At 35.7% G+C, this 72089-nt stretch overlaps 1 pseudogene; it reads right to left on the reverse strand.

Moving 5' to 3' along the window:
- Nucleotides 1–27308: 27308 nt before the first annotated feature.
- LOC117078408 lies at nucleotides 27309–28463 on the reverse strand (annotated as a pseudogene).
- Between the last annotated feature and the right edge of the window lie 43626 nt (nucleotides 28464–72089).

Here is a 72089-nt window from a genome sequence, read left to right on the forward strand (position 1 = left end):
AATGGCACGATAAAAACTTACCATATTTGCAGGAATCTTGATTTTGAAATGCATGCTGTAAATCATAAAGAATATTATCAGGACCTAAAGTGCTGTGACAGTGGAGAGAAAGGAAAGTAGCCATTATTCATAAAATTACTTTAGCACATAAATGCCTTTTAAGGCATGAGATGAATCTGATTCTATGTATTTCATGTACACCTAAAAATGCACCCCACGCCAATAGCAGTTGTGAATAACTATTTGTCAATGGCATGATTAAATTTATGCATAAGAAACAATGCATTTGCGGCCGGGCGCGGTGGCTCAAGCCTGTAATCCCAGCACTTTGGGAGGCCGAGACGGGCGGATCACAAGGTCAGGAGATCGAGACCATCCTGGCGAACACAGTGAAACCCCGTCTCTACTAAAAATACAAAAAAAACTAGCCGGGCGAGGTGGCGGGCGCCTGTAGTCCCAGCTACTCGGGAGGCTGAGGCAGGAGAATGGCGGGAACCCGGGAGGCGGAGCTTGCCGTGAGCTGAGATCTGGCCACTGCACTCCAGCCTGGGCGACAGAGCAAGACTCAGCCTCAAAAAAAAAAAAAAAAAAGAAAGAAAAAAAGAAACAATGCATTTGCATATGAAACTCTAATAATTTATCTAATACCAAAATAATTATCTCAAATCTTCTACCTTCATTTTCTGAAGCAATAGTAGGAAACGCAGAACAAGCAGTCTCCTATTTTGCACTTAGGTTTCACAGCTTGGAATTCTGAGAAATTAAGAGGTCTCTGTGTCTGTCCCTGTTTCTTTTTCAGAAAAGTACTGGGTTAGAAGTCAATTCAGGCTCTGTCACATGTACACCCTTAAACCAATCACTGTAGCTACAAAGGCTGACTGTGTAAGATAACATCTCCCACTTATATTTCCCAATAGAGTGAGGGTTCTGGAGGAAGGAAGAGCTTCCCAAGGATAATGGTATTAGTCCAGACATGACCCCTGGAAAAATTAGTGTGAACTAGGCATCTGCATCAATTTCTTCCTATTGGACAGATTAAAAGTTTTTATGTTTTAAGCATGAAGAGAAAGAACTGACATTTTCCCCATCTTTTACCCATCATTTGTGTAGAGAAAGCCAGAACAATGTTGATGTCTGAAGGGATCACACAGACAAGAATATACCCTTCATCTCTAGGATGAAGGTGAATTTTAGCTGGCTTTCCTATTTCTATTCTCACTCCCATTTTGCATAACTATATCTAAAATACAGTCAATTTTCCTTTTTTTTTTTTTTTTTTTGTTTGTTTTTGAGACGGAGTCTCGCTCTGTCTCCCAGGCTGGAGTGAGCGGCGCCATCTTGGCTCACTGCAAGCTCCGCCCCCCAGGTTCCCGCCATTCTCCTGTCTCCGCCTCCCGAGGAGCTGGGTCCACAGGTGCCGCCACCACGCCCCGCTAGTTTTTTGTATTTTTTTAGTAGAGACGGGGTTTCACCGTGTTAGCCAGGAAGGTCTCGGCCTCCCAAAGTGCTGGGATTACAGGCTTGAGCCACCACGCCCGGCCTCCATATTTTTTTTCTGCAGGCTAAATGGAGTGATTCTCAGTGAGTTAGAAGGAGTGCCTCTTGTCCTGACTCCAGACCTATATCAGGGTCAGGCTAAAAACATTTGCAATGTCAAAACCTGCTCCAGTCCATTTTGGTATTTTTCCTTCTCATACACTATTGAAGGTTGTGCTTCTCTCCAAGGTTAGCTCTTATATTCTCCTTTTTCAAAAAGTCTTCTGGACCATGGGTATATGTCCCTCTTATGGGATCCATATCATTCATCGTGCTCTACATAACAGCATGCTTTGTTTACTAGTGTGAACCCAAAAGTATCTGAGACAGGTCCGAATCAATTTAGAAAGTGTGTTTTGCCTCAGGAAGTCTTCATAAGCTTTGCTTAAGGTGGTCGGGGCATAGCTTGCATTTATACATTTTGGGGAGGACATGAGACATAATAATATGTGTAAGATGTACATCGGTTTGGTCTAGAAAACTGGGACAACTTGAAATGGGGGCTTCCAAGTCATGGGTAGATAAGACACAAAAAGGTTGCATTCTTTTGAAGTCTTTGATTAGCCTTTCATTGAACACACAATTTACATGAGGGCAGTCTAGAAATAGTCACTTATGCCTTAGTCTGGTTTAGGGAATCTGCATTTTTACAGAAACAATCTGGCAGAGGAAGCAGTCAGGTATGCATTTGTCTCAGGTGAGCAGAGGGATGACTGAGTCCTGTCTGCCCTTTGTCCTGCACCTGTGAAAATAAGCTATCAATTTACATTGCCAGGGTGAAATTCAACCGAACTGTTTTAGGGTAAGAATCTTGAAGCCCATAAAGTATTCACCTGTGGGCAAGTGGTGAAGGAAGTATGTACCTTTATTTTTTTAATCTTTGTAGCTATCTTATTTAAGAATGAAATGGGAGGCAGGTTTGCTGATGCACTTCCCAGCTTGAATTTTCCCTTTGGCGTAGTGGTTTTGGGGTCCCAAACTTTATTTTCCTTTCACTCTAGATTGGAAACTCTTGAGAGGCAAGGTCTGTGTCTCATCAGGCCTGATGCAGAGCAATCACTCAATCAACTGTTCAAAGTCCAGCAATCCGTTTCTATAATGAAACTTTCCTGATTACTCCTGCCTCCTATTGTAATGCATGTTACAACCACAGAGTGAATGTTCTCCAATCTTTTGCCTTTAGTATTTTGGCAGGATTAGACTTCGGTTCCTTCAGAATGACATCTAGCTTTATTGGTTTTAATCAGTTTCAGATTAATTGATTCTAGTAACTAGGGCACTGGTAAAAGGCATCTATGTGTGTAAGAGTTAAATTTGCTAGTTCCCGGCCGGGTGCGGTGGCTCACGCCTGTAATCCTTGCATTTTTGGAGGCTGAGGCGGGCAGATCACAAGGTCAGGAGTTCGAGCCAGCCTGGCCAATATGGTGACACCCCTATCTCTATGAAAAATACAAAAATTAGTTGGGCGTGGTGGTGCATGCCTGTAGTCCCAGCTATTCAGGAGGCTGAGGCAGGAGAATCTCTTGAACCCACAAGGTGGAGTTTGTAGTGAGCCGAGATTCTGCCACTGCACTCCAGCCTGGGTGACAGAACGAGACTCCATCAAAAAAAAAAAAAAAAAAAAGAGTTAGTTAGAAAAATGGAAATATAATTTATATATCACTGGAAAGGCATAGCACAGGATTACATGAAATAAAACTCTCTCTCAAAAATATTTGCGTCCGGCCGGGCGCGGCGGCTCACGCCTGTAGTCCCAGCACTTTGGGAGGCCGAGAAGGGCGGATCGCGAGGTCAGGAGATCGAGACCATCCTGGCTAACACGGTGAAACCCCGTCTCTACTAAAAATACAAAAAATGAGCCGGGCGTGGTGGCGGCGCCTGTGGTCCCAGCTCCTCCGGAGGCGGAGGCAGGAGAATGGCGGGAACCCGGGGGGCGGAGCTTGCAGGGAGCCAAGATGGCGCCGCTCACTCCAGCCTGGGCCACAGAGCGAGACTCTCTCAAAAAAAAAAAAAAAAAATTTGCGTCCATGATAAGATGCAAACATTTATATATAATATTTAGGTCCCTTTGCCATCCAAACACCAGAATTTTTCAAATACACCTGCTGTGTGTAATGTATGCTGAAGTTCTATCAGCCTAAACAAGCTAGCAATATTCCATTTCTGTACCTTTGCTTCCTCTTTCCTTGGTCCCAGTGACTCTCTAAAAGCTATTGATTCTCTTTTTAAATTATTATTTTTTAAAATTATACTTTAAGTTCTGTGGTACATGTACAAAAGGTGCAGGTTTGTTACATAGGTATAAATGCACGTGGGGCTATTTATTCTTAAAGGACTTTCTTCAACAGGGTGAAACCTTACTTAACCAATATAGACCATAGGTATCTCTTTTCCTAGTGACATCACAACAGTATTATTGTGAGGACTACCCATTCGACATTTAGCCAGTAATTCTCTCATGAATTTTTTTAAAAACTGTCTGATAATGTTATTTTACTTTTTGTACGGATATTATTTCCTCCTCAATTGTACATGACCATAGAGATGTCCTTAAGCCATGACTGCAACACTGTACTCTTGCTTGCTTAGAAAAAAAAAAAAAAGTCTGCATCTCCAAATGACTAACATACTTATGTACAAAACAGGCACTAAATAAATGATTGTTGAGTCATCAGAAAATGCATGTGATTGTACCTTGAACAATAGAAACCTAAAGAAATATCTCACATCGTGAACACTCTACCATCATGTTCAAAAGGCTTTTCATTTTTCTGCAGGAATTGGAGTGCATATTCTCTTTATTTATGTAATGAATATCTTATCTTCATTATATTGTGTAGAATTGACCTATTCGTGGTCAGGCCATCTGCATCTATGTATCTGAAGGAGCTAATTTATGAAAGTAACACCCTTCGGTTTTTAAAAAATCTTTATACTGACATATTCTTACCTATTTTCAATCTTTGTATTCTGTTCATTGGAATGTAGCCTCCCAACCTAGATTTTACCTAATTAGAACTAAGCATATCAATTAAAAAAAGAATTGATCACTTTGAAATATATGATAGACTGTCATAAATGTGATAAAGCCAGGGAGAGAGAGAGAAAATCTATACATAAGCATTGTGTTTAATTTCATATAAAAATGAAAATGTAGTGTCAGTTTCTATAAATGAAGCCATTACCTGTAAAAAAAAAAAAAAAAAAACTGAACCAACAGTCACTATATATTAAAGCTTTTATTAAATTGAAACCCTCTGGCTGTATTAAAAAATTTTGGAAAAATCTTCTTGAGTCTAAGAATTATTTGTTTTAGATGATCATATTGGTACAATTTTTTATTGGCACACAAGGAATCCAATTTCCAGGTTCATTACCCAAAACAACACAGAAATTTGAAACAAGAAAACATCTTAGTGCTTGAACTATAGATCAAACTATAATTCATATACCTCATTCCCTTGTGGATTATTACGATAAGAAGAAAGAAGAAGAAGAAAGGCAATTTTTCTGCCCATTTGATCGATGTTCCATTTGACCTCTGTAATGCCCTCTTACCATAACCTTTTAAATACCATCTGCTCTTTTTGTGAAGAGTGTGATGGGAAGGAGTCACTTCCAGACAGCAATTGATTATAAGAACATTAATCAAGGGCATGGATTATCTGTAGCATGACACTGTGTGCTGTAGTTAAGCAATCTGGCCTTCAATGTGATTGGAAAGACTAATCCTTATGTGAAAGCCTAAAACGGACTTAGCATCACATGTTTAAGCAGAGCAGAGCAAATAATGCGTGAACATTTATTGGAATCTGTGATAAATTTCAGCAATTTTAGGGCTAATTTGTTTACCCAGTCTAATGGGATTAGATTGATTATAATATGTACTCCTAAAATGTTACACATATCTCATGCTTGTTCCAATCACAGAGCATGGAAAAGGCTAGGCATTCTTTGCTTAGAACTTGAAAAAATATGACATTTTCTAGTTAGCTTGCCTAAAACATATATGTTAATTTGACATTTATTTTCCCCATTAATTAATACAATCTACAATAGGCTTTAGCTCATAAGAAAAAAATTCTAAAAATATTCTGTGTATAAGGGGAAAAAACTTTTTACTTTAGTTATAGATAATACTTAAAAATAAGGATTTTTAACTTCCATATACCTTTCTAGATGTGTAAAATTTATTTTATAACAGTCTATATTACCATTTGGTATTATACAGAAAGTCTGCATTAAATAGCAATGAGAAAGAATTACAAATAAATGATAAATGTGTGAACATGTGTATGAGTGTGTGTAGCAGGGTGAAGGGAAGAAGGGAAGGAGGAAAGAGACAGAGACAGAATGAGAGAGAGCCTGTGCGTGTGTTTATGTCCGAACACTAAGCATTTCTTTACTGCCTTATCATGCCTGTCCAGAGCAGAGAAGTTTGTTATTTACACTAAGAACTTCCAGGGGGAAAAAATCAGATTATCACTGAAAGAGGGGAGGTAAGTTATCTCAGCAAAATAACAGGAAAAAAAAAATAGAACAGTGTGCTTTTTTGAGAGATTGAGCATTTAAACAATGAGCGAAAAGAACATAACAACAGCAAAATCTAAAGAAAATGCTATGAAATTATAACAAAATTATTCTATTTATTTAAAGAATTTCAAAAAAGCATACTATTTGTCAATGATTGTAGTATTTGAAGCCTCATACCAGCCTCAAATGCACAGATTCTTAACAAAATCATCACTGCCTAATCTAAACCTTACTCACGAAGCTAACAGTAGACCAGATGTTTTTATTTTAAAAAATCTAAGTTTCCTAGAATTTGAAACCAAACAAAAACTTTCTCCATGGTAATGCTCTTTATTTTCATCTAAATTACTACACACATATAGTTAGAAGTCAAATAGTAGTAAAAGAGTAATAAATTATATCATGCATTGGTAAGAGTTGCAAGGAAAAAAACCAAAACTGGCTAACATAGGCAAAACAAAAATTTATGAGAAAGGTTTTAGGAAATTCACTGCATTGTTACAAAGGCTGGAAATTGACTGCATTGTTACAAAAGCTGGAAATTCACTGTGTTGTTACAAAAGCTGGAAATTCACTGTGTTGTTACAAAAGCTGGTGAGCCAGATGAAAAGAAAAGAAATTCAAGAATCGAAGTATGACAGAAAAAGGAACAACAGACAAGGTCATGAAGCCAAAAAAGTCCGTTTAAAGACATCATCTCCTTCTAACACCACGGACACTGCCCTTGGTAGGCAGAACTGCAACTACCAATGAAAGCTACTTTCATGAGCAAATCCTAATCCATGTTGGGCTTAATTCCCATGCATGCACTCTCAAAGCCAAAAGATAGGAAAAGAAGAAAGTATCCGGCCTCTCCACCTCAGTCCCGTGGCATACTCTGCCTCTTCTTTTCTTTTGAAAAAGGAATAGTTTTTGGAACTATTATTGGGCTATTTTATACTGTCTTATATATCATCCTTATTTCTATCTGCTTTATTCTGGGGAAGATTTATTTGGCTTTGAATTATAGTGAGTTTTAAAAACTCATAGATACTTTATAATTTTTAAAAAAAAATTTAAATTATTTTGTTGTTCTCTTTCACCGGCCTTTTTACGGATCATTTTGTTCTTATTATCTTCTCTCCATCCTCTAACATGAGCAATGGATGATAGAGTCGTGCTTATCATCTTGTCAACTTTCTGTAGGTGATCGGCTAATGAGAAGGCCAATTTATTAAAGAATCCCCAAAATGTCAGTATATGCAGATCTTTTATGTAGATATATTCTTTTACTTCCAAGATGGATTCTACAATCTTCCACACTTGGAATTATGGCTGTGTCCGCTGGAATTCTAGGAGCAGGGCAAGGCTAGTTGGCTGGGTAACATTCTATTGTGTGAAAGGACAGGTTTTCAGCCTTCTTCCATGACCTTCTACCTTTTTACATGCCTAGAAATTCATACTTTTGTTATTCAACATCTCCCGAAATAAACTATTGTTCTGCCTGAAAGAATAGTTAATATATTGTGCAGAAATGTGCTCAAACTCCTGTTTCTAGATGTTTCCTCTCCATCTTTTGCAGTCTCTGGTGCCTGTATGCCCTGATTTTCTCAGGAATTCTTCAAGAGTATTTGGCTTGTTTCACATGGTTGTTTCATGCCGTAGATCCTTTAGGTTTCTGCTTACTACTGGCACAGCTAAGAAACTCCATAAAGACTTGTATAATCTCTTTTTCACTGATATCCCTTTCCAATATATTTTTATCTTTGATGGTCAGTGAGTAGCCTTGCATAATTAAAATAGGTTGTTTAAGAAGATGACGTTCATACATGTGTGGGCAAGTGTAAAGGAAACATCAAGTGCTCCAGGGCTAGCAACAGCTGGAAACGTTTATCACTCAAAATAGTGCTGACTAGAATGATGGAGCTCAGAGAGCCCACATCATAATTCCTGGAACACTTTGTCTTACAAGCCAAAATGAATATTGCAGGTGTGATTTACTTAAAGACTTTAGAATGAAGGAGAGTAACCTGGGTTACCCAGGTGGGTACAATCTAATCACATAGAGCCTTAATAGCTGATAAGTTTTCCTGGTCACAGTCGGAGGGAGAGGCAACTATGGAAGAATGTTCACAGAGGTGAAACACTGCAGGTTTTGGAGATGGAAAAGGGAGCCATGAGACTCTAGAAGCTAAAACAGGCAAGGAAATGCATTTTTTTATAGATCCTCCAGAAGAGAATGTAACGCTGTTGACGCCTTGATCCTGATGCAGTGAGGTAAGTGTCAGATATCTGATCTACAGGATTACATGCCAACACATGTGTGTCATTTAAAGTCACTATGTTTGTGGTTGGTTGTTACAGCAGCAAAAGAAAACTAATACAAGAACAGAATAAGCAAAGAAAAAGAGAAATTGCCAGAATCCAGAAGAACTACCTGTGTCTCTAATAGAGAACTTTCCAACAGAATCTGTGGCATTCACTGAACTTGGTAACTCACAGAGACATAATATGAATGACGTTTGGGAAAAAATACCCAGCTTCAGTCGTCCCCAGTTCAATTTATTTAAGTCCCTCAATTGCTAGAAAAAAAAACCCAGAGAATCAAAAGGCAAAAGATGTAATTCACAAATCATAAAGAAAAGTAGAGTGTAGAGTGTAGATATGGACACATAAATGGAAAATATCTGGCACACATTTTGTACTTTGTTTCTTTACTATTATTTTTAATGCACTCTCACAAAGCAGAAAAGATGAAGGTGTTCTCAGTATTACATTCAGTATTACAAACAGTACTTGTATCTTGAAACAAAGAAATTTATTAATCTATAATATGTTGTTATAATATAATATCTAATAATTGTAGATATAATGCCTAATAATTATTCGATATTATTATATCAAATTAATAATTAGATATAATAATAATTGATATAGATATATTAATCTAATTAACAATTGTTAGATTAATAATATCTAATAATATAATATCTACTGAACACTTTTGCTTGCCAGATATTCTTGCAAGTGCTTTCTATCTATCCATCTACTTAATGTTCAACATAGACTTATTATTCCTCTTTTGTTGCTTTGTTGTTTTTTTTTTTAGGAGAAGAAATTCAGACAAAGAAAGTAAAATAACTTGTGAGTAAGTGGCAGAGTCAAGATTTCAACCCAGGTAATCTGGTTCCAGAGTTCTCGCGTGTTGCAGTGTTTTATGCTGAAATGCTACATCAATATTCTATATTAAATAAATTATATGTATTTTAATATTTTAAATACATAATATATGTATTTAATATATTTTAATATATATAATTATATGTATATATTATATAATTATAGAAAGTATTCCATGTTTCATAATAGAAAAGAAAAAGGAAATTAAAGGCCTTTTCTAAAGACAATAAATATTAGAGAAAAGTTTCTCTTAGCCTTCTTTGCCTGGACTATCATTTTCCCCTGTCTTTTAGCATTTGCTTTGTGTGGGTGTATTTCTAATTACCAAAAGGTAATTATTGTACCTAAAGCTCTTAAGCAGAGAGAGTCAGCCAGGAATGTTGACTGACTCCCCTGGGTATAAAGCACTGTACCAGAAACCAGGAGATTAGTGAACGAGAAAAGTCCTCACAGATAAGTAAACAAACAATTACAAAGCAAAGTGATAAGTGTAATGAGTACAGAGAGTTAGAAAAAGGACATTTTACTTATTTGGAAGCCTGGAATAGTCAAGGTAGACATGCAGGAGATGGTGACCACAGGGCTGAGGGGCTTGATGACTTTCCCTGAGAAACTGGCCAAGGCAAAGGGTTAGTGAAAGGTTTTTCCGGAAGGGAAAACACTATGTTAAAAGAGAAGGGGATCAAGGACACCACTGTGTACCTAGAGACTAATAATAGTTCCATTTGATTACAGCGTGCAGACACTGAAATGGCATTCAGTGATTTCTGTAACCTCTCAAAGTCTGAACAAGGAGCCTGATATTTCCAATAATAAACAATAGAAAGTCAGACCAAATCTAGAAAAGCATTATGTTGAGCAAGAGGTATATTCTGTCTCTATCTCTATTTCATGTGCTCTATTCAGTCTTTGTCACTTGACATTTCCTCTCTTCTCACTAACTAGCATTTGACCATCTATCAAAGAGAAACAGGTAACAGACAGCAGCGATAGCTGCCCTTTATTTTTAAGAACTTTTTATTGAGCTAAATTAGATTTTACATAAAGCATTCACGTCCCTCTATTCCATCCTCTTCTAGTGAGCTTTCTATGCCTATTAACCTTTCTCTCTGTGCTGTTGTAGCATTAATGTCAATAATATCAAGTGACAATATCAAGCAATTTAATAATCGACATATAATGCAAAATTACATTTAGTTGCTCATTTTTGTTCTTTCAATGATTTTTTTTCAGTCATTTACTTGCACTTGGACTTGTCTTACGAGCAGCGTTGTCAGCAGCTTGCTCTCTCTTTTGGTTTTTGCTTGAATTACTTTAACATCCTGGAGGCTTCTTCAGTGCTAAGATGGCTCTGCTCATGGTTGGCTTTGGGGGAAACTCAGTAGGAACAGCCCATTTTTATTGCTTCTGGTGCCAAATGGCATCACACTTTTCAGTCTGACCATGCAGAGCCACTTTTCCTGAGCTGTGGGGATATTCTTGTTAGTTTGCATTATGCCAGGCAGCATGTGATCCAGTCAGATTTAAAACATCCCTTGGCTAATGTGGAGATGTATATTCATCTATTTCCAAAGCACAACCACTATATTAGGGTGGGTGGGTCCAGCAGCTTTCCTCCCCACAAGTTTCCTAAATTCTAGCCCTGTTTATGGGTTATCGGTCCAGAGGGCCTTCACCAAGAAAATGCAATCTACATTCAAATTGGTCCAATTATTTTACTGCAGGTAGGGGTAGATGGCCACTGTGGATGCCATGTAGGTTAGCCACTGTGATAACTCTCTAAGCTAGGCTTTGTCAACCACAGCACTGTCACTATTCTGGACTGGATAATTCTTTTTCGAGTGAGGCTGTTGTGTGCACTGTAGATCTTTCCTGGCCTCTACGCACTAGATGCCGGTAATATCATGCTAAAGAGAAATTATTCTTAAACACTGTTTTTTTAAAAAATGCACTGGGTGCTTGTTAAAAACAGCAATAAAGATGTGACTTGAGGGTACTGCATTAGAGGCTAAGACTATTACAATATAGAAGAGAGATTGAACAAAATTTTGATTACTCTGAAGATAGCTGGAGATTTATAGCTAAGGACCAGAGTGAGGAGATTAGTAGGTAGAAACATACTAATAATCAATCAATTGATTAGATATCAAAGATAGTGGAATTTTTGTCAAAGAAACTTAACAGGAGTCTCGTGAAAGGCAGGACAAGACTTGGATATGAATGGTAGGGGATGAGGCATTTGATCGGACCTCAAGGTGGGGGCAGGGAGGTGATTCACTAAGCTGACTCAGTAGGATCCTTTAACAACACCGAGTTAACAGGCCAGGCACATAGAACACCAAGGTCAAGTTCTAGTTGAAAAGAAAGCTCGGGGGAGCCTGACTGTTGGCTCAAGAAGGGAGTCTTTGTCAATCCACCCAACTGGAAGCGGTGACAGTAACAAAATTTCCAGACATTGCCAAGTGTGTCCTGTGGGGGACAAAGTTACATGCCATTGAAAACAACTTTCTTTCTTTCTTTAGGCGAAACATGAACATAGACTTTCAAAATTATACAGAAAAAATAAAGGCAGCGGATGCCAGCTGTCTGACATGCCCCCACTCTCATTTCATGGGAGAGGTTTTGGAGTCATAACCTTTTGTTGTTGTTGTTTTTGGTAATTTTACATTAAAAAGCAATATGACTGGATATTTGTCATTGATTATTTTGGTGAGTTTTACTTGCTTGCTCTTCTAATAGTGGCCAAAACTTAAGGGAATTTTAAAGGAGAAAAGAAAATGATAATTTAATTTATAAATTATGTGGTTAAAAACTACTTTCTTTCCAAGGAGACATTATACTTAAGCGCTTGATATCTCTCTGGTGGACCTGTTGAATAAATTCTCAGAAAGTACAATAAGAGGAAAATATCTGATGTGACTGTTGAACTTTTCACATTTTAATTGCTTCTGTGTGTTATTTATTTTAATGATTGATATACACGTGGCTGTGGTCTATTACATATGTTCAATTACATGCCATTGAAAACAACTGTTTTCTGTGTATATTTTTCCTTTGTTCAGAGAATATTAAGACTTATCAATTCTAATAGGATAGGCATCACTTGCTATAACTTCTGCAATTATTATTTCTAGAAAAGAAACATATCTTATAAAATACACTTTGATTAACATTGTAATTAGATATTGACTATACTGGAAAACATATATCATATAAACAGATTTAAAAACAGGATAATTAGAGAAATAATTTAAAAGCAGAAGCATTGAGAAGTTATAACAAACTACAAATGTATTGATCTATTCTTTCAGTCTTCATTTAACATCGCATATTCAATAAAATGCTCTGTAGTTTTCTTTGGCCTAAATGGCTGCTTTGATTTTATGTTTTCACCAGGGTAAGCTTAAGATATATTAATTTGGAAAGCATGATTTACCTTGGTTTATAATATGTATTGCAATTTGGAGTTTTATCTGACAGTAACTTGCACTGCACAAAATCTTATTCCAGTTAATTATCGTATATTTGGATGGAGAATGCAGAATCACTATAGATGTTAATTAAAAGATGAGTTAAGATAAAAACCAGAAGAAACAAAACTCATGATTTGACTTTACAAATGTCTTTCAAAATAACATTTTCAAGTATTAGGTAATTAATTGCACTGCAGACGGATGGCAAAAGTGACTCAAAAAAACTATTTTTAAAATAAAATGCAAAATGGATTTTGAAATAGCCTATTTCTGAGCAAATGCTGTAACTGATTAAAATGAATTAAAATTGTATTACACGGGCAAGATTGTTCTCATTTTAAGGTATCTAGTCATCACGTTTGCATTTTAGTAAGGTTAATTTGATTTTCCATTAGATTTTTCCTACACTTTAATTTCCTATTTGGAAGTAATAACAAAAGTCCAGAATGAGTGTGGCATTATATTACTCAAGAGTTCAACAACGTACTTCCACCTACAGTGGCTGGATGGTAACAGAATCACCAGAAATTTCACTTTTAAAGCTGCCCAGGGGTAATAATTTATTTATATATCCTGGGCAATAATATAAAATAAGACATCATTGTATCTGCTTATAAAATTTGAAGTGGCAATTTGGTATTTCTGTCCTCCCATCTAGTACTACAGGAGTACATACAGGTAGCACAGAATGTTACCAGGTTGCTCGTTAAAATATATATTATTTTGAGAGGGAGAGCCACTGCATACGCAATGGAGAATGACAGTTCAATATTGATTTTTTTCTTTTAAGTTCTCATGAATGTATTCTAAAATCATGTTTATGTGTGGCTAACTTATGGCACTCCTTCTCTCAATAAGGAGCTTTGTGCAATTTGTATATATCTGCAATTACCCTGTCCTAAAATATGTTCAGTAGCTTTTAAATGACATAGATCATCTAGGAAACCCCAATATTCCAAAGATGACAAAGATGTAACAACTCAGACACATACACAACAATGACTTTAACTAATGATCGTGTACATTTTGTTATTGTTTTCTAAATAATTCACTAGGATTGTCACATGTTTTGATTTTAGTCGAAACAGAACTAGTGACATTAACTTTGCCATATGTTACAGCCACATAGCTGGGCAGGATCGCAGGTTGATTTGGATTCTTTATTTCTTATGATATAACCAATGTTAGGGAAAATCATGTTGCAAATATGACATTTTTCTAAGCTGACTTCTCAAAATCTTCTTAGAAAAAAACTAGTTTGAGTTTAGGAGTATTTGTTCAGTTAGTTCACCTACTATATCAATGCTTTCTTTTTAAAATTACATTTTTTTCATTTCCTTTTTAAATATAATTCTTTCCAGTGATTCAGAAACTGAAAAATACCAAACAAGGGACAATGTAAAAATCTTTCTTCTAGTGTCTTGTCCATCTTCCATTTGCCATACCTTGCCCTCAACATAATTACTGTTAGTGGTGTTTATGTGCTTTCTATAACATTTTAATATATGTAAATGCAAAAACTAATTCCTTACTTTTCCAGTATTTTATTTTTACTTCTACCACTGTATCCTTGGGCTCTGCATTCATGGATCCAAACAACTGTGGATTAAAAAATTTGGAAAATAAAAATGGATAATTACATCTCTACTGGACATAGGCACACTTTTTTTAACCTTGTTATTATCCCCTAAACAATACAGTATAACAACAATTTACATATCATTGACATTTTATTAGGTGTTACAAGTATTCTAGAGATAATGTAAAACATATAGGAGGATTTGCCTAGTTATATGCAAATATCAAATCATTTTTTATAAGGGACTTGAGCATCTGGGAATTCTAGTGTCATGAGGATCCTGGAACCAAACTCTCAAAAATATCAAGGAACAACTATATAACATTATCTATACCTTTTTCCTTTATAATTTAATAATGTATTTTGGAGATGTTTAACAGCACATAAAAAATACCTCCTATGATTTTATCATTATTTGGATATACAGAATTTATATATTTAGGTTGTTTCCAATCTTAGTGTATTACAAACAATGAACTAAATAAACTTGACAATATCTCATTTGGTATATGAATGTCATATGGATAAATTCCTATATACTTTTTAAAATTTTTTCTTTGAAAATATTAGATGAAGGTTTGGATAAATGTAAAGTTCATGATGATATTATTTTATTTCACTGAGGATATCTCTTCCATGTTGTTTCACCTTCTTCTAACCCTAAATGTTGTGGACAAAAATATATAAGCCCCAATTGAATTAATTTACCTCCCTCAAAGAAACGTGATATCTTTTTTTAGCCATATGGTCTTCCCCTTTACTATGTAGATTTATTTCTAATTGTACTTATTTATTACTATCAAACATTTTTAAATTCTGTTCTACTCCACTGTTTTGGCTCAGGTCTTCATAGTCTCCAATTATACCTATGCTATATATGTTTTCTACCTTCTAAATCTATCGTTTATTCTCTTTTTTTAACTCATGCTTTTTAAAATTTCCCTTTCCTTGAGCTTCTTTTTCAGTTTTGTACTCACTATGTGTACCACTGTGTTTTCTGCGGAATCTTTATCCCTGTGCTCCTTCCAAGTTTGTCTTCATTGCTTTGATGCTGCGGTTAATTTTTCCTGTTTGTTCTCAATTCCCTCTCTATTCCCATTCTGTCACCTCCATCTTTCATATCCTCCTGTCCCTGATTCTTTAAATGTCTGTGTTGTTGCCTTTTTGATCAAAGTGGTTTGTTTACTATTTGTGTTACCTCATGAGAAAATAATGAACAAAATTTGTGTTTTATCTCCAGCAGTATTTTTTTCTGGACACTTTATCTGTTGGTTCATTTGTATGTTCTTTATCTTCTTTTAGTTTCACTTATGTTTCTTTTAATTTTATTTAATTTCCTTTATTATATTATTTTAACATGATATATGTTAAATATCCCTGGTCAAGCTATTTTTATTCATTTCCTTTATATAGGAAGTGTTCTAGTAATCTACTAGGCAGGGAAACTTTTATATATCAAAGACTCACACTACCTCTGGTGCCATAGAGACCGACAGATTTTTGTGTCTCATTGCACAGATCCGTGTTCTGAGCAAAATCACTCTCAGAAGAGCTTCCTCTGTCATTTCCACTCACCCCAGTTCTCATATTTGTTTTTGAAGAAAGAAATGTACATTTAGAAAATATATTTTTTCTGTTATTTTCTGTAATAATGCCCCCCTCCAGTCCCTGCTGCTATTATTTACACCTCTCTGTGTTCTCTTATATAGCTTTTGCCAAATAACATATATTTTGTGGGATTTTTCACATAACTTGGAATCTCGAGATTAATCTGTTTCCTATTTAATGAAAGGGAACTGACTTTGTAAGTTCTTTCTCTTATTATGATTATTGTTGTTTTTGTTTTAAAGAAACTTCATAAAAAGAGGGAAAATACTGACATACATAGCCACATTTATGCTTGAAATCCGACCTAAATTCATATTCTAAATTTTCTCTTATTCTCAGACCTGTAATTTCCTCTTTCCAACATTACATGTCCTCACTTTAAATGGATATTTTCACAGGCTACTTCATAAAAGAAACTCAAACCACCATCAGACTGGATACACACAGATTCTAGTTATTACAACTAGAATCAATATTCCTAGATCTAAGTTTTCACAATCATCATTTAAGAACAAAAACTACTATCCACACAACCTTCTTGCATCAAAAATATTATCAATTTTTTTCTGTATTGTGTGTATTCAACCTTTTCCTTTCTATTGCAACCTTTCAATTAGCATTAATTCTGTTTTCTATCCAGCTATCACGCAGCTTTTCTTGCCCTTCAGAACCAAATTCCAAGGGAATATTCTACATATTCTTGCTTTCTCTCACTCCAGTCTGGCTTCCACTCAAAGTACCTAGATCTCATCACTGATCCATCTCTCTCTCTCTTTCTCCGTGTGTGTGTGTGTGTATGTGTGTGTGTGTGTATACACACATACAGTCATGTGTTACTTAACAGAAGTAGATTCTGAACAATGAGTCCTCAGGTCATGTTGTCATTGTGTAAAATTCACAGTGTATTTACACAACTCTAAATAGTATAACATGCTATACATCTAGGTTATATGGTGTAGCCTATTGCTCATAGGCTACAAATTTGTACAGCATGTAATTGCACCGAATGCTGTAGGCAATTGTAACACAGTGGCAAGGATTTGTGTATCTAAACATGTGTATCTAAACCTAAGCATAGAAAAGGTACAGTGAAAATAAATTGCAATAGACTAAAAAAATGATACACCCATATTCAGCACTTACCATGAATGGAGCCTTCAGGACTGAAAGTTGCTCTGGGTAAGTCAGTAAGTGAGTGGTGAGTGAATGTGAAGGCCTAGGTCATTACCATATACCACTGCAGACCATATAAACACTGCACACTTAGGCTACCCTAGGTGTATTTTTTTAATTTATTTTTTATATGATAAATTCATCTTAGCTGCCACTTTTTTATTTTAGAAATGTTCATTTTTTTAACTTTTTGAAATATAATATCATGATTTCAAACACAAACACAATGTACAGCTGTGCAAAAATATTATCTTTCACTATATCTTTATTCCACAAGCTTTTTTCTACTTTTACAATCATGACAGTTTTTAAAAGATATTTTGTTGTTAAAAACCAAAACGTAAACCCACACAGCAGCCTAGGCCTACACGAAATCTGGATCGTCAGTATCACTGTCCTTCACCTCAACATCGTGTCCCACGGGGAGGTTTTCAGGAGCAGTGAGACCCATGGAGCTATCACCTCTTATAATAACAACACCTTCTTCAGGAATACCTCCCAAAGACCTGCCCAAAGCGCATTTACAGGTAACTTTGCTTCTGTACGTAGAAGTACACTCTAAACTAACTATAAAAAGTATAGTATAATAAATACATAAACCAGTTAGATAATAGTTTATTACAATTATCAAGGATTGTGTACTGTACCCAATTATATGTGCTAGACTTTTAAACGACTGACAGCACATTAGGTTGTTTACACCAGCCTCATCACAAACATGAGTAATGTGTTGCACTACAAATTTATGACAGCTATGATATCAGAAGGTGACAGGAACTCTTCCACTCCATTAAAATCCCTTGATACCACCAGCATATATGTCATTCATTACTCAAGGAAATGTCCCTTATATAGCACATGACTGTATACATACAATCTCTCTGTGTGTATATATATGTACACACATATGTATATGTATGTATATGTATGTAAATATGTATATGTATATGTATATATACACACAGAGAGAGAGAAAGTGAGAGAGAAAAAGTTAGGGCTAGTAAGCCCAAAGTTTTGAGGCTAGGCCAGTAGCCATGGAACTTTTGAGAAAAGGTTAATGCTGCAGTTTTCAGGCAGAATTTCTTCTTCCTCAGGAAAACCTCAGTGTTTGCCTTCAAGTGGGTCTTTTAACTGATTTGTTGAGGTTCATCCACATGATTGAGAACAATTTCCTTTATTAAGAGTCAGCTAATGGGGTATTAATGACATCTACAAAATACCTTCACAGCAACAACTACATTAGTGTTTCATTAAATAAGAAGGTACTAGTCTGGCCACATTTGCACATAAAACTACCACATCACCAAAAAAACTTTTGGTTGTATCTTAATCCATTTTGACTGCTATCATGATATACCATAAGTTGGGGAGCTCACAAACTACAGATATTTATTTCTCAAAGTTCTAAAGGCTAGGTGGTCTTCAGATCAAGTGCTGACAGATTTTGTGTCTGGGAAAGGTTCCCATTCTGATTCATTAAATGATGCTTTCTCACTGTGTCCTCCCATGGTGGAAGGAATAGGTGAGCTACTTTAGGCCTATTTTATAGAGGTACTAATCCAATTCAGGAAGGCTCTACCCTCATGTCCTAATTACCTCTCAATAGGCCCTACTTCTTAATACCATCAAATTGGGGTTTAGAATTTCAAATTATGAATTTTAGGCAGACACAAAGATTAAGATATATAAGATTGCTTTGTTAATAACTCAATATCTCTATATTTCTTAATTCAGTTAGGATTTTTCCACATTTTTCTTGCATAATCTCAAAGCATTATTCAATTCTGTTAATCACTCTTTCTTTCCAGCAATGTTCTTTCATTTTATTTTTATGAAACTATAGTACCCTCTTTGTTGTTATTTTGGTTTTGTCTATGGTTGTTTGTTGTTTGTGAAGCTATTTTGCTTTAGTGTCTTATCTCTCTATTGTATTTGCTCAATTTATTATTTTCCACCAATTTTTTTTTTTTTCCTTTTGGGATGCAGTTTCGCTCTTGTTGCCCAGGCTGGAGTGCAATGGCGTGATCTCGGCTCACTGCAACCTCTGCCTCCTGGGTTCAAGCAATTCTCCTGCCTCAGCTTCCGGAGTAGCTGGGATTACAGGCGTGTACCACCTCAGCCGGCTAATTTTGTATTTTTAGTAGAGATGGGGTTTCAGCTTGTGGGTCAGGCTGATCTCAAACTCCTGACCTCAGGTGATCCTCCCACCTCAGCCTCCCAAAGTGCTAGGATTACAGGTGAGAGCCACCCCACCTGGCCCATCAATTATTTTTAAGGTAAAGTTCCCCAAGATCAGGTACTAGACATTCATCTACTTTCTTTTCCCTTTTGATTAGATCTTACCTTCATCCATATTGTATAGTATCATCTTTATACAAATTACTCACTTATTTATATACACGGGCCAAACATTTTCTTTCAATTCCATGTGTGTATCTATGTTAACATTTTAAAAGTGCCTAAAGCTTAATGTGTATAAAACAAAATTTGTATTTTCCTGACTGTCCCTTGCTTGCCTAACACCTTTTCCCCTCAAAAGTTATCCAATATACAAGACAAATCTTTGAACATTCCATTTCTTTCAACTGCCAAAGAAATTCTAGCACTAAATTTTATTCATTTTATTTGCTACAATATGTCTCAAGTTTATCACCTCCTCAGCATTTCTCCAAATAGCATTCAAGTCCAAACTATGATCACCTCTCCTATGCACTACTGCTGTTTCCTTTTCACTAATTCCCAGGTCAACCATCACCATCTCTAATCTCTGCAATCAGAAGTGGTGCTTACATATGCAATCAGATGACACCACTTACCTGCAAAAACACGATCCTTGTAGGACAAAGACTAGCATAGTTTAAAATTTCCTAAATTGGGTCCTACTTAACTGAGTCTTGAGTCCAAAAGAATCACGGGACCCAATAATGGTGTAGGCAACTCAGTCTTAGGCAGAAGGACTGAGAACCAGGAGAAGCGATGAGATAAGTTCTGAATCCAAAGGCCCAAGAAACAGGAGCTTCGGTGTCCAAAGGAAGCAGAAAAGGGATGTGTCCTAGCCAAGAAGAGAGAAAAAAAATCTACCCTTCCCTCTCCTTTTTTGTTCTATTCAGTTTTCCACACATTTTGAATAATGTCTGCCCACATTGGTAGTGGTGGTGGAAGAAAAAACATTCTTACTCAGTCTACTGATTAAAATACTAATCCCTTCTGGAAATATCCTCACAAACATAACAGAAATAATGTTTTATTGTTGATGTATAAATTGAAGGGGTGCAAATGTGGTCTTGTTACATGGATATATTGGATAGTCATAAGTCTGGGCTTTTAGTGTAACCATCACCTGAATAATGTACATTGTACCCATTAAGTCATTTCTCATTGCTCCCACCCTTCCAAGTCATCAAGACTATTATTCCACACTACGTTCATGTTTACACATTATTTAGCCCCAACTTATATGTGGTATTTGACTTGCTGTTTCTGAGCTGTTCCATTTAAGATAACGGCCTCCAGTTCTATCCACGTTGCTGCAAAAGACATGATTTAATTTCTTAAAAATAACTGTATAGTATTTAATTGTGTATGTACATATGTAACATGCATCTATATTACATGTATAGCAAATTTATATATAACTATATATGTAAAATATTATATATATCAAATCATATAGTTTGATTCCATATATTTGCTATCGTGAGTAGATATCTGCACTCATATATTTATCACAGTAATAAGGTCTCATCAATTTTCTGGGTACCCCTGAACCCATTCAAGTTAACATAGAAGTTTAACCACCACATTCATTTTATTGACTCATAGAAAAATGTGTTTCATGAGGTACAACTTGCTAATATGAGTATTTCTAAGGTCAAAACTGAGGAATTAAAGAGGTTGTTTGTGCTAAAATAAGAGCATCAAACTCGTTCACATTTGTTTTCACTACATAACGCTGTCAGAGCTGTCCTTACCTCCTTACGCCAAGCAAAATGAGAATATAGCCTTAGCACCCAAGAGTGTTACAATGACTTGCCACATCATCTCAGAAGCTTCAGAACTTCTGTTTCAGGATAAAACACTCTCATATAATTTATGTAGGGAAACAAAAAACAAAAAAAGTGAAGTATTATCTAAATAGTTTGTATTAGGAAATATAATTTTATAGGCAAAAATAGAATTTGGCACCTAAATTGTAAATTTCCTAATTTACTATTTGTATTGCTCCATTTTACCTAAATGCAAGGTGTTATTCTTTGCACTAAGCATTTTGTGTCTGTTCATTACATTAAACTTTTTATATTTCTTTTATTTTTTAATTGTTGTGGTTACATAGTAAGTGTATATATTTACGGGGTACTTGAGATGTTTTGACACAGATATGAAAGGTGAAATAAGTGCCTCATGGAAAATGGGGTATGTATTCCCTCAAGTATTTATTCTTTGAGTTACAAACAACCCAGTTACACTCTAAGTTATTTTGAAACGTACAATTATTGACTTTGGTCACTCTGTTATGCTATCAAATAGCAGGTATGATTCATTCTTTCTGATTTACATGAACAAAACAATTGTGACAACATTAATTTGATGGATAATTACAATAATTGGTTATTTTTGTGTTTATGCAATTTCATGTATGAAGAAGATCATAAATGTTTAAGAGTATAGCTAAAAAATATGGTGGGTCTGACTGGTGTTTGTATTATGAACTAACTTTCAACTAAGACAGATACTTCTGGGCTCCACACTTTAAGGATCAAAGATTTCTCAGTGTAATAATTACAGCTAGACATAATGGTAATTCAACCTTACATAGATTGTTCCTCAGTTAAAGTTAGGCATTTTGGGAAGCTGAATTAGCTCATTCAGGTCATTAGAGACCATTTAGAAAATCACTTCTTTTTTGCAATAATGGAAAAGTGTAAATGAAGTAAGTCCATTATATTCACATAGCACCTGATGTAACTGGAAAGTGTGGCAGAAGCGTGCTAAAAGGAATGTTGGTTCCCCTGAGAAATCAAGAGCTAGAAACACTAATGAATCAGATTAGATTGTGGATTGTCGGTATTGGTTGGATTAAAGATTTTCTTTAAATCAAAAAACAAGCCACTATGCTCTGCTAGCACCCATTTAACCAAGCAAACAAAAAAAATCCCTAATTGTAGAAGAAAGAGAAACATAGAAAAAGCACTAAGTCAAAGCATATATTTGTTCTTAACAAGCTATAGAACTATTAGTACATAAAACTGCCTATGCTTTAATGTTTGTGTACACAGTAAAAGATAATAGGCCACAGAAGTGAAAGAAAAAGCACTTTAAACGTTCAGCTTTGAATACTTTTCTGTAGGAATAATTAAAATTTTACATCATTAGAATACACAAGGTTGGGTTTATGTCTTATTAAGAAAGATATCAAAGCCTTAAAATATTTGAAAGTAGTCAAACGTAGTTTTGAATTATTTGTCAATCATCAGATTAGAGTTTTTCAGAATCACCCAGCTATAGGTAAGCATTTTTTTCAACATACTGGAAAAATCTAGTATATATATATTACATATCTATATATACACATATATATTTAATTTTATAAAAATCAGACTGTCTTCAGAATTCAGGTTGATAAATTAACTGATTATCATCTTTGGCACATTATCTCTATAACAAAATGCTATTTTCTCATATTTTTCTGCACAATTGTTCTACATTCTGTAGATTTTGCATAATGTCACTTATTCAAAGAAATTGATTCCGAGTTCCAAAAGTGGATTAGGTATTTCTATGATAGTCTCTAATTTCAATCTTCACTTTGTCTTTTGAGCTTATTGTAATTTATAATCATACATACATGGCATATGCTCAATAATTACCTAAATGAGTGAAAGACCACAAAGAATGGAAAGGTCGAAATAGTCTTCAATAGCTGACTGAAAGTGGTGCATTTGAAATGGACATTCTCTTGTCAGAATTTATATGTAGCTATTCAGTAATGCTCTCTTGAAAGCAAGACAGTAGCATTATGTAGAGTTTAAGACTTCACTATTTTCATATGTCTTCTAATTGGTATTTAAAAAATTATTAAATCACAGGACAATGAATACTTTTACATTATCATAATTGATGATCATTTTGATGTATACTTTCTCCATATATGTTTCTTTATATTGGAATGTATAATGGAGTGATTAATGGAGTACATTAATGTACATTAATGTTATTTTCAAATTTCTTTATAATTTAACTACACTTTTTAGTTGAATTGGAATATGTGCTCCTTCACAATCCCTTTTCTTTTATGAGGAGACATCAAATTTTATTCAAACAATTATGTGCTATTAAGAAAACAATGAATTAGCAGGGAAATTGTGGCATCAGTAAAATTTAAATTCTTCATGTAATAAACAATGATAAGTTTTCTTCCATGACATTGAAATTTAACATTTATTAGAGAATTATCATTTATAGTTAAAATAGATTTCAGTTATGCTCTTTTATTAACGCTATAATAATGATTAAATTTTAGCTATAGTTCTACTGTAAAATAATAAACAATATTTATGAAAATATGAAGATAGAAGTCTCAGCATAAGTTTTTAAAAATAGTTTCTGGCCGGGCGCGGTGGCTCAAGCCTGTAATCCCAGCACTCTGGGAGGCCGAGACGGGTGGATCACGAGGTCAGGAGATCGAGACCATCCTGGCTAACATGGTGAAACCCCGTCTCTACTAAAAAATACAAAAAAAGCTAGCCGGGCGAGGTGGCGGGCACCTGTAGTTCCAGCTACCCGGGAGGCTGAGGCAGGAGAATGATGTGAACCCGGGAGGCAGAGCTTGCAGTGAGCTGAGATCCGGCCACTGCACTCCAGCCTGGGCGACAGAGCGAGACTCTGTCTCAAAAAAAAAAAAAAAAAAAAAGTTTCTCATAAACAATATGTGAAAGTAATTTTTGCATAAAATGTAAAATAGGCAAAAAGATGCCTATATGTTTTAAAATATGTTACGTTTTGTGTTGCACACAATTTTATTGTTATTACTCAGTTAAAGGCACCCTTGACTAATTCAGCTGTTTATTCTGTGGCCTTTAATATCTGTTTTAACTAAACTAGACACTACATTTATCTCGGTGGTCTTCTTTACATATGAGGCTCAGAGGTAGGGCTGTAAGTGTATGTTTATTAGAAATAGATAATAATAAGAGGAGTTACAATAAGCATTAATATTAAATAGAAACAAATTATATCATGCCAGGCTCAAGGTACACCACCAGCCCCTTTCGATCAGCTGAAGATATTGAGACTGTTTGAATCCTATTTGTAGAAGCACGACTTCAGAAGTCCTGCTCTGTCACAGCCTAGTCCATTTTAGTCACCATCAGATGGCCCATCTTCAAAAGATGATTGTATCTGTGCTTTGCTCATATTTATTCTTCTGACCTCATTTTCCATTCCCCTTCTACATTTTTAAATATTTTTCTATGCCACTAAAAACTTACACCCAATCATCAATAGCCACTCTATATATTTAAATATTTAAAAAACTTCTTTTTACCTTCGTGCTTCCAACTGACACTTGCCGTCTCTTGCCATGTCTTGTGAACACTTTCTTCTACAGCCCTTTCAGGTAATGGCTATTAACAGAAATGCACACACACACACACACACACACACCCCTCACACAGCTCAGACACTCAAGGCGACAGAATAGCACTTATTACTTATTACTGCTTCAGTGCTGAATTTTTCACTTGTACTCTCAAAAATTCAAATTCATACCCTTTGATATAAATCTTGCCTATCTTTTCCATTAATGACTCAGCATTTAGCTCTCTCTTTCTCTCTCTCTCACTCTTTGACTTTCCTAGCGAATCTCAGCCCTTACTATAATTAAATGTTTATGGACTTCTTGGCTACAGCTGAAAAGCTGAATATTGCTTAAAAAAAAAAGTGACATAAATATACTGAATGGATTTTCTTAAATATTAAGACAAACTTCAAAAGGTATTCAAAACTTCTAAGCAATCTCTTTATATTCCTGTCATAATATCAGTTTTTTTCTAATACAATTTCAAATCTCCTCTTCTTTCTCCAACATTTCCTAAAGACTCTTCACTCTTTGATGATGACTTTACCAAATATTTCATGTATAAAAATAACTGCTACTAAAGAAAAAAATCTGTCCTTTATCAATTTTACCATCTCACCTACATATGTACTTAAATACCCTGTACTTCCCATTGAAATAATAAAGGAATTTTAATTGGCCACTCTGCCACTGAAGACCTGGTGCCAAGAAGTTTTGCCTTCTCAAAGATGTAGCTATTACACTTTTGTTTATCTCTCCTGCTTCTTCAGTTCCTGCCATTTACTGAGTCATTCCATCAGAATAAAACCAGGTTTAATGTATCAAATCATTTTTTAAAAAATCTCCCATCGCCTTGTTTTACCAGCTACTGCATCATTCTCCTACATTAATTACTACCCAGTAATACTTCTTCAAATATGGTTTGTACAACCATGTCTGCCATTTTCACCTCTAAAGACTCCAAGACATTTATGCTTCTACTGCAGTAAAATAGTTTGCATCGACATCTATTTTGTCTTCATCTTACCAAATTCTCAACAGCATTTAGCCCTCTTTCCTACTTGAAACACTTTCTACTTTAGATTTCTATGGCATCATAGTTTTTCTTCTACATCACCACTGCTTCTTCTCAATCTCCTTTCTTGGATTCTCTTTCTATATCAGACTTTTAAATGTGACAATGTTCTGAATCATTTCCCCTCACTAGGCGCTACTAGTCAATCACATGATTTTGATAACATATATATATGAGTAAATCTTAAATTTGTATTTTTCAACAAGGCACTTTTCTCTGAACACCAAAGCTATCTTCTTGATAAATCTGCTTTGATTTGTAATGATACTTTCAACTCAACACGGCCAAAATTGAACAATTAAGATGGTTTTCCAACCATCTCAATCCCTCCTTAACCGTTACATAGCAATGGCATACATTTCCTGACAACTTTTCTCCACACCCAACATTAACCCCATCAGCCATTCCTGTTTTCTCAACATACAAATTTCTATCACAAATCCTCCCACTTCTTACCATGTCTGTTATTAGTCTAAGCCACCTATCTTTCACTCAAAAACCTGCAGCAAGCTTGAAATTGATCATTTTGCTTCTAATCCTTCCCCCATCAGTCTGTTCTCCCCAAAGCACCCAGCGTATGCTTTCAAAAGATCAAGTAGAATATTCTACTTCTCTTGATTAAAGCCTTTCCAACCACTTTCCATTATGCTTCATAAAATCAACAAGCTTTATCATAGCCTTCCACATGGCCTAACTTGATCTGCCTGTACTTCTGCTCTCCTCCTCAGTAACTGTGTTCTAGTCACACTTGTCTTTACTTCATCTCAGGGCATTCACGTTTGTTGCTTCTTCTACTTGGAATGCCCTTCTCTCAGATGTTCTCCTGGCTGTTCTCCTCAAATGTACCATCTTCACAGAGGCCATCCCTACTGAGTTAACTAAAATGCTGCCTCCCATGTTCCCCTGCCTGTCCAGTCATTCACTTAATCAAAACCACCTTCATACTCACTCACTGCCATGAAATCTTCATAACAAATTTCAGTATTCTAAATTGTCTTAATTATGCATTGACTTGGTATTTACTGACTGTCTTCTCCTTACAGAACATAATTTATGTTGGACATGGACTTTTCACAGTTACTGCATTTTTCCCAGTGTGCCCAGATCAGTGCCTGTCATATGGTAGACAATGAATGTTTGTGTAATGGTTAACTGACTCTTTTAACATGACCACATATAATCTGTTTTTCCTGATTGTGTCATCATCATCATCACCATCATTACTCTCATTACTATTTTTTTATTTTAAAAAGACACATTTATTCGGCATCATGATCAGACTACTACATTTGGCAATCAGCAGCATAGATGCAAAAAAAAAAAAACATTAAAACCCTTTGTTGGAATACTTTAGACTTTCCACAGAATGAGAACTAAAATAACCTTTTATATAATTAGTCACAAATATAATCCTCGAGTATTTTTCCCCATAAACATGAATATTTGTCTAAAACATGTCTTCTTTGTAGCAGCTAGGCTCTGCCTCCACTATGCTTGGCTGAGTTCACAAATCTGTTGTAACCTGTAGCTTCCCTATCACTTCTCTGGTTCTCCTCTCCTGCTAAGCTTTGTTTCATCTTTGTTTCCTGGCAGTAATTAAAATTTTCTGCTACTTCCATAGCTACTGCTGCTACTGGAACCATCATAGCCACCTTGGTTTCATGATTTGGTAAAGTATTGGCCTTCACCAAAATATGGGTCAGAGATTCTGTCTCCAAAATTTCCTTCTTTCATGAGTTCAAAATTTGAAGACTGATTGTTGTAATTGCCAAATTCATTGTAGCTTCCACCACCTCTGAAATTGCTTCCACTAACACCACCAAAGCTTCCTCTGCCTCCATTGTTATAGCTGTCACAGCTGACGCTCCTGCCATAACCGCTGCCCTGGTTTCCATAACCCTGTCCACCACTTCGACAGCCTCTGCTTCCTCCAGACTCACCAGGACTGTCTCCTCCATAACCACAATCATTACCAAATCCATTATAGCCATCCCCACTGCCACCATATTCACTGCCACCACGGCTGCCACTAAAGCCACTATGACCACTAAAGTTTCCTCCATGACCAGAGTTGTCATTCCCACCAAAACCACCTCCATGACCACCACCAAAGTTTCCACAACCACTTCGACCTCTTTGGCTGGATGAAGCACTACCCATCTCTTTCTCTGACGGGGCTTTCCTAACTTCACAGTTGTGGCCAGTCACAGTATGGTATCTCTGGATGACAGTCTTATCCACTGAATCACGGTCATCAATGGTTACAAAGTCAAAGCTCCTTTTCTTGCCACTGCCTCTGTCCGTCATGATTTCAGTCACTTCAATTCTTCCATACTGTTCAAAATAATCTCTTAGGTAATGTTCTTCAGTGTCTTCTTTAATGCCACCAGCAAATATCTTTTTCGCAGTTAAGTGGCCACGTGGTTTTTGAGAATCTTCTCTTGAGACAGCTCTCTTTGGTTGCACAACTCTTCCATCCACCTTGTGTGGCTTTGCATTCATGGGTGCATCCACCTCCTCCACAGTGGCATATGGGACAAACCCACAGTCCCTGGAGCACTTGGTGTTTGCAGTTCTCATTACCACACAGTCCCTGAGTCTTCCCCATTGCTCAAAACGGCTCCTCCCACTCCAATCGGTTGTTTTAAAGCTGAACCTTCTAGTGAAGAGTTTCTGTAGCTGTTTTGACTCTGACTGACATAGCCATGATTTCAGGGAAGACAGACTTTTACGATGCTTCCTTGGCGGCATCCATGGGCAGCATTACTATGATTTAAACTCTAGTTTTCCGTAGAAAAAAAAACGCGCATTTAGGTATTGATTAGCCAAGCCATTGTGTTAGAACTCAGCACAACATAGGTAAATAACATGGTTTCTGTCCTCACAGAATTTATAGCCTGGAGGACGACATAGGAATTAAGGAGAAAATTATAGGATAATCTTTTTATTTTATGAATAGATACAGCAGATATTCATTGGAGGCCTAATATATGTGCCAGGCATTAGTCTAGGCACTAAGAATACAGTGGCCAATAAAATAGTTCTTTTATGTAACTCAAATCTTATGGTGGTAATATGTGATATATAATAATAGTAATAATAATATAATATAAACTTGAAAAGTTTATATATTCATTCATTTATCAATCTCTCATAAATTGTGATACTATAGGTCAGTTAACTTATCCATCTCTGGTTGAACTAGTAATCTCAATTTTGGCCCCACAAAACTGAGAATAATGTCCTGCTATGTGATAGCACATAAAGCTGCTGGCACCAGACTGGCTTCTAGCTAGTTTCTTTCATCTTCTAACTGCTGCAGCCGTTTCTCTGAAGTCATACAATTTTATGACCAAGAAAAACATTTTTTATCATAAGTCATTTTTTACTATGAACACTTTGTGAATTATTTGGACTCACTAGACATCTAGCAGACCACCAAGGAAATATATAGTGGCACAAGAATGTTTTGAGATGAACAGTATGAGCATATTATCTGTTTTCTTAGGGCACAGTGTATAATGATGAATAGCCTAAGTAGGTCTGCACAATACGATGCTAGTGGGAATTACCCAGTCGGGACCCAATGTAATGCGCGTAAAATGTGCAAAGTGGGGAGAAGATTGCATGAGAACTAGAGAAGACAGAAAAGTAATTCTAGCAGGTAAAAATGTCCTTTTTCACTTTTCCTTTACTGCATCCCTTGTCTCATATTTTGAAAGAAAGGAGTATACATTCAATAAAGGAAGGAGGGAAAGAAGGAAGAAAGAAAGGAAGGTAGGAAAGAGAAGGGAAAATGGATGTGAGAGGTGATGAAAATCTTTAGGAAAATCACAATGCTGAGTTGTAGTACTGATACAGTTTTTTGGGGGGGTTGTTATTTTGTAGTATTATCTAGAGAGAATAGACATAGATAATTATAATGTTAAGTGGCAATTTTATTGTTGTAGGTAATTTTGTTAAAAATATCTATCTGTGATGTAACAGAGTATGTATTCACATTGAGATAATTAAAAAAAAACTACAGGCCATTGTAGGTAGTTCGTAGAACACATGGGTAAAATTGCTGTATAACTTTTCTAATGTTTTTCACTTCATGTTCCCTAGACTCTACTCCATAAGGGCACTTATTAATATATTACACACGATAAATTATAATAATGTAAGGTAAATATTTAGCAGTCACACCAACCAGGAAGCAATGCTGGCACTCCAGTTGTTTGTTTACAAGTGAGGTTGAGAGGTTTCTTACCCTAACAGCCCTTTCAGAATTTCCATCCAATTTTCTGATTGTGAAATGCTAGGCTAAAAAGTGAAACATTTTTAATCAACATAAAATTAGAGCTACAAGGAAAAATGCTTTCGCATTTCAATTTAGTTCATCAAATAACAAAGTAACGGGTGCGAAAGGTAGGATAGGAGATTTTCCATCCACTTCTCACCATGTAAGGCACAAACCAATTAATGATCATGGTGTTTCAAAATCAGTACTTTAAAAAAAATTAAATTTCCCTTCGATTCAATAGGACATAGAATAAGAAAAAAGGTAAACAAAAGACACTTTGACTGAGTCCAGAGAAATAACAAGAGAAGGATGTTACAAATATTATATGGGGTAGAAGTATTGGATATTAAAGTTGTTTGAATTAGAACTTCAGATGTAGCAATGATTTTTAATACTAGATGCACATTGTAATCACTAGGGAAGCTTTCAAAAATACCAAAATGTGGACCCTGCCTCAGATCAATTAGATCAATTTAATCACGGACATGTGGATAGTAAGCTTCAATATTTTTAAGACCCATTCTCTCCTGCCATGGTGATAAAATTTGCTCAGGGCTGAGAATCACTGAAATATATAGTTAAAACGTGGTTTGTACTACACATTAGGGAAATAAAAATGTCCATTCCAATTGCTTTTAGCTTTACTCATTTTTTATTTTAATTGAATTAACTGTAATTCAAATTTGTTCTAATTCAGCCCAAACTTACTTTTAATATTTGCTCTAGTTCAGCCCAAACTGATATTTAATAGTCTCCCAACTTATGTTGAAAGAGTGTTTTGCTGGGTGTAGAGGATGCATAGCAGTTAATCTAGAAAGTGTAGTTTATGAAGATGTTTTGGAGCCCTTCCTCTTTAAGCTGAAGAGGTAAAAATGGAGAAATCAAGACAAAAGTATTATTTTATAATTACCATTTGTCTAGTAACATTGATTAAGGGCCAAAGTAGACAATAAAGACAGAAAACCATCCCATCTATTTAGTATATGTGCATCTTCAAAAGTGAAAAGCGGCTGAATCGGGCAGCTGTATTAACACATATGTATCTAGTGTTGCTAATGGCAGAAGAATAGATGTGATTCAAAGCAGTTCTGGATGAGATTTAGAATTTTCAAATATTAATAGCTTGGTTCCACTTCTATTCTATCACCTTGCAAACGTTGCCAAACAAAAGGACTCTAAACAATGCCAGCCTTTATGTTTATGATTAGAATTGTTCTCTCTTGGGAGTAGAAAATATAATGCAGTCACTCTTCAGGGCCCAGATGCTTTGCAGATCCAGGCATCCAGACCACCTGTTTTCACATACTCATACACACTTTAGTTTGTCATTCATGAATGCCCTGTGCACATATTTGGCAGTTTGCTTGCCCAGTGCTTTGGCAGTTTTCCAAAGACATGTGAGTACATGAGCTTTACAATTTCTATGTGCAATGGTTTCCAAATTCATTTGAGGTATTCACTGTCTTTGTAAACATAGGGGCAATGTAATCATGGCAAATTAACTATGTCAGAATAATTCTAGCAAAAATTTGTAAATCCGAGGATATTAAATAGGTTCACATATAATTTTTTATAAATACCTTACATCAACTTCTTATCTACAAGACCAAAAGAAATTAAATGACTCGCCAATATAATGTTCATGTTTTCCTTAATTCTTAGAATCATGAAGTATGGAGAACTTGGAGAGAATTAATTTTGTGTAGGTTTTAATTACTGGTTAGATTCTTTTTTTTTTTTTTTTTTTTTTTTTTTGAGACGGAGTCTCGCTCTGTTGCCCAGGCTGGAGTGCAGTGGCCGGATCTCAGCTCACTGCAAGCTCCGCCTCCCGGGTTTACGCCATTCTCCTGCCTCAGCCTCCCGAGTAGCTGGGACTACAGGCGCCCACCACCTCGCCCGGCTAGTTTTTTGTATTTTTTTTAGTAGAGACGGGGTTTCACCATGTTAGCCAGGATGGTCTCGATCTCCTGATCTCGTGATCCGCCCGTCTCGGCCTCCCAAAGTGCTGGGATTACAGGCTTGAGCCACCGCGCCCGGCCCTGGTTAGATTCTTTACTTCCTCAGGTACCATTAGGAACACACTAAAAAAAAAAAAAAGTGAACCATAGCAACCTTTAAATAATTAACCTGTTTTTTCATTATTAGAACTGTGACTAAATATGTCCAGATATTCTTAATGAAATCTTTTTATTTCAAGAATATATATCTTAGAGCATATGCTACTTTTATGTGAAAAAATCACATCCATATGTAATATGTAAAGTCCATTTAAAATAGAATACCTATTGGGACTAATATATTTTTGCCAAAAATCTTTTATTTTGTAATATAATGGCATCTTAAGTATTAACAAATGTTAGAAATAAAACAAGGTATTGCAGTTAAAGTAAGTAGTTTGGTGAAAGATGCACAGTTAAATAAGTCATGAATCCTAAAATCATTTGGTAAAATCACAAGGCACTCAACTCTGTCTTTCCCCAGGTGGTTTAGGGAGCAAACTATCAAGAGAATGTTTTACGTGCCGATAATTCTAAAATTACAGCATGCAAAGCACTGGCCAAATAAATAACGTATACAAAGACCAACAAGAGGAAGATACCGTCCCAAAAGTTAAGTGCTCCCATTCTATTGTGGAAATAAGTGTGTACTCATGTGTTCTCATGCACATGCATACACACACACATACATTTTACATTCATGATGACAACATGAAAGCAAGTATATTTTCAAAAACCTATTCTCCTCATTGCAAGTGTTAACAAAATGTTAGAAATAAAACAAGGCATTGCAGTTAAAGTAAGTAGTTTGATGAAAGAGACACAGTTAAATAAGTCATGAATCCTAAAATCATTTGGTAAAACCACAAGGCACTCAACTCTGAGCAGGTCGATATACAACTTATATTAAAGGTAACTGGCTCTTTTATTTTAGAAAACAACTTAGTGGGTCTTTTTACTTTAGTAAAGTGTGCTCTCTTTTGCCCATCTCCCTACTGGGAATAGGATGGGCATGTTTTTCACATACCCCCACAATGCAATGCTTAAATAATGAATGAACTTGATGTTTCATTTTTTCCGTGACTGGTATAAAACACAAGGCTTTAAGGGTGAATGAGAGAGAGAATTAGAGTCGGGAGGGAGGATCTGTGGAGAGTGAATCAGACTCTCCACTACTTGACAGTGTATTGGGCTCAAGGAGGTACAGAGCAAGTGCGAAATGTATGATGACAGAGACGACTAAGGAACTCTTAAGAATGGCCACGTCTCCTATTTACTTTTGAGTCACTGGCTGTGCTTTTCTGAGATATTTCTCTATCTTAAACTTTAAGGGACGCATGTTAAATACAGTAATCATGCCTCTCTCGTGTTTTGCAAAATTGTAGAAATAGCACCTGGCATGTGCTGAAGTAGTGAAGAGAGCAAACAGCAGCTGCAGGATCTCAGAAGGATGGATAAGGCCTCGGTGACAGTGGAGAAGAAAGTTGTGGTACATTCAGAACAGCAGCAGATATGAGCTATTTCCTAAAATACCAAGATGAATTTACACTCGAATTGGGGCTGCTGAGGGCTGGCAACACATGAAATGAGCTCCATGTGAGCTAACACATGGAGAGGAGGTAGCAGAACCACATTCCAAAATTCCAGAGAAAGCACCATGCTTCTTAAAATATGCGGAATGAGGACTTAAATTTTTTTAATGGGAGGGGTGGTTGACATGTGGGATATTAAAATGTATGTTCCCTGATAAGGTATGTAATAAAAGTACAAAGTGCACTAAGGCAGCAGGAAGAACACAGATGTTTTCGAAGCAGCTAGATCAGCAGTTATATCCTACTTTCATTTAGAAGCCATTTGGTATTGCGGAAGCAAATGACCCCTCTCTGGGACATGCTTCTCACCCATTAAATAAGATTAATAAGGCTAACTTCATTGGATAGATGTGTACAACAAATGCAGGTAAAGCACCTGGCATAGCATAGACACTAAATAAATCTCAGTCCTCTTCCTAATTGTCCTATCCATCCTACTCTCCAATAAGAAAGTTAGGAGACAGAAGTACTGCTTCCAATTAGAAGTAAAAAAAGTTTTTTTGTAAAAAAAGGTAGGCTTTGCATTGGGCCTTGAAAAATATGTGTGTAAATGTACTTTCTTATATGGATTTATTGAGAAAATATAGTATAATTACAAAAGAATTGAATATTATATATGAGGACGTCCTTCAATGCAGTAAGTGTTCATAGAAGAGACAGCTGGAATAGAGATATACAATGTGTGAGAGGCAGGGTTTTGGTCTTCGTAATCTTTGCCCACTGATATCACGCCTTGAATATATTAGCTTCTACAGCAAGAAAGAGAAAGGCAGGGCTCACGCCTGTAATCCCAGCACTTTGGGAGGTCGAGATCGGCGAGGTCAATAGATCGAGACCATCCTGGCCGACATGGTGAAACCCCATCTCTGCAAAAACTACAAAAATTAGCTGGGCGTGTTGGTGCGCTCCTGAAGTCCCAGCTACTTGGGAGGCTGAGGCAGGAGAATGGCGTGAACCCGGGAGGCAAAGGTTACAGTGAGCCGAGATCGCTCCACTGCACTCCAGCCTGGGAACGGAGGGAGACACCGTCAAAAAAAAAAAAAAAAAAAAGAAAAGAAAGAAAGAAAAAGAAAAGAAAGAGAAAGACAGAAGTTACTCAGAGCTGCAATGTGAAAGAGAGGGACTTTATCTACTATTACTGGCTATGAAGAAGAGGGCTATGAAGTTGGAAGAGGACTATGAGCCAAAAAGCATGTGATATCTAGAAGCTGGAAATGTCCCTCAGCTTCCAGCCAGCCAGAAATTCAGTACCTCAGTCCTGCATCTACAAGGAACTAATTTTTTCCATAGTCTTTAGAAATAAATGAAGCTTGTTGCAATCTTGAGTTTAGTCTACTTAGACCAGTACAGAACTTCTGCCATATACAAATGTAATGGACTGCTTTTGTAAAGCAAAGAAGTTTGTGACAGTTCATTAAGGTCATTAAGACAACAATAGAAAACTAACACCAGAGTTGAATGGCTGTTTCCCAGAGCTGGTAGAGGTGAGAGAATCATGATGTTGCACTACAGTGCCCTTTGCTCTCCACTCCCCTTACAAATATTTATTTAGAAACACTCAGGTAGTATTTTATGAGAGCATCTAGGGAAGAATAAAGCAAATTCAAATGACAATTGCTCGTTCAATAGTTGGGGTAACAATATGGTATTCATTAAATGGCATAGGGTAAGACCACAAAATATCTCAGGTATAATATGACATACTAAACACAGAAGTCAAGAAGCTGATATCATACAGAAAAAAACTAAGAACCTAGCAGGATTCATTAAGGAAATCTCCCTACAAAATTATAAGTTTGAATTTATTTGTTTTCCTCAGTAGAAACTGGCCTCTCTGTTTTGATAATAAAGGGGAAAATTGTTTGGTTTGTACTAAAAATTCCACAGAACTTTTACTATCATGTTGCCCTGGCGTTCTCAGTGATACACATACTATTAGCAGAGTAAACTGACATATTTAATTTTTAAAATCAAATACTTATAATTGTTATATAAGATCAGTGAGATCTTGGGAAATATTACATCTTGATAAGTGTTCATTGGTTTCCTAAAAATAAAACTTTCCTAGCCAGTTCTCTGCTATTATTTGTATTAATGTGTTTCTAACTATTCTAAAATAATTTGAGGATGAGTTATGAGATTTAATCTTGTAAGTCAAAAATGTGAGCTAATAAGTAAAAACCCTAACAATTTATAGTCACTAGAGGGGCTTTAATTCATTTCTTCCCTTTAGTATAAGTCAATTTGTGACACAAAACCATTGGATAGGGTTCATTTGAATTGTTGAAATCAAAGATGGGCAAAAGGTCAAATACATGTATCTTCTCCAATGCACATTTTTCAGGTTAATTAGACATACTTCTCTTTCTTTTTAATTTTTCTTTTTAACATTAGGTAACAAATGGCCACTAAATTTTCCTGTATCTTCCAGAATAATGACCAGACTCTAACATTATGAGAGTGATCATAGAGACAGGACATGGTGCAAGCTGTAGCAAGAACACAGTGGGTGATGGTGGAATTAGCGTAGTAAAATTTCATTCTTTAACTACTTTGTCTAGTTGCTGAAAGAGACCAAATGAAATCTACAGGCAGGCAGCCCGGGCGGTGCCTTGAGCCTAGTTAGAAGTTGACCCTACAGGCAGACAGCCTGGGCGGCGCCTTGAGCCTAGTTAAAAGTTGATGCCGGACCTAACCGATAATGTTATCTATAGATTTCAGATGTTGTATAGACAAGCAATGTGAAAGTCCCTGTCTTGTTCTTTTTCTGTTCTAATTACTAGTGCTTGCCATATATCTCTCAACTTCCTGAGCCCAGTATAAACATATCCCACCATATGTCTCCCCTCCATATATCCCTCAACTTCCTGGGCTCATCCCACCATATGTCTCCCTACCATATATCTTTCAATTCAAAGACTACCATATATCTCAACTTTAGAAGGACACCACCTGGAAAATCCCCGATAAGAACACAGCCGTTTGTGAGAGCGCGGGAACCAATAAAAAACTGCTAAATGTATAAACTTAAAATGTTAACCAATTGTAATGCTGTAACCTAGAGAATTCCCTCGTATGTCTCCCTACCATATATCTTTCAATTCAAAGACTACCATATATCTCAACTTTAGAAGGACACCACCTGGAAAAGAACACAGCCGTTTGTGAGAGCGCGGGAACCAATAAAAAACTGCTAAATGTATAAACTTAAAATGTTAACCAATTGTAATGCTGTAACCTAGAGAATTCCCTCGTTCCTCTGCAACTTTACAAGTCCTGTTTACATTAGGCTATAAAAGGCAAGCGCACGCATTGTTCAGGGCCCTCCTGTATGTTGTGGAACGGAGGGACCAAGTTCGAACTTGCATTAAAGATCCTTGCCGCTTGGCTTTGACTCTGGACTCTGGTGGTCTTTTTCGGGGAACAAACGGTCTGGGCATAACAGTTGCCAGAGATTGCTTTCCTCTCTGAGTTCTCTAACACATTTCTATGTTATTCTCATCCCTCTTTATATTTACATATGATTGTAAACATTGCCTAAAGAAGGATGTTTGATAAATATGTTCCTGTATTCCCTTTTCTTTCCTTCCGGTCCAGTTCACGTGCGACCCTTTCACTCCTGCTACCATTTCATTGGCTTGTGATTTTGCTTCTGCATTGTAAAATAAAACAAAATAAAATAAAATAAAATAAAATAATACCTCTTTCAGGTTTCAATCACATCGTCTCAGATTCTATTATTTGTCAAAGTTAACTTTCTAAAATTCAATCTATGATGTTATTACTGAAAACAAAACAACCTCATTTCATTTCAAATTAAACTCTAACAGCACAGTATACAAAGATAATTGTAATCATTATATTTTCTGTCTCTTTGGTCTAATTTCCAATTAGCTTCTAAATCCATGTCCTTTTAGATGCAGTGGCATCAAATAAGACCTTTTCTCTAAGATCTGGAACAAGACAAGGATGCCCTCTTTCACCACTTTTATTCAACATAATACTAGAAGTCCTGGCCAGTGGAATTAAGTAAGATCAATAAATAAAGGGCATCCAAATTGGAAAATAAAAGTCAAAATAACCTTGTTTTCAGATTACATGACCTTAGACTTAGAAAAACCTGACAGCTCCATCAAAAAAAATCTGTTAGAACTGCAAGATGGAAAAATAACATACAAGAATTAGTAATATTTATAAATATCAATAGTGAACAATCTGAAAATGAAACCAAGAAAGCAATCCCATTTACAATAGATGCAAGGAACATAAAATACCTAGGAATCAGTTTAACCCCAAAATGAAATATCTATGCAACAATGACTATAAAACATCAATTGATTTGCATTCAGTTGATGAAAGAAATGGAAGAGAACACCAAAAAAAAAAATGCAAAGCCCTTCCATGCTCATAAATTGAAATAATTAATTTTTTTTTTTTTTTTTTGAGACGGAGTCTCCCTCTCTTGCCCAGGCTGGAGTGCAGTGGCCGGATCTCAGCTCACTGCAAGCTCCACCTCCCGGGTTCACGCCATTCTCCTGCCTCAGCCTCCCAAGTAGCTGGGACCACAGGCGCCGCCACCACGCCCGGCTAGTTTTTTTTTTGTATTTTTTAGTAGAGACGGGGTTTCCCCGTGTTAGCCAGGATGGTCTCGATCTCCTGATCTCATGATTCGCCCGTCTCGGCCTCCCAAAGTGCTGGGATTACAGGCCTGAGCCACCGCGCCCGGCCTGGAACATATATTAATAAGACATCCATACAAATGAACTCAAAACTGATTTAACATTACTTATTATTTGACAATGCTTCCCATATCATTTAATATGTTAAATAAACCCAATTAGTTTAATCTCTCTTTTTAATATATATGAAGAGACACCCTTTTGAAATGTTTTTTTTTTTTTTTTGAGACGGAGTCTGGCTCTGTCGCCCAGGCTGGAGTGCGGTGGCCGGATCTCAGCTCACTGCAAGCTCCGCCTCCCGGGTTCACGCCATTCTCCTGCCTCAGCCTCCCGAGTAGCTGGGACTACAGGCGCCCGCCTCGTCGCCCGGCTAGTTTTTTGTATTTTTTAGTAGAGACGGGGTTTCACCGTATTAGCCAGGGTGGTCTCGATCTCCTGACCTTGTGATCCGCCCGTCTCGGCCTCCCAAAGTGCTGGGATTACAGGCTTGAGCCACCGCGCCCGGCCTTGAAATGTTTTAAAGGCCTATCTGGAAAATGTCAAAGTTCATTCCAGGACAAGAAAAAGACTAAATTTAGCATTTGATTTAGGGACATTTGTAAAAAAAAAAAGAAAAAGAAAACAAACAAACAGAACAATCGAGTGTTTAAAACACATGATCAAAATAGGATTGCAGGTCATTGTGAAATAATGATCGTTTATTTAACTAGAGTGATAATTAAAAAGGCTTCAAGGGCAAATGCAGAAAGTTACATAGTTTTAAAATAATATCACTCTTTTAATAGAAAAGACTCAGTTTTCTTAGGTGATCAAAAGCTTAAAAAAGACAACATTAAACACAAGAAATTATTTTAGTAAAACACAGAATCTTTGTTTGCTTTGCCAATTATCTAAATGATTTTTTAAAATTACAATCTTCTGTCAAGAGTTGTAGACTAATTCTCACAATATTCTTGTTGTTTCAACCCAGTGAATCAAATTCTAGTTTTGCATCAGTGTACTTCTGATATTAATGTTTATTAAAAAAAAAAAAAAACATTAAAAATACACAATCTCCTTGATTTATGATGGGGTTATATCTCAATAAGCCCATCATTGTTTGAAATATATTATAAGTCAAAAAGGCTTTTAATGCTGGCAACACAGCAGACAGTCTCTGACTTATGATGCTTCAACTTAGGATTTTTCCATTCTATGATGATGTGAAAATGATATGCATTCAGCAAGAGCTGTTGTCTTATTATAAGTCAAAAGCAGCTCCTCGACTTATAATGGGATTGTGTCTCAGTAAACCTATCATAAACTCAGAAAATTATTCAAACCATTGTAAATTGAGAACCATCTGTAATTTCCTTGTAATTCCTTGTTTTATGTGCGATCAATCTTAGCCAGCTTGATTGCACATAAAATTCCTTTGCAAGCGTCATCTTCCATGAACTTATAGATTTTTTATGGTTATGGTATTTAGTCCTATACTATCTCTCTTCTCATTTTGGAACAAGTGATTACTCTATTTTAGAACAAAACTATTTATTTTTTATCCTTGATAAATAAAATGAAATATGCTCATATTTTACACTTTCTTACCAGCAGCATATCTTACCCTTTTTGTATATTTATATGTAGATTTGTCTCCCTTATTATTTCTAGTAATTTTAGTAACATACATTAATAAGAATTTGTAACCCTTAAGTGATCTTAATTCTCAGTGAACAATAGGAAGTAAGCAATGATGAACTGTTTGTTACACCAGCAATCTGGCAAATCTTTGAATCAATTCTAGAAGCATCTGCTGCTTTCTCACAGTACAATTGCCAATGTGACACAGAACATGTTTACTAACAGTCCCAAATATCTTTAGTTTCTCTGTAATAAGAAATAATAAGAGGCAAAAAAGTGTCTCTGTCTTATTAGGTGTTGGTGAGTGTGTGTGTGTGTGTGTGTGTGTGTGTGGGTGGGTGGGTGTGCCCATGCCTACATGCTATTTTGTTCTTGTTTTGGTTTGTTTTGCTATGCCTTAGAATTGTTTTTTTGTATAGATTTTTCTCAGCCTCAGCTTTGTATTCTTGATAAAAATAAAATTAAAACATTCTGGAAGAGAGATGACGGGTTTCAAATAGAAATTTCATTTTACTTATATCTACTTTACTTATTTGTTTTTATTAGGTTTGGGTTACTCGTGTAGATGAGACATTAAACAGCTAGCGACCATCTTAAATTATTTTTGTTGACAATTTTTTTAATATAGAGATAACATAAGCTTATTTTGCCAATAAACCTAAGGAAAATTCATGCATCTGCATTGTTTTTAATGTTGACAACCCTGAAATATGTTAGTTTTAGTCAAACCAACAATATTCTTCTTAACCAAACATTACTTAAATCACAAAAACTTGAAAAGCATTTGGGGTGGTACTTATTAATCTGAAAAAAAAATTTATATAAGCACTTAGTCTTCTTTAAACAAATAAGACTACTTTTATAATTTAATATTTCTAATATAAGGGAAAATGTTTACAGATACATATAATATATACAGACATACATAAGCATACTGACAGAAATAGATCATATAACCTTTTATTCAAAAGTTTTAGTCATCATCCAGGTACAGTAATACTGTACTCAGTGTTGAATACTGCACTCAGCGTGAGTGTTTCTTTTGCCTTATGGTCAGAGACTGGTTACTCCTGTTTAGTTTTGTTGTGTTGAAGATTTAGTCACAGATCTATCGGTTTGTTTGTTTTGTTTCCAAGAAAGAGTTTTGCAACATAGCAAAGATCATGACAACAAGGAAGAGGTGGACGGAGTTAGCAGGGTATATAGTCAGCAGGGATATGAGAAAAGGGGTTTCAGTTAACTGGAAGATCCTTATGTGAGAAGTAGGATTGAATAGAGAAACTAGAGAGGACAATATTTTTAATTGTATATATTTTATTCATTGATATAGTTGTGGATATAATACCAGGGCATTCTTTGGTGCCCGGAATTTGTCCTTTCTCATTTTTCCCCCACTTCCATTTTGCTTGATTTTGTATGTTTTTAGCTTTTAAGTTCAAAGGTACATGTGCATGTTTGTTACATAGATAAACTTGTGTCATGGGGGTTTATTGTACAGATTATTTCATCACCCAGGTATTAAGCCCAGTACACATTAGTTATTTTTCCTTATCCTCTTCCTCCTTCCACTCTCCACCCTCTGACAGACCCCAGTGTTCGTCATTTCTCTCTATGTGTTCACGTGTTCTCATCATTTAGCTCCCACTCATAAGTGAGAACATGTGGTATTTGGTTTTCTGTTCCTCTTTCAGTTTGCTAAGGATAATGGCCTCCAGCTTCATCCATTTCTCTGCAAAAGACATAATTTTGTTCTTTGTTTACGGCTGCATAGTATTCCATGGTGTATATGTACCACATTTTCTTTATCCAGCCTACTATTGATCAGCATTTAGGTTGATTCCATTTCTTTGCTATTGTTGTGAATAGTTCTGCAGTGAACATACATGGGCATGCATCTTTATAACAGAATGATTTATATTTCTTTAGGTATATAACCAGTAATGGGATTTCCAGGTCTAATGACCAAGGCAATCATAAGCAAAAAGAACAAAGCTGAAGATATCATGGTATCCAACTTCAAACTATACTACAGGGCCACAGTAACCAAAACAGCATGGCACTGGTACAAAACCAGACAGATAGACCAGTGGAACACAACAGAGAACCCAGAAATAAAACTGCACACCTACAACTGACCATTGACAAGCCTAACAAAAGCAAGCAACAGGGAAAGGATTTCCTATTCAATAAATGGTGCTGTGATAACTGACTAGCCATATAAAGAAGTTTGAAACTAGATCCCTTCATTACATCATATTAACTTAAGGGTGATTAAAGACTTAAATGAAAAACCCAAAACAATAAAAACGCTGGAAGACAGCTTAAGCAATACTATTCAGGGCACAGGCACAGGCAAAGATTTCATGATGAAGACACCAAAAGCAATTGCAACAAAAACAAAAATTGACAAATGTAAACTAATTAAACTAAAAAGCTTCTGCAAAGTAAAACTATCACTAAAGTGAGCAGACAACCTACAGAACGGGAGAAAATTTTTGCAAGCTATGTGTCTGATGAAGGTCTGATATCCAGCATCTATTAGAACTTAAACAAATGTACAAGAAAAAAAAACCACATAAAAAGTGGCGAAAGGACATGGACAGACACTTTTCAAAAGAATACACACATTCCTTCAACAAGCATATGAAAAAAGGTTCAAGGCTGGGCGTGGTGGCTTATGCCTGTAATCACAGCACTTTGGGAGGCCGAGGCAGGCAGATCACAGGGTCAAGAGATTGAGGCTATCCTGGCTAGCACGGTGAAACCCCATCTCTACTTAAAAATACCAAAAAAATAAAAAATAAAAAAATATTAGCCGGGCGTGGTGGCGGCGCCTGTGGTCCCAGCTCCTCGGGAGGCTGAGGCAAGAGAATGGCGGGAACCCGGGGGGCGGAGCTTGCAGGGAGCCAAGATGGCGTCGCTCACTCCAGCCTGGGCGACGGAGGGAGACTCCATATCAAAAAAACAAAAAACAAACAAACAAACAAAAAAGTTCAATATCACTGATCGTTAGAGAATTGCACACCAAAACCACAATGACATGCCATCACACACCAGTCAGAATGGCGATTATTAAAAGATCAAAAAATAACAGATGCTAGTGAGGTTGTGGAGACACAGAAATACTTATACACTGTTCTTGGGAGTGTAAATTAGTTAAACCATTGCGGAAACTGGGTGGTAATTCCTCAAAGACCAAAAGAAATATTCTTATAAATATTTTTCCAAAAGTGTTCCAAGTATCGATTAGACAGATTTAGACATAGGGACATGTCTAAATCTTTTAGACTCGACTTGATCTCCCACCAAATAAATATTAATTTTTTTCTCTGAAAGATTTGTTGATTATTGTCCCAGGAGTTAAGGCTTCTGGGGACTTTCTCTAGTGAGAAAATCGTCCCGGCCAAAGGGATTGGGCCCACCAGCTGGCTGGTGTTAAAGTGGACAATTTCTTTTCTGATCGCTTACTTGTTTATAATAAAGGCAAACATCTCATGACACACTGTTCTTTATTTTGGGGCCCCTTGATTTGAGTATAAAATATATTCAAAAAAGTCTTGTGGTCTGTGTAGCAGCTGTAGCTATCAAGACTTGTACCTGTTTGCCTTTTGTAAAGAGTTTCTTCACAATGGCTACAGTAACTGTAAGTTATCTTTGGTATGTTTCACCCATTTCTCTAGAAAAGAGTAAGTTCTGGGTCCACAGTTCTTATACAGAAAATTGACTGCTGTTCCAGATGGAGGAGTTATAGAACCCTTTGATTAAGATGAATGCATGATGCCTTGTCTTCTAGTAATCTTACTTGCCTACTGAACCTTGAGTCTCTGCAGGACCCAGTCAGACATCTGATGCCTTCCTGCAGGAACCAGTTTTGTTTCTGTCATGACATTAGAACTAGTCCCAGATACTCAAATGAACACAGTGAACTCAAAACTCGAAAGGATACAGCTCAAATCTGAGAGAAAAGTCACCCACACCATCCCGATGCTGCAAGAGAGCAATGGGCATGACAGGCCTTTTGGATACCATTGCTGACTCACTGGGCGGTCCTGGTGACTGCTGCAGGTCGACTTTAGATCCCACATCTGATATCAACATTTTTAAAGAAAAACTTTAGAAAAATTAAATTTAGCAGAATTTATTTGAGCAAAAAACTATTCATAAATTAGGCAGCATCCTGTACCAATAGAGGTTCAGAGCACTCCATATAGCATTTTGAGCAGAAATAATTTATAGATAGAAAAAGGAAGTAACACAGAAACAGCTTGATTTTATACAGCTCAGTATTTGCTTTATTTGAGCATGATGTGATGGTGCATTTACCTTACATGGACACGGTCTGATCAGCTGCCCATCTGTGATTGGCTAAAACTTGGCTGCTGTAGTTGTCTGAGATTCAACTATCTGTTAACAAGAATATCTTCTTAAGTAGTAGCTTGCTTACATACTAACTTAGGGTGGAGTTTACTATATATGGATGCAGATTTAGACCAAATTTAGTTTAACTCAACACTGCTTAATACAAAGCAAAAAAAAAAAAAAAAAAAAAAGGGAGGGGGAATATTGAATGTGTTGAAGATAATAATCTGGCATTATTTTCCTGGAACAAGTAAATACTTATTTTAAATCTAACCCTAAAGTCTATGGCTAATTGTTTACATTTTACTTTCTTTTCATTTATTTTTTGGTTTTTTTCAATAAAAGATCCAATCACATGTTTTGTTTATTTCTGCTTTTTTGTAATTGAGGTGTGCCATTACCATGTTTCAAGTGTTAATCATACAATACAGTGCTCAAGTGTAACTTCAGTCATGGTGGATGATAAGAAACAACACTCAGCACAAAACAAAATAATAATAAAATAAAGTAAGTGAAGTGTTACAATATGCCTTCAACGTTTATATGAAGATAACCCACTCCTTACCATCTTGAAATTTAGAATATCTCAGATCTTTTCCAAAAGTATTCATTTTCGAATGTTTCAATTTCAGAGTTAGCTGAAAAAATACTAGCATTGTTCAGAATAAAATATAAAATATTGATTATCTCATAATTTTAAGCTCAGCAGTATAAAATGGCTGTACTTTGACTACAGTTATAAGAATGCACAAGTAAAAATACTGCATTTTAAAGCAGCTTATAGTTTCCTTTATATATGAACATATTAATAAATGAAAGTTACTGCAACAATATTAAGTCTACATATGCACTGTATGGCTGAGTCAAACCATTTGAAAATCCATCAAATAAAAAATTTAAATATACAAAACCAATGACCTGGAATGTTGACTAATATACACTATGAACAACGGATAAAATCAAAATTAAAATGTACATATAATTTCAACAGTATTTTTAAATCCAATTGTTATGAAATTGAATTGCCAGAGTAATATAGTATTAATTGTTAAACTTTTTAAACTAAAGAATGTATGTATGTAAAAAGTTCTAATAGGCAGTTATAGAAGATGTTGTATACGATATTTCCCTTTATGACTTAACTGTAGTCAAAACTGGGAACTTACAAATACAGTAAACAGTAAATTAAATACAGGTTTATTTTTATAATTTAGTTTTAAGTTTTCTTAAACTCCATTTGCTGATGTGTTTGGTAAGTCACAATTTTAACACAAAATGTATTTTGAAATATATATTTTTAGATATGAATTTTCATATTTTTAAAATACAAATTTGAGGCCAGATTTTAAAAGGTGATAGGAATAAGGCTTAGATTCAAAGAGAGGGAATATTTCCAGGATTCTGAAAGTGAATAACAAATAGAATCAAAATGGGGATTATCAAAGAGAATGATAGATTCAGGGGTAAAGATTTCAAAGTGAATCCTCAAACAAAGGCAAAGCAGTTGAAGACTGAATTCTGCAGTTAACAAAGGATTAAACTGCATGCCTCGCAGAACTTTCCCAGTTTACACAACCATATTTCTTTAATTGTTATCTAATTCGCTTTTGGCACATATGGGTTAATAATAAATGCCTCTTATCTTCTATGTTGCTTTATCCAGTTTACTTCCTAAAGTTTTATATTCCGTTCCTATTTTAGCTGAGCTGTCTGAGACTTTTGCTTCTGGTCATGTTAAAGAGACAATGACCTGAATCATCCTCATACAGTAATTATAAACATAAAACTGGATTTTTTCACTGTCTTTTTCTTTTTTATTTTTGTGCATACATGACAAGGTTAGGCTTTGTGTCCCCACCCAAATCTCATCTTGAATTGTAATCCCCAGATGTCGAGGGAGTGACCTGGTTTGAATCATGGGGTGGTTTCTCCCATGCTGTTCTAATGATATTGAGTGACTTCTCACAAGATCTGCTGGTTTTTGTAAGGAGCTGTTCCCAATTCGCTTCACATGCACACTCACTCTCACCTGCTGTCATGTAAGACGTGCTTGCTTCCCCTTCCGCCAGAATTGTAAACTTCCTGAGGCCTCATCGGCCATACGGAACTAAGTCAATTAAACTTCTTTTCCTTATAAATTACCCAGTTTATGGCAGTTCTTTATAGCAGTGAGAGAACTGGCTAAAACTTACATCCTAGTTGTACCTATGTATAGGTAAGGTGATATTTTGATGCAAGCATACAATACGATCAAATCTGGGTAGCTGGGATATTCATCAGTTCAAAACTGGATAAATTATGCAACACAATTGTTTTCAAACATTGAACAAAAGTCAGTGAAGTTCTGTGACTTCTGTGAGAAGAAGATCAAGGTGGGCTTTAAAAATATCCGTTTTCTATCTGGAGGAATTTTTTTAGGACAGAATGAAAATGTCCTACAGGATCTTTTTGAATTGAAGACATGGAGGTCAGAGTTCCAAGAGGCTAGGCAACTGGGAACTGAACAACCAAGAGTAGGAATCTATACACGAAAAGAGACCCAGGAATCTGCACTGGCTTCATCTTTCGTGTTTGCTGAATACAAGCGTAACTTATTTTATGGTGCTTCATTTTACCGTGCTTTGTAGATGTGTCTTTTTTTTTCTTTGAAAAACTGAAGGCTTGCACAATCCTGCAATAAGCAAGTCTACTGATGCATTTTTTCCAAAATCAGGTATTACCTTCATGTTTCTGTGTCACATTTTGATAATCTATGAAATATTTCAACTTTTTTTCGTTATTGTTGTATCTGGTATGGTACTAGGTGATTAGTAATCTTTGATGCTACTATTGTAACTGTTTTGGGGCATCACAAACCACACCCAGATGAGATGGCAAACTTCCTTTATAAATGTGTGTGTTCTGACTGTTCCAGCAACCAGCCAATAGAAGGCTGTTTAGCATACAGTGAAAAGTTGCTGTTTAGTGTTGCTGTCTTCATCAATTAACTTAGCTAGATCTTCTGGATAACTTTCTACAACTTGTACTTTAGGACTTGCTGCTTCATCGGGTCGGGCGCGGTGGCTCATGCCTGTAATCACGCACTTTGGGAGCCCGAGGTGGGTGGATCACCTGAGGTCAGGAGTTCAAGACCAGCCTGACCAACATGGCGAAACCCAATCTCTGCTAAAAATACAAAAATTAGCCGGGCATCGTGGTGTGTGCCTGTAATCCCAGATACTCAGGGGCTGAGGCAAGAGAATCACTTCAATCTGGCAGGCAGAGGATGCAGTGAGCTGAAATCATACCATTGCACTCTAGCCTGGGTGATAGAGTGAGACTCCATCTCAAAAAAAAAAAAGGACGCTTGCTGCTTCATCTTATATTTTTACGTTATGGAGACAGCTTCTTTCCTTCAACTTTAAAAAGCAACCTCTGCTTGGTTTCTATGTAGCTTTTTTACCCATCTCAGGCTTCATCCTCTGAATTAGGCTTTGCCTTAAGGAGATGTTGTGGTTGTTTTGGTCTTCTATCCAGACTACTAACACTTTCTCCACATCAGTAATTGGGCTGTTTTGCTTCCTTACACAATTTGCTTCCTTCACATACACAATTTGGCTATTTTTCTCAAGAGGTCCAGCATTTGACCTATCTCAACTTTTGACATTGCTTCCTCTATTAAGCTTAATTATTTTTTTGCTTTTTATTTAAAGTGAGAAACATGAGACAACTCCTTTAGCTTAAACACTTATAGGCCATTGCAGGGAAATTAATTGGCCTACTTTCAATATTGTTGTGTCTTAGGCAATATGAAGGCAGGAGGAGAGGCCATTTAAAACACTCCATCAACTTAGTTGGTAAAGCAGCAACATATATATAGAGGATTGACCCCAGTGTGGAAAGAAGTTCTACTGTGAGTAAAATGCTACTAACCAGCATCACATACCATAAAGAAATCTTTTGTGAAAGGAAAAGTCAATTGATGTGGCAAATTTTATTTCTGTCTTAATTTAAGTAATTGCCACAGCCATTCAAACGTCAGCAATCATGACCACAGTCAGTTAGCAGCCATCAACAGCAAGATGAAACTCTTCAGCAACAAGAAGATTATGATTCACTGAAGACTGAAATGATTGTTAACAGCTTTAAGCAATAAAGTATTTTTAATTAAAGTATGCACATTTTTCTTTACACATTTGCTATTGCATACCCAGTAGACTACAGTATAATGTAAACATAATTTTTTATGCATTAGGAAACCAAACATTTTTGTAACTCACTTTATGGCAATATTTACTTCCTTGCAGTGGTCTGAAACCAAATCTGCAATATTTTTGAGGTATGCTTGTGCAGCCCACTGAATGAGAGATATTCTATGAGGCCAGACAACAAATGACCAACATTAAATACAAGTAAATAGTTAAAGTTCAGATAAGTTTGGAAATTTCTGAGATCTTTCTAACAAGAATAGGAAGTTCTCCCTAATAACATGTGTAATTAAGTGGATACCTCAAAAACACCGCACCTTAATAATATATCAAAAATCTCCCTAGAATTAAGGCTACTCTAGAACAAGTTATAGCACTAGCAATTAGTTAAAAAGACAGGAAAGTTGGTACTCAATAAGTTTACAATCTGTCAGAACAAAGCACAGCGCTCTTCTAAAGGCAGACATCAAAATACAGATTTTCTACATTACAGTGCTCGGCCTCTAATACAAACTCTCCTGGCATGCCAAGAGGTAAGACAGTGTGCTTCAAAGTTCAAAGAAATTCTGTCCAAAAAATTCCAAGAAGTTGTATAGATGAAAAAAATAGGATGCATGGGCTTTTTAAACGACTACCAATATATTCAAAATTTTCAAGGATTAAAAGTGCGATGGTATTATAGATTGAATTATGTCGCCCCAAATTCGTATGTTGAAACTATAATCCCCAAGATGACTGTATTTGTAGATGTGGCCTTTAAAGAAGTAATTCAAGTTAAATGGGGTTGTAAGAGTGAGACTCTAACTAAATAGGGCTAGTGTCCTCCTTAGAGATAGAAACACTAGAGGTGCACATTGCAGAGGAAAGGTCCTGTGAGGACATAGTAAGAGGACAGCTACTTGCAAACCAGGAAAAGTCCTCACCAGAGGCCAACTCTGACAGTAGGTTGATCTTGGGTTCTAGCCTCCAGAACTGTGAAAAAATACATTTATGTTGGTTAAACCACCCAGTCTATAACAGCCCTAGTGGACTACTACAAATGGGTAGAACTATGCTGTATAAATTCAGAATATTTGAGGATTTTTCCAGATCTCAGTGTTTTATTGATGTCTAACATAATTGTCTATGGACAAAGAACATGTTGTTTGTGAATGCAGTCTTTCTATTTGTATTGAGAATTTTTTATGTCTAGCATGTAGTCTCTTTTGGTGACTGTTGGCACGAGCACTTAACAGAGATCTTGTTTTAGGGTTGTATGGAACATACAGTATATGTTAATTAGATCAGTTTGACAATATTGCTTAAGTCTTTATTTCTTTACTGATTTTCTGTCCACTTATTCCATATATCAATGAGATAGCAGCACTGGAATACCAAGTAAAATTGTGGATTTGCCTGTTTCTTAACAGCCTGCCAATTTCTGCAGTTTATTATGAAACTATCTTGTGGGATGTATATACAAATAGATTGTACAAAGAAGAGCAAATTAAAATGAAAGTAAGTAAAAAGAAAGAAATAATAAAGATAAGAGCACATATCAACACAAAAGAGAAGGGCAAAGAAACGAATAAAAAAATGCTGATTCTTTGAAAAGGAGTAGGGTAATGGATCAAGAAAAATGAAAGAAGACACAAATTATTACTATAGGAATAAAATTAGGGTATTGCAAACATCTAACAGAAAATAAGAAGAAAAATTTCTTTCCTTAAGTGTAGGATGGACCAATGAATATTAGGAATACCACAACATCAAAAAAAAAAAAAAAAAAAAAAAAAAACACACACCACTTCAAAGAGATGCTCTCATACTGGGCTCTAGGAAGAATGCAAATACTTATTGTATTTATCTTGTATAATTTAGAGCTTCACAGTTTATATGTATAGTGTGTAGTGATGAAGTGTAAAATGGTTTAATACAAGCACACTGAAAGGTGCAGTTTACATTGCTCTCCCAATGACAAAAAATACAGTTATTTTTCTAACTACAAAACACATACCCACTCATCGTAACATATTAATTAATCCTTAAATGTATGATGAAGAAAGACAAACTGTACTCTTATACAAACCAAAATGGGTTTTAGGACAAGAGCAAAACCAAAATCATTTAAACTAAAATAATGAAAAACTTTATTCCTTCGTGTAAAGAAGAACTTAAATACATTACCTACCTTGCTTTAGCTTTAAGGTCTTGTAAATCTTTATTCTTCTCTACTCATTTCTATAGTCACAGGTCTGTATTTTCATAGAGTCAGAAATCTGAGGTAGAAAAGTAAATTAAAAAATTTTCAATTTTGAAAAGGAAGAACCAAAACAAATTATATGTCTTTAAGCTAGAAATAAAAAGTTGAAATGCTTCACGTATAATAGCAACCAAAACAAAAGTTAAGTAAGAAAATATCAAACAAAAAATACTTAGGCTATGTATGAAAAGCTATTGATGGAAATAAAAGTAGTCATAAGTAAATAGAGACACAAATCAAGCAATTGATTAGAAAAACTAAATATGGTTTAAAATGTCAGTTTTCCCCATATTTATCTGTAGTTTTAAAGGAATTGTTTTTTGCGTATTGTTTTCAAGTAAATTGATGAGTTGTCTCTAAAATTTAAATCTAGGAACAAAGGTCAAAAATATCCAAGATATTCCCAAGGCAAAAGTGTAAAGAGGGGCAGGATTAAGGAAAATAAGAAGTTCGAGAGGAGGTTAAAAAGCTGTCCTTTGTCTTTAACACAAGAGGTTTGTTTTCCTACCAATATCCATGAACCTGTGGCAAGCTAACTTGTTAGTTTGCAATTACTCTTGCAGTTACTCACAGTTCTTGGCAGTTCTGATTACAAGGATATGAAAGTGACAGATTCATGGCTTTCTGAAAAAGAAAGACAAAGACCTTCCTGCAGGCTGAGTAATGGAATTTCAGAGAAATCCTCGGAAATACGTAGTGGGCTTATTGCCAAACTGCATGGCCAATCAGGCAATAAATACCCCTCCACTAAGTTCCTGTTAATAGAGAAATGTTTGCACACTGAGCCTCAGAAAGTGGGAACAAAATCTGTATGCTGCACTGGTTGTTAGTAATTCTTCTCTGGGTTTGTGTGGGTGAGGGAGAGAGAACAGACAGTAAAGACAGTAAAGAGAACAAACCAACGTAGCAGTAACTGCATCCGCTGATGATATGTTTTATACCAAAATAATACATTGTGTGTTTTTTTAAAGGAGCAGTGGATGAAATATTGAAAGATGTTTACATGAATTTCTAAGGATTTTAGACTTTGTGCCACGCGTAACATACAGAAAAGTTTAACCAGACTTAAAAAAAAAAAGAAAAAGCGATTCTGCTGGCAATTATGGGAAGGAACTGGAAGAAAGAGAACATTTAGGAGGTTGTTGTTGTAATAAAAGGAAAATAAAAGGACACACAGCGTCAGAATTAACAGGTCTTGAGGTCTTGACCTCAATGGAAACTCTGAGGGAAGTAACAAAATATCTTGAAAGGGGTAAATGTGTACAATATTTTCAATTGTGTCTTGTCACGGATGATATAAAGGATGTAAAGGTAAAGGTGTAACTTGAATATGTTGCTATTCTATATGCTGATATAAGAGTGGAGTAAATAGGAAATTAATATTTTGATATAACTATTATTGTTCACTATTACGATTCTAAAAACTAAAATCATACGTTAACATATACATTTGACTGACATCCCCCAAAATGAATTACATCTTTTAACAATATGGTATAATTCATGCGCTTATTGTTTTTTTTTTTTTTGCTTGGCTAAGAGGCTCACAATCAGAACCAGGCTCAGAATCAAATTTGAGTATGTCATCTTCTCATTTTACACAGCTGCTACATACGTTTTTCTTGATTTTTCATTTTATTCTGGTTTACATTTTCTCAGTTCTAAGTTTATATATTTTTACCTTTTGTCTTTTCTTGGTGAATTTTTGTAAAGTTTTCTTGTTTCTGTTGTACAAAATCTCATGAGGAAACAAAGCTAATAAATAAGAATATATAAATATACTTTTTTTACCATGTTTTCTGAAACAAGCCATGTTCATTATAGAGACATGTTTTAGAGCAGCCTGATAGAATTTTCTAGAGTAGATGCAAAGAAACAACAGAGACTATAAGACTCCTAAAAAGAGAAGAAAATGAGTGATGGGGATGAGGGAAGGGAAATCAATTCATTAATGGAAACCGACTGCTTCCAAAGTGTTGCCCAGAGTTATCACCTTATTTTCGATATTGAAAGTGATGCTGGTGCATGCCTATGATCCGAGCATTTTTGGAGGTCAAGGTGGGTGGATTGCTTGAGCTCAGGAGGTTGAGATCAGCCTGTTAACACGGCAAAACCCTGTCTCTACCAAAAAATAAATAAATAAAAATGACAACAGCTAAGTGTGCATGCCTGTGGGCCCAGCTACTCTGGAGGCTGAGGTAGGGGGATCACTTGAGCCTGGGAGGTCCAGGCTGCTGTGAGCAGAGTCTATGCCTGCACTCCAGCCTGGGCAACAGAGTGAGACCCTGTCTCATAAAAATAAAATAAAATGAAATAAAAATAAAAATAGGAAGGATGCCTGCTGGATCTACTGTCTCTCAGTTCTAGAATCAAAAACTCCTCTGGCTGTAGGGTACAAGAGGGAGAAAACTGCTATTTTATTGGAGACCATGAAAGATTAGTAAATGCAGAGAAAACGCGGAAGGAAAGGAGAGACATTTTTGTAAGCATGATGGGTGCTGTGCAAGGTGGTTTGCATAAACCGCAGAATTTACCTTCCCACAACAGCAGTCCTCTGCAATCTCTATCATGAGGCTCCGGTTACATTTGAGCATACTAAAACTGAGGAAGTAGATCATTTTCTATTATCACAATCTAATAATTTGGGGAGTCAAGAATTTATCTGTCTATTCCTTGCCTTAGAAATACACAGGGGTGGCGGTAAGCATTTGGGTTGTGTATAGAAGACAAGCCAAGGAACATGTACAATAAATATCATACTATAAGAGTATCTTTTGATGATGAGGACAAGGATGTGGCCAGCCCAGAGAAGAAACAAAAAGTTTGGAAAATAATGTGAAAAAGAAGTAGATAATATTGTTTTTCATTTTTTGCTCGCTTGTTTTTCTGTTATTACTGTTGTTGTTTTCAGTGCTTTTCTGCCTCTATTTCTTTTTTCTGTGAAGTCTAGCTTACTCTGTTTCTGTATGCACAAGGCTGAAGATTCCAATATCACAACTCAGATGATATATCCCCTACTTGCAGGAAACCACTCTTTCCATGAGAGATAATTTGCTAAGAACAACTTAGATCAATGTATCTATCTACTCCAATCTACTGTGGCAGAAAGGTGTGGGTCTCTAAGAATAAACACTGCTGCCAGCACCCATTTAGGAAGCAGTGAAGAGGAAGACCATGAACTGGCCCAAAACCCTATGAGGATTTTCCTTGTTGCATTGTTATTTTACTTGTTTTTGTTTGTTTGTTTATTAAAAGAAGTGCAGACTATTTACAATAGCAGAGACTTGAAACCAACCCAAATGCCCATCAGTGATAGACTGCATAAAGAAAATGTGGCACATATACACCATGGAATACTATGCAGCCATTAAAAAGAATGAATTCATGTCCTTCGCAGGGACATGGATGAAGCTGGAAACCATCACTCTCAGCAAACTAACACAGGAACAGAAAACCAAACGCTACATGTTCTCACTCATAAGTGGGGGTTAAACAATGAGAACACACGGACACAGGGAGGGGAACATCACATAGCTTGGCCTCTTGGGGGGTGGGGGACAAGGGGAGGCAGAGCATTAGGACAAATACCGAATGCATGGGGGACTTAAAAGCTAGATGACGGGTTGATAGGTTCAGCAAACCACCGAGCCACATGTATACCTATGTAATAAACCTGCACGTTCTGCACATGCGTCCCAGAACTTAAAAAAGAAAAAGAAGTGCAGTAAGAAGGTCAAAGACAGAGACCAAAAAGGAAAAAGAGTGAGAAATAATACATTTTTTCCTAGAGTTGCAAACGTAATCTCAGCGATAGTTGGGTATTAGGGAGTATTTAAGTCTTTAGTGTTTGGTAAGTTCTTTGGGGAAGAAGTTTCCTGTGAGAATTCACGTAGATGGCAGAAAATTTTGGAGCATTTCTAATAATATTTGCACTAACACTGTAATCCAACCAGTTGTGTACTGCCAAATAATTTTTCAGAATTGCCACATGATTTTCTAGCCAAGAAACAAAGCATAGTTAAGGAGATTTGGAAATCAATATAAATGCATCCTCTCTTAGCTTCTCAAGAAAAAAGGTTCTATAAAAATAATATGTTGAAGAAAACAGGAAAAAATCATTTATATATAAATGAGAAAAATAATAATTAGCGCTGCCAAATGTACACAACTAAATTTCTAAGGGGAGTAATACTATTCAAGGGAACACCATCAGGTTTAGCACTTTTTGTTACTTGAAACTCAGCAAGCATCTATGGAAGTAAATTCATAGAGTATAGACTAAATACATAAACAGTAAAAAAAAAATAAAATAAAATCATGAGAATGCAATATGTTTTATTGCTGAAACCACATTTTAAGTCAGAGTACTGCAGGACCAATTATTTTTGTGGCCATTACAGAATACAGAAATGAACAGGTTTCCTGCTGTTAAAGCTGAAAAGCCCCAGTGATGCAGGTTATTTCTTTATTTTTGATCAGAAATATCTTTAGCAGCTGATCCCAGTTGGGTTCCGGGCTTGTGAATTGGTTTTGTCATCTCTTTTCGAACCACTTCACACTAGACCACAGGAGAGTGGGCAATACAGAGAAAAGGTCAGTGCTTACATAGAGAGAAGCCACTGAGTATAAGGGTATGTTTTAAGTTGGGAATATTAGATCCCAGGCTCCCATTCTCAAAGTAGCAAATGCTCACTCTTGTTAATACTTGCATCATTTTGTAGAGATTCTCACTTTTTAAATTATTAGGCTTTTATTTATTTAATGTTAGCTAGAGTTAAACATTTAAAAATTGATTGCATTTAAAATCTTGGACCAAATAATTTATGTGTGCATGTAAGTTGAGATGTATTATACTTTTATGAAAGTATGTAATATTTGGTAAAGAAAATCTTTTACATAGCCTGCGAGAAAATATTTTCAAGAAGACTACACTAGATTTGTTTAAGGTAACTATAAATTAAAAATTATGATTTGTTGACCAAAATGATTAGTTGGTATTTACAATATGATTATCCTACATATTTATTGATTATATTTAAATACATATTTGCAGGGCGTATTCTAAAGTCTTAAGTCGCATTTTTTTTTTATAATTACAGTTTCAGATTGACTCTAAAAAGTTTACATCTGAAAGTCAAAGGGCTTTAACAATAATATAAATTCAAGAAATTACTTGAAATCAACACTCCCATGCTTTGTTCTTAAAAAGTGAAATCTACAAATGGAAGGAGTTAAATAATGAATATTATGGGGTTTTGTTCTCCAATAGAACTTTTGAAATTAAGATGATTTTCTGTATTCTTAGCCCCTGTTGTTACTGATTGAAATCCCAAGATGGATTTGAAGTATCCATGTTTCTTATGACTAACAATCTTCATTTGGAAATTGGTATACTGGGTTGCTGGGCCTGTCCAATTATACCTCATGTAGCAGAGCCTCCAGAGATTTCCAACTGAACATTATTTTTCCATTTTCATTCCTGTTACATCTCAAGGTTTACTGAGAAAAATCCTTCAGCCATTTAGGTTTACACAGGGACCCCTTCCTCCACATTGACAAAACACACAATCAGTGGCAAGAAATAAAATATTATCACAGTAATGTATAAGCTGTGGTCTATTTCGTGTATGATAGATGGTAGAAAATGGTGATTTCATACTTTTTTCCTTACATTAACAATAAGATTATCCTGTAATGGGTATCTTTTCTAGGAAACTTGGGTTTATTCACATTTTTTTTCTATGAATGCCATTAACTTAGCAGACACAGCTGTAAAAATGATTATGAACTCAAAACAAGTCTCACTTTAAGTGAATTGAATTTTAGGATATGCTTTTGTAATTTACCCAGTCACCATATTTTTTAATATGAATATATTTCACACTAGTCAAAATATGTCTCCTCAACAGGAATCATCTTATAACAACTCAATTTTCACCTGTTTAATTATTACCTGAAACTGATTTTTATCACTTGGCCTTCATCTGGCCTCAATTATCAGTGTTTTCCCTTTGTATTAAAACCAATTTAAAATCTGAGCGCTTACTGCAGAGAGGTAACATTCACCACAGTTGGCATAGAATAATAAATTTATATTTTATTTATATAATTATGATTTATCTATTAATTCACTTAGCAAATATTTATTAAATGCTGTCTTTAATTTTGGTATCTGTAGGGGATTTGCTCTTCTACTTAAAAAAATAAAAATTAAAAGATAACTTCAGTGGTTACTTCAGGCAGCATAGTATTTTAAAATGTATTATCCTAGCACTACAATGCTATTTAGGTGGAAAAACATACAAAATGTGATTAAGTCTGAAAATAGTCTCTTTATGACATTATTACTGCCTGTCCCTGAGGATTGATTCACATATTAAATATAACGGAAGATTTCTCCTTCTTTCTTCAAGAATCTACATATGCCTTTTCCAAATATCTATTCTTATTTAGAGAATACATGTTTTAGAAACAGGATGGTTGATTTATTTGGAAAATAACATAGGGAAGAAAATTAGCAGAACACATAAGAGGGGTTTGGTCTGATAATCAAGAAAGATATATGACAAGGATAGCGATGCAGGTAAATTTATAGAGCAAATTAGGTATTTCAGGATAAGTGAATATATGAGATCATTTGTAAGAAAAATTGTAAAAAAAATTTCTCAGTGAAAAAATTATTCTGCAGATTATTATAATTCTGAGAAATTGTAACAAGTTTGTGGATTTTCTATTGTAACTGAGGTGCTGGTAAACTAAAAATAAAGTTTTGTGTCAGTAAAATTTAAAATTTTAAGACATAGTGAAGTTTACTCATTAAACTATATCCATTTTTATAATTCCTTGTTTTATTAGTTATCCTTATAAAGACACTGCCAATATTTTTGTGTGTAGAGCCAAGCAGTTTCACAATGAATACCACTAGAAAAATACTTGAAGAGAAAACATGCTACTTACAAATATTATGTATTTCAATGATTTCAATATTATATGATTTTCCATAACAATTTTTTGGATATAAGGTTTTTGAGTCAAGGAGGAAAATACTAGTAAGAAAAAATCAAGTTATAATTAATTCACCGGCATATAAATTGAGTGTCTTATTTTCCTTCTTGCTTATATCGTGAAACAGATCTGTACTCTCTACACAAGGGCAAGTACTGTGGGTTACAATTAAGAATATGGTCTGGACAAGTAAACTGTATAAACATACTTTAATGTTATATTTTGTGAATAATAAAAGTGTTGCATTACAGGATTTTTTTGATTTCTATATACTGAATTTTTATTCCAAGATATTAACCATGACAAAAATAAACCAATTGGGGTTTACATTTAGTTCTCCATGAAAACTAGCCTTTTTGGAGTAGACTTGAAGAACTCTTGGAGCACAGAGAAGTCACGTGCAAGTGCTACCTTTAGCCAATGCTTCAGGAGAAGCCAGTGAGAGAGTGGAGGAGGCAGGACAGGGAAGGGGAAAGAAACAAAGTACGTTTCATTGCAATGCCAGCTGCTCTGTAAAGCTCTGGAAAGTGAATTATCTCATGAAGACTGTCTTGACGTCTCAAGTCAAAAGAACTGGCTTTTTGTATTTCCCTAGCAGTCAATCACTGGCTACCAGTCGCCTCAGCACTGGATTGGAGAGTATATAAAACTCTCAGTCGCTTCATGTGGACCAGGTGGCTCCAGGGCCCATAAAGTGTGGAGATCACAGTGTGAATAGTAGCAAAACAAGCTGGTGATGGGGCAGAATGGACATGCACACATGGTGAAAGGAATCCAAGGAGACATGGATTGAACACCTTCAGTGTCTCATACACTTTCAACACTTGCTGAGATTCTTTTGCTTTGCACATTAAGTTTATTCAACCCTAGCTTCTTTAAGTTTATAGTTGGCTATGATTTGGGGTCGGGGACAAGGAAGTAGTTTTATATGGATGATATCCCACCCTCTACTGCTACAGTTGTTCCTAACGTCATTAATTATGCTTACTACCTGGTTCCTCTACCACCTATACTAGAGACCTCATCCTCAGCTAGGGTGTCTAATAGTCTAAAAGGCTTTTCTGATGGTATTAATCAGAGTTTCATCCCTAAGTATCTGAGGGTCTAGGTGCTGTATTCTGTAGGCCCAAACTAATGACATTGCTGACTCTCAGTTAACACTTGACATTGGAGTATCACATGATGCTCCAATCCCTTACATTCCAATACACCGGAGTATCACAGGGAATAATATGAATGTCAATTATGATCTAGCCATTCTGTCTCTTCATGAGAATTGGTTCAGCGACCCTGCTGATATTGTAACTTTCTTTGCCTTCATATCTACCACCATGAGGGACCTAAAAAAACTGGGTGGTATCTAAATGTTTACATTTAGTGGAACTCTAACTCTTTTCACTATTGAGAGAATTGGGAAGAAGACTATCTGGACCCACAGAGCCAAAAACTAGGAATGGAAATCAGAATCTCCCAAGTGACTCATTAGGAGTGACGATAAACAGTCTACTACTTTCACCTGCTTGATTCCACATTCACATGGTCTACCTATGAGGGACATAGAATCATATAAAGTGTAATGATTTAAGCTGTCCACAAAATAATAAAGAACATCAACCCAAACTTGGTTGATGGTGTCGTCATGCTGGCACCACATCCACAACCTTCAAAACTAATTCCAATGATCTACTGAGGCAGCAGCCATTGGCTGATACAGTTTGCTGCAGAGCCAGTAGATTCCACGGTAATGTGCTCAACCTATCATAAAGTGAATACCTTGGAACAAGATGATGTGATAGTCCAGTAAATGGGACACATTTTGAACCCTTGGGTTATGATGCTAGACAAAGCACTACGGGCAAGAGAGGCAAACCAGTACGGAAATATGTTTCAATCTTACTTTGTGAAACCTTCTCAGAATGAGGGTTTCAATATAATAAACTTGCTTCCAAATGCCTTGTTTCTCTTCTTAAAGGACAGAATTAAGGGTTCAATGTTGGTTTCTTTTGGCAGCAGATAAGATATACACAGAGGCAATGAATAAATCCCTTTGGTGAGTGGAAAATAAATCTTTTGGAAACATGCAATAGCCTTTGTTTTTCCCACCATGGCCTCTCCATTCATGATTCTATCACACAAGCACTGCGTTGCTTGAGGATATCAGCAAGAGGTCTCTACCTGATTACCGTCCTTGCCATCTACTCATTTGGAGTATCTTGTTTTTGTGAGCATCAAGGTGTCATACAAAGATCTTTACATTTGATACCCACTCCCAAAGATCCAGCTATTTGTTTTATTTTACAATCTCTTTGCCCTAAATTTTCAGTCTTGTATTTTTTCTAAATCACTGACAACTAGCCATGCAATTCACCCATGAGTTCATATGTATTCATAACTGTGTCCCTTATTTCTTCACACAAAACTGATGACCAGGTGTACTGAAGATCTGCCCATGAGGAGAATTTCCATTCACAACTTTCTTTCAAGGGCCATCTTTACATGGGATTATACTGCAGTGGTAGTATAATACAACAATCGAATCCAGCCATGAACCAAGATCTGTTGTGTTTTTGTTTTTCGTTTTGTTTCTTCCTTCCTCCATCAATTGGATTAGGGAACCCCATGAAATAATAAGTATAAGCTGACAGGAAGACGCCAGAGCATTTCTGGTGGGTGAAATGGTGGTTGAGACATTTCTGCATGCTGCTTGAATATAAACCATGAACTTGTTCATTTCTATTCTTGAATACATCATTCCCCTTGCATAATAGATTATTGGTGGGCCAGCTCAAGCTTATGATTTTGTGGGTTACAGTTCTCAGCTCTGGAGCCTCAACTCTAGTCACATGGCTACTTCATGCAGCATGATCAAATGCTTGGTTTCTGCTAGAGTCAGTAGCTTTCCAGGAGCTGCTTTTCAAATAGCATATAGATCCCTGCTGCACATAGAGTAGCCTTGCACCAAAACTGTAGGAGTCTGCAAGGCACAGTCACCTACTAGAACTTGCTAGAAGCTGCATATGGTTGCTTAATGTATAGATGACTCTAAATATATGGGATTTACCAGGTCACATTACCTAAGTAGCAGGGATCTTTAAGCTACAGTCTAGACCTGCTGCAACATTCCTTGGTTTGAGCCCTACTCAAAATTGGCAGTTTTGGGTTGAAGCAGTGATCTCCTGTGAGATGTGTGCTACAGCTAAAATCTGAAGATGTTTAATAAATGATGTGCCTCTTAATGATATCAGAAAAAAATTATTACACAAATGACTTGATAGTGACAAAGCTTTTTTTCCTTCTTCAAATTGTAGAATAACTTGGAAAATTATATATAATGGCTTAAATCAAATATATTTTTATATTTTAGTGGTAATATACCACTTACCTATATATTTCCTTCACCATTATAAGAGGAAAATGGTATCAACAGATAGAACTTCTTCACTTTCATAGTCTACCTTTTCCTTTCTGTAGAGAAGCCCTAAAGATATACTAAATGCTCTTGGAACTCTCATCAAACCTTAACTGCAGTAAAATAATTATTCATTTCTTCTCCAAGACTCCCATTCATGCCTGGATACCTCATGTGTAAAGATGTCAACCAACCTTCACCTTCCTACTAACCACTTAAGAGTATAAAGAGCTACACCTGTGGCTAATCAATGTACAATAATAATAATTATGATCTTCTCTCTAAATTATACATGTGTTTCAACTTAATGTATAAAAATATTAATATTCTGATTGAAATACTTATGAGAGTAAAACAGTAGTATGTTCTTTTGATAAGTATATATTGAGCACACATTATTTGCAAAGAACTACGTTAGTCATAGTAAAGCTATTTTATTTTTAAGATCCATACTTTAAAAGGACAAGTAAAATTGTTAGTCATATCTTAAAATGTGCAGGTTTTAGTGGAAAGACAGTTATTTACGCAAACAACAAAGACTCATGCTTTACTTATTTGACAGTAAATTGCTATATGAACAAGTACAATGCTTACTTTTTATGCATTAAAATGTTTACATTCACTCCCTACACACATTTTGGTTTTTTTAATGAATTATTCTGATACACTGTATTACTGGGTATTGCCCATTTCCAACTAAACCAGGATGGGCTTATGACTTGAAATCTATTTTTTGTTCTAAATAGTATCATAATTTAAATCTTGGAAAAGTATCCTCCTTCATTTTTCTCTTACCTCTTGCTAAAATATTAAAACAGGAACCCACAAATACAGGAATGAATAGATACTACTGTACTACTAGACACTCTCATTATGAATCCGTATACATAGTTCTTTTATGGACTATGACTGCCTCTATGTTTAAGTGGCTGGAAATATAAATATCTAGAATATTTTAATGATTCTAAGATACATGGTTTTAAAATTACCAAATCTTACATTGCCTTTTTGAAGACTATTTAGTCTAAGAAAAAAAATTACAATTAAAAATAACATAGAAATAATTTTATCCATACATATACATATGTGAAATGATTTATTTAAGCTGAGTGATGACAGGGCTCAAAACAATTATTTATTAGCATTTCTGTCTGAGTATGATATCATCCAACTATTATTTTCAGTAATTTTTCTTACATTGGAAATGGATTTTTTATAGCTATGGTTTTATACAATTTTACTTTTTAAAAATATTATGTATCTAAAGGATTTGGCATTGAAAGTATTGGTTTATTATAATTAAATGAAAAACTCTATCCTGTGAAACCTATGAAGAACATGATCTAATAACAATAAAGGATAGAAAATAAAATTAAACTCAATTATTGTCAGTAAAAGTGAACAGTGACTACAACCTACGCCATTCATCTGGAGCAATCTTCTTTGCTTTAATATTTCAGTAATTCAATTGGTATCTTTGTACTTTTAAAATGTAATAAAGATAAATATGTAGAAATGAATCTAGCGGTAAAATTCATTAATTCCACACACATTTCTATGTTAGGCACTACATAAGATCAAAAAGACATAGTCCTTCCCCTTATGAAGGCTACATCAATGGGGAAGGGGTAAAAATACAGTTATATTGGAGTATAAAATGTGAAGGAATATAATTATAAAAATGAACGGTGTATGAGAGAGTAGTGGGTATTCAAGTCTACCAAGAGTCATCTCAAGAAATGTTCACAAAGAAAGTCAATTTAAGACTATAAAATAATGGATGAATAATATTTGCAAGACCACACATGGAGCTAGGGAAAGTATGCAAAGGCACAGGGAAAAAGCACATGGTCTGCAGCAAGGGACTGGGGGACTGAAAATATTTCAATAAGGTTGAAATATAAAGTACAAGAAGTGGAGCTGCAAGACTTCAAGCTGAAGAAGTTAGTAAGACTGAGCTCAAGGGCTGCATCAGCATTCCTCAGCAGCTGGAAGCAAGCTTTAAGAATGTCTGAGTCAAACTGAAGCAATTGATGTTCACAAAGAATATTTCCTATATTAAACGAACGTCCTTTAAGATCTCCAAATACAACCAATGGGTGATTAATCTACCCTCTTATGGAAAGATGGGGTATATGACCCTTCCTCTTTTATCTGGAAAGTCTTTGTACTTGCTTTGACCAATTGCGTATCATAGAAGCGACACTGTGCAAGTTGTAGAGCTCAGAACTTAAGACTGGCTGGTTTTTCTTGTTGTTTCTTGAAATACACATTCTTGGAGTTTGAAGCCAACTATCCTGGCTATCAAACTGAAGAGACTATGTTGAGAGACCCTGAGACCATATGGAGAGGGAGAGGAACCCCACTGAGTTCAATCTTCTTTAAGCCCTGCTAAATTGCTAAGTACGTGAGTGAAGCCATCTGGAACCACCAGACCAACTCATCTCTCCAATGTGAATCTGGAGGTAGAATGCAATGGTTACTTGATTTTAGTCACTAAATAGGCAACTGGAATAAAGTTATACTATATCCCCTTTAACGCGAAACTACTGAAAGAATTAACAAAAACCTCTATCTCTAGTTCTCTTTTATGCATCAATACTTTCTAATTAGGTATAAATCCCTAGCAGTCCACATAAATCCCTTTTATCAAGATTGACAAATACCAGTATCCTTGCTAATTCAATGGATTCAATGGTCATCACTGAATCTCAATGTATTCAAATTCCTGCAGGATTTAATACAGCTATTTACTCCCTCCTTGTGTGTGTATGTATGTGTATACTATATATATATATATATATATGTCCATATATATACTCTCTATATATGTATATATATATATAGAGAGAGAGAGAGAGAGTTTTCTCTCTTCCAGGGAAACATACTCATTGTTTTTGCCTGTCTTGATGCTACTTTTCCTCAATTCCCTTGGCTTGCTCTTTCTTTTCTTCCTGAACTTAAAACGATGGAATCCAAAGGCTCAACCACTTCCTCTGGAACTGTCAAATACAAGATAAATCATTCCAAAGCTGGAGGAAATCTCAGTTATTTAAAGCTAGTAAGAAAGAATGTCTGACATTCCATCATCACAACTTTGTCAGAGATTTTTTAATAACATATTTTAAGCCATGTATTTATTAATAGTGATTAAACAAGTACTTACAGAGTACCTACTGCTTCCTAAGAACCTCAGGTGCCAATGATCCAGCAGCAAATTAAACAAAGTCTCTGTCCTCAAGGAGCTGACATTCTGAAGGGAGGGGACAGATGCTGTACTTAATACATAATATATAATAAGTAAAATGGGAATAAATTCCTTGAAAAAAATAAGTTAATGGTCGGGCACAGTGGCTCACACCTGTAATCCCAGCACTTTGGGAGTCTGAGGCGGACTGTCTAAGGCCAGGAGTTCAAGAACAGCCTGGCCAACATGGTGAAAACCCGTCTCTACTAAAAATACAAAAATTAGCTGGGTGTGGTGGCGGGCACCTGTAATCCAGGCTACAAGGGCGGCTGAGGTGGAAGAATCACTTGAACCAGGAAGCGGAGGTTGCAGTGAGCCGAGTTCATGCCTTTGCACTCCAGCCTGGGCAACAAGAGCAAAACTCCATCTCAAAAACAAACAAACAAACAAACAAACAAAAACAGAAAAGTAAAGAAGAATGATAGGTTGTTTATGTAGACATTATCTTTTAAGGGCTGGTAAAGCATAAACCAAATCAGACTGCTTTAGCACTCTTTAGAAATGTCTTCACATGTGATTTAATGCTAGGCACCTGAAAAAATGCTTTTTGTTTTGTGTAAATCTCTACAAAAGACAACATCCATAGGACAGAGTAGTCTACATGTAATATTTTACGTTAATATTATTATTGTTGTTAATTTTCGAAGTCCAGCATGAAGCTATTCTAATCAACTTTATTGAGGTATAATTTGCATTTAATAACCCACAGCAACTTAGGGTGCACCAATCGATGAATTCTGAGAAAAATCCACACCTGTGAAGAAGCCACCACCACTATCAACATAGAAATATTTCCGTTACCCCAGGAATTTCTTTGGAACCAAGCTCTCTGTTCAATTGTAGTAATTAGAGTTATTGTTTTCTGATACATTTTCTTCCCCACATCGACCGAAACTGTTGTGTGCTTATGTGTGTATAATATTATACTAAGTATCAATGTGTATAATAAGGCATATACTTATGATGCTCCAACAAAATGGAATACAGTGGAATTTTCACTTCTCATTTCATGCCTTATTTTCCTGCATTTCATTCAGCCACCATTAGATAACAGCTTTTATGTGTGAATCTATGCGTCTTTACAGTTTTTTAGGCATATGCAGGAAAATGCAAATATAAATTCTTATTTTTGATCTTTTTATATAAAATTAACATATTTTACATATGTCTATGACTTTTTTATTATTTTATAGTGCTTTTTGTCATTTTTCTCCATAAATGTGTAGGCTTCTCTTTCTTCTTCAGGGCCGCTCAATATTTTCCGTATCACTGTGTGTGCTATAATGTATTTAAGCAATATTCTGCTAATAGACATTTGGGTGGTTTCCAATTCTTCGCTGTTACGAACAACACTACAATGACTGACCTTGAGCATTTGTCTATTACTTGTGTGCCAAGTGTGTCAAAGGATACATTTTCAGAAGTGAAAATGCTGGTCTTAGGGTATATTAATTTCTCATATTGACAGACATTGCCAAATATTTCTCCATGGGGCACGTACCAACTTACAGTGCTACCAGAAATATATGAACATACTTCCTTTTTCCCAGCCTTGCCAAAAGAATACATTGTCAAACTTGGCAATTTTTGCTAAATTAATAGGTATAGTATACTATACTAGCATAACTTTCATTCACGTTTTTCTTTTATGTATGAGATTGAGGGCTAGAATTAACCAGAATTTAGAAAATCAGGAAAAGTAGCCTTTACTTAATGGATGAGTTCAGGATGAAAGTCCATTTGTCTTGCTGCTTATACCTTATCAAGACAGTTTATCATCAACACAATATGCTTAAACCTCAATTAAAATTTTTATTTCAAAACAGAGGACTACTTTCTTAAAATTTGAGAACATTTACTTATTTTTTAAAGGAAAAAAATAAGAAAACTTTAAAATTCAGAAACTGCAGCCAGTGTCCCACCATCTAATAAAATGGGGAGTAACAAACAAATAGCACAGGGAGAAATCAGTGAAAAGAATGGAGTTGAAAAGGAAAGACAGATACAGAAATATAAATGTAAAGCAATAGCTACTACACTAGTCAAAATTACTAGCAGTAATTTGAATACACCCTTTTATTTTCTATCTGATAAAATGCAGAAACACTAGGAAGAAAAAATGAAAATGAAATTTAGGAAGAGCATTCCACAAGCACCCAACAACACTTAAGATTAGACCTGATGTTGCAAAATTCTCATCAGGCCATACAAATTCAATTTTGAAATGCTGTAATTACACAATTCACAATTACAAGGCCTGTTTAAAATTTCTCCTTGCTCTCTATATTTGTGGCTCTATAAAATCAATCTATTGCATTTACGAAGGATTTTTTTCACAATTTACTATCTGTAGTAACTTTCTCACATTAAAACGATGTCATCTATAGTTTCCCATAGTATATAAATATGTGACTATCATTTAAAATGCAGGCCTCCCAGATTTATTTGTCTTTGTTAGATAATTAGTCAAGCTGCAAATCTTCTGTAGAATAATCAAAATTTCATATCCTGGAAGAAGTTAGAAGCCTAGAATCTAGATGAAATCCTAGGTAGATGCTATTGAGTCTGTGCAGCAACAAATAGAACAGATGGGAAAACATCGGTTGACTCCACCACACGGGCACAAGCTGGCAGCTCTGGCTTGTCCAAGGGCAGAGGTGAACACAGCAATCAACCTTCAAAAGGCCACCGTACCTTCAGTTTGTCTGCAAGGAAATCTTGAAGTTGTATTGTGAATTTTATAAAAGTCAGAGTTCTGATGCATTCTCCTTGTGCAATACTATTCATGTTTGCTTAAAAACACTGGAGACAGGTTCATAACAAGTTTCACCCTAATGCCAATGCTGAAGTGTTTATTTTCTTCTCTCTTTAAAAAATTTTTGCCTTCATAAGGTCTAAAACATCTCATGAATTGAGCTTTTTAAAGAATAGTAATTATACATAGGTATACATACATATACATAACAAATACATATGACAGTTTTATAATAAAACCAATATTTGTATAAAATATTCTGCATATACTATATATATAATAGCATATGGTAGGCATTCTATAAATACTTGTTAAATTACTTCTTAATAAGTGGTGTTGAAAATGTTATAAACAAAACACCATGTAGATAGTAATATTACTACTCTCTAACCCCTTCTATCACACTATGTACTGTACAAAAAGAAATTTCCATCAGAAGAGACTCAGCTGAGCAACATGCGATTTGACTGATACTGCAAGCTGATTGCCTGGGCAGGTGTGAGTTGTGGGACGTCTGGGTACCACACTGGGCTGATCCAAGCCTGTTGTCACTTGTTTCATGATTTTTGAGAGGAGAACTCAGAGGACAAATTCTACAGGCTGGCTAATTAATGAGCTATGATACTAGTAAAAATGCCCTCTCTCTTCATTCAGTAAAAGCTGCCAGCCCTTGTGGCTGTAAAAGAGAAAATGAGAACCAGATTGACAGAGACCAAAAGGTGAAACTTCAGAGGCAACTCAGGGTCAGAGGGGCAAAAGCAATTGTAATAAAGAGTTGCAGGAGGCGGAATAAAGGGCAGTCTCAGAAGGTCGCAAAAGAAAAGTCTAAGTGGCTCTCAAGGAAAATAGACATTCCATCCACAGCATTCCCAGGAAGCTGGGAGGCAGTTATGGGACTTGAATGTCAACTGACACTCAGTAAGATGCAGGGTTGGAGCTTGTTTTTCTTTCTTTTTACCACAAAATTGTTACTCATTTTTGTCTTAACTCTGCTGTGTCTCAAGGACAGAATAACCATAAAGGAATGAAATAGATACTATCAGAATTTGATAAGGTTTAGACTTTACCAAATAAGAAATCTGATACAGTTCAGACTGTATCAAATTAGCCAATTTGCAATTATTTGAAGAAGCCAGAACTCATGTTTAGCTTTCCGTTCAAGGTCAGTTTGATTTTTCTCCTCTGTCATGTGTGATGCCATATCCAGTTAATCAAGTCTTCAGATGGAATCACAGGCAAGTTATAAGCTCTTTACTAAGTTCTGGACGCTGCATGCTTGTACACATACACACACATACACACATGCACACACACATACACATGTGACTTAGGCATCAAAACTCCCCCCCCCCCACACAACAGACTTGCTCTTATTTCTGTACAACAATTGAATACAGCTCATTTTAATGTATATATTTCTCTCCCTGATGAAATTCTACATCTAGCTAAGCGAGTAATCAGAAGGAAAAACTATTTAGTATTTGGCTTTGCAAACTCACCATTTATGTCACCAGCACCCTGAAGATGTATTTTTTAAAACCTGAAGCTATTTCCTGGATGTCTTATCATGGCACATTTTTAAATACTGATAGCTATCCTTCCATTAAAATTATCAACCAATGAATGAGCCTGCATTTCCTAAGCATCCTTTATTACATTTTTCTTATTGAAACATATCACAGTTTTAGACAGCTTCATATTAGCAACATTAATAAATAGATCAACAATAAGCAAATGTGCTGCTTTTAAACTGAACTTCAGGATTACATTTCCTTCCAAACTTTTGCAGGATTGACTGGCAGATTCTAAGATTACTAAACAGCCGTTCATCCAAAAAACGTTAAAATACATACTAAGATTAAAGAAGCGTTCCAAGTTTTAGCACACTAAAACTTGATCTTCCTAACATGGTGAATAAACAAAATATAATTCAATAAAATGTATTTATTAAATGTATTTATTCCTTAAAAAACATTGTTAAATGAGGTTGGGATCCATTTGTGAAAAACAAAGATCTTTGCTGTCCAGGAGTTAACCATGAGGAAGAAAAAATAAACAGCAATCAAGTGACATGTATGTGTTAAAAAGATAAATGTTATAGAATGAAAACAAAGAATAAGGGGTGCCAGAATGCTACTGAGGAAGACTGGGTGCCAAGTTCGAATATTCACTATGTTGGTCATGGTAGATCGCATCAGAATGGAGAAAGCTGAGCGTACACTTAAAGGAGGTGAGCGAGTTATCCAAAGAGAAAACGGGGGCCTTTTCTTTTTCCCTTTATAAATCAAGCTTTCAACATATAATTAGCAGAAATCTAGAGGTAACAGAAAAAGTCTATTTATTTTTAAGGTATTACAATTATTTTAAGTAAAAGCTAACAGGTATATGGATTAGAGTATGTACATTTAGCTATAAAAATAAAATGCATTTTGAGAAATCATGCTAAATTAATGGAAAGAGAAAATTTAGGGCTCTATTATCTGTTACTCCTTCTGTTCCAACTTTAACAAATTATAATGTGATGGAAAATGTAATCTAATTATTCCCTTTAATTTCATGGTTGCCTAATTACTCTGAGCAGAAACCAAGCAATAGTTTACAGGGCATGAATATATTTAAATTAGTTCCTATTTATGAAGTAACTGAATGCCTGTACCTTCTATTATTAATTGGGATATTTACATTTCTAATTATAATTAGTTGGGAAATATATTTAGTGTACTGCTTTACTATTTGTTACAGTATTATGGGATATACACATATGACTATGTAAATCACATTCGATTTGGTAAAACACAATTATTATTCAATATGACTTTTTGAAATGGAGCACATATTATTTTTATTTTCCACCAAATTTACTATTTATTGTCAGCCTCACTAACTTAGAAATAGACAATTAAAGTATCTTCATTGCTTAACTTATAGAATAAATTTAATTTAAAGTCATATAAACTTTTCCTTATATAATTCCAAGAAATATTAGAGTCTTACTTCAGAAAAATTAATGTAAATAAATATATTTAACTTTTTCTGTCTCTTCTGTAAATTTTTTACTTAATTCGGGTTGGACAACCAAAAAAATTATCAAGAATCTGTGTATCATTTGATATGTGTTACCTCATCTAATTTACAAAATGGTTTAAGGAAGTATAATTTCTGGAATTTTATTTTGTAGACAGAGAGACGATAATAAATGTTGATTAGCTGTAAAGTAAAATGAGGATAAAAACATGGATTGGGAGTGGTAACATGGAGGTCATTAGTGCCTGTGAAAGTTTTCAACACCTTAGTTTTGTCAATTTAACACTCCTAATGTTAAAAAACCTTAGATTTTTCCTCCTCTGCTTCACATGCTTACAAACTGCACACAAACTATTGAAGCTATATTTTAATTCTAATTTTCTCATGAAAATGAGAGACACATTTTAGTTCTATTGTTGACAGTTTTTAAATTTTATTTGCTTTTTAATGAGATTTTTTAGTTTTATAATGAAAGACAAAATAATAAATATAATAAATATTGGCATTTTATAAGAAGCCACTGCTTTGCTTTTTACCATGAGGAATACTCAGTGAATTGACTTCATTGCCTCATAAATCATCCGTGATACTCCCATGCAAAGCTACAAGAGGTGGAGACACGATCAGGGTCTCTCAAGCAATCTGCGCATGGAGATGTGAGATTTAAGAAAATGAGAGAAAGCTGTCTTGGGCCACACAGGTAGGACTTCCAAAGACATGTCCTTCTGGCCATCTTTCAGTTTACTTTTTCTGACCGAGGCCTCAATCAGGAGTCTGTGTCCATTACCCTTTTCCCAGTTCTCTCCCTGAGTCAGTGAGTTCCTCTAGATCATTGCTTCTTCTGCTTTTTATTTCCACAACAGATTCACAGCATGATATGGTTTGGCTGCGTCCCCACCCAAATCTCATCATGAATTTTAGCTGGCAACAATTCCCACATGTAATGGGAGGGACCAGGTAGGAGGTATTGGAATCACAGGTGCGGATCTTTCCCATGCTGTTCTCATGACAGTGAATAAGTCTCCACAAGATCTGATGGTTTTGTAAAGGGGAGTTTCCCTGCACCCGCACTCTTGCCTGCCACTATGTAATCTCCTCCTTCACCTTCACCATGATTGTGAGGACTCCTCAGCCATGTGGAACTCTGAGTCAGTTAAACCTCTTTTTCTTTATAAATTACCCAGTCTCAGGTATGACTTTATTAGCAGCGTGAAAACAAACTAATACATAGCACCACTCAAAACTGGTTTACAGTTCCCTCAGACTTCATGTTCAAACTCCCAAAGGAGTCAGAAAATTGCAAACCACAAGGCACCATCCCTCTTAACCATTCCTCCTTTTGGAAGCTGACTCAGTCTTGTGCTCAGACAGCAATATCCAGTCGCTGCAGTTGTGAGCAGCCTGGTGAGGGCCGTGTGAATAGTGCAGGGACCTGGGCTTGCAGAGCTTGGGATCATTTTTCTAGGAAAGGGGCTGGAGGCTGGGGTAGGCTTTAAATGCTCAAGTGTTCTTCTCCCAAGGACAAGGAATCACATTCCCTAGTTCTAGGTAGTTGCCAAGCTATAGAAACTTATTTCCAACTATCATTCAAGAATTGCCAGAGCAATTAAGAAATGGCAATGTTAAATTCACTTGTTTACTTATTTATTGACTGATTTTACTGAAGCGATGCATCATACCTTTGATCCTGTGCCTGGAAGAGTGATGTGGTGTTTTCCAGGTAGCCAATGGAGAGAGGGAATTCCCACCAGTGGGGTCAGCGTATGTGCCTTTGGAGCTAGGTTGAGACGTTCTGCTTGGCTTAGATTGGAGGGATGTGCATATGATAGGGATTCTATGAGATCTCCTAGGAAAAGTCTGTATAAAATGACAGGCCAAGGTTTTGTCACTTGTCTCACACTTCATTTCCTTTGTATAAAATACGTTGTTTGAATGGGTTGTGTCCTGAGACATATTCTAGGTGAGTTGCATTCAGT

Source organism: Trachypithecus francoisi, unplaced genomic scaffold (assembly GCF_009764315.1).
Source record: "Trachypithecus francoisi isolate TF-2019V2 unplaced genomic scaffold, Tfra_2.0 Lachesis_group0, whole genome shotgun sequence".
In the NCBI taxonomy this organism is placed as follows: Eukaryota; Metazoa; Chordata; class Mammalia; order Primates; family Cercopithecidae; genus Trachypithecus; species Trachypithecus francoisi.